Source organism: Leucopleurus acutus (assembly GCF_964270905.1).
Source record: "Leucopleurus acutus genome assembly, chromosome: 3".
Lineage (NCBI taxonomy): Eukaryota > Metazoa > Chordata > Mammalia > Artiodactyla > Delphinidae > Leucopleurus > Leucopleurus acutus.
The window spans coordinates 89,623,998-89,696,086 of record NC_139145.1 but is presented as its reverse complement, the minus strand read 5'-3'; positions in this window follow the sequence as shown (position 1 = coordinate 89,696,086).

The window sequence follows — 72,089 nt, the reverse complement described above, 5'->3', positions numbered from 1 at the left end:
GCCAATTTACAGACCCACTGAGCAGTGTTTGAGGGTTCTTTTTTCTTTACATCATCTCCAACATTTCTTTTTTATTATTATTTTTTATTGGAGTAAAATTGCTTTACAGTGTTGTGTTAGTTTCTGCTGTACAATGAAGTGAATCTGCTATATGTATACCTATATCCCCTCCCTCTTGGACCTCCCTCCGCCCTTCACCCCCCCATCTAGGTCATCACAGACACTGAGCTGAGCTCCCTGTGCTATACAGCAGGTTCCCACTAGCTATCTGTATTACCCATGGTAGTGTATTTATGTCAAACATAATCTCCCAATTCATCCCACCCTCCCCTTCCCCCCACCCCGTGTCCACATGTCCATTCTCTATGTCTACATCTCTATTCCTGTCCTACAAATAGGTTCATCTGTACCATTTTTCTAGATTCCACATATATGCATTAATATATGATATTTGTGTTTTCTTTCTGGCTTGCTTCACTCTGTGACAGACTCTAGGTCCATCCACATCTCTACAAATGACCTAGTTTCATTCCTTTTCGCTGAGTAATATTCCATTGTATATGACCCAGCAATCCCACTACTGGGTACATACCCTGAGAAAAACATAATTCAAAAGGACACATGGGGCTTCCCTGGTGGCACAGTGGTTGAGAGTCCGCCTGTCGATGCAGGGGACATGGGTTTGTGCCCCGGTCCGGGAGGATCCCACATTCCGCGGAGCGGATGGGCCCGTGAGCTATGGCCGCTGAGCCTGTGCGTCCGGAGCCTGTGCTCCGCAACAGGAGAGGCCGCAGCAGTGAGAGGCCCGCGTACCGCAAAAAAAAAAGGACACGTACCCAAGTTGTTCATTGCAGCACTATTTACAATAGCCAGGACATGGAAACAACCTAAATGGCTGATGATAGATGAATGCATAAAGAAGATGTGGTACATATATCCAACATTTGTCTTTGCTTGTCTTTTCAAAAAGGGCCATTGTAATGGGTGAGAGGTGATACTTCGCTGTGATTTTGATTTGCATTTTCCTAATAATTAGTGATGTTGAACATTTATTCATGTGCCTTTGGCTGTCTTTATATCTTCTTTGCAAAAATGTTTATTCATATCCTCTGCTCATTTTTTTTAATTGGGATGTTTGGGGTTTTTTTGTTGACTTGTATGAGTTTTTTATATATTTTAGATGTTAACCTCCTATCAGATATATGGTTTGCAAATATCTTCTCCCATTCAGCAAGTTGTCTTTTTATTTTGATGATGTTCTCCTTTGCTGTGCAGAAGCTTTTTGTTTGATGGAGTCCTCTTTGGTTATTTTTGCTTTTGTTTCCCTTCACTTTGGAATCAGATAAACAAAAATACTGCTCATACCAACGTCAGTGAAGGTACTGCTTAAGTTTTCTTCTAAAAATTTTATGCTTTTAGGTCTTACATTCAAGTCTTTTAAACATTGTGAGTTAATTTCTATGTATGATGTAAGATAGTGAGCTAGTTTCTTTCTTTTCTATATGGCTATCAAGTTTTCCCAACACCATTTATTGAAGAAACTAATATTTCTCCATTATATGTTCTTTGTCATAAATTAATTGTCCACATATATGTTTATTCTGGGCTCTCAATACTGTTCTGTTGGTCTGTGTATCTGTTTTTGTGCCAGGACCATATCATTTTGATTACTGTAGCTTTGTAGTATAGTTTGAAATGAGAGCACCTGATACCTCCAGCTTTGTCGTTCTTTCTCAAGATTGTTTTGGCTATATGGGATCCTTTATGGTTCTGTACAAATTTTAGAACTGTTTCTTTTAGTTCTGTGAAGTATGCCATTGGAATTTTGCTAGAGATTACATTGAATCTGTAGATTGCTTTGGGTAGTAGGGACATTTTAACAATATTAATTAATTATTTCAGTCTATGATCCTGGAATATATTTCCATTTGTTTGTGTCTTATTCAGTGTCTTTCATGAATATTTTATAGGTTTCAGTGTACAGATTTTTCACCTCCTTGGTTAAATTTACTCCTAGGTATTTTATTGTTTTTGATGCAACTGTAAATGGGATTATTTATTTCCCTTTCTGATAATTTTTTATTAGTGTGTAAAAATGCCAGAGATTTCTGTATGATGTGACTTTACTGAACTCATTCATTAGATCTAATAGTTTTTGGTGGAGTGTTTAGCATTTTCTGTCTGGATGATCTATTTGTTGGTGTAATTGAGGTGTTAGAGACTCGTACTATTATTGCATTTCTTTCACTTTCTCCCTTTAATCTCTTAGTAGTTGCTTACATATCTCGATGTTCCTTCCTTGGGTGCATATGCATTTACAAATGTTATATCCTCTTGGTAGATTGACCCCTTTATCATTATGTAACGACTTTCTTTGTCTCTTGTTATGGTCTTTGTTTTAAAGTCTATTTTGTCTGATATAAATATTGCCCCAGCTTTCCTTTTGTTTTCATTTGCATGGAATACCTTTTTCCATCTTCTCACTTTCAGTCCACCTGTATCTTTAGATCTGAATCTCTTGTAGGCAGCATATAGATGGGTCCTGTTTTTGTTTTTTTGTTTTTTTAATCCATTCAGTCACTCTGAGTCTTTCAATTGAAGCATTTATTCCATTTACACTTAAAGTGATTATTGATAGGTATGTACTTATTGCCAGTTTTTTAGGTGTTTTCTGGATGTTTTTGTAGTTTCTCTCTGTACCTTTCTTCTCTTATTTCTCTCTTGCGTTTTGCTGGTTTTCTTTAGTGTTACATTTAGATTCCTTTCTCATTTATTTGGTGTATTTACTGTAAGTTAATTCCTTATGATTAACATGAGGATTACATACGACAGCCAGTAAGTACTAGGTCTATTTTACGTTCGCAGCAATTTAGATATAAACACATTCCAAAGCTTCACATTTTACTCCACTCCCCCATATCCCATACTTTATAGTTTGATGACATATTTTACATTTTTTAATTTTATGCATTCCTTGGGTTGGCCAAAAAGTTTGTTCAGCTTTTTCTGTAAGATGTTACAGAAAACGAACTTTTTGGCCCACCCAATATTATAATTGTAGTTACTTTTTCTACTTTTGTCTTTTAGCCTTTATGCTTGCTTTATAAGTGATTGACCCACTACCTTTGTTATATACTCACCTTTCTCAGTGAGAGTTTTACTTTTGTAAGTTCTCCTATTATTACTTAATGCTGTTTATTTTAACCTTAAAGAAGTCCCTTTAATATGTCTTATAGGGCTGGTTTAGTGGTGATGAAATCTTTTAGCTTCTCTTACCTGTAAAACTCCTGATATCTCCTTCAATTATGAATGATAACTTTTCTGTGTAGAGGATTCTTGGTTGGCAATTTTTTCCTTTCAACACTTTGAATATGTCATGCCACTTTCTTCTGGCCTACAAAGTTTCTGCTGAAAAAATCTGCTAATAGCTTTATGGGGTTTCTTTTGTACATAACAAAGTTCTCACTTTGTTCACACTTCTCTTGAGTTTGCTGACCATGTTTGACAATTACTTTGACATCTTTAACAAATAGATTGCTTATCTGCATTCTACTTGGTCATTTTTCTGTAGTTTTGTTTTATTCTTTCAGTTGGAACATATTCCTCTTTGTCTTTATCTTGCCAGATTTTCTGTGTTTGTTTCTACACATTAGGCATATCAACTAGCTCTCCCAGTCTTGAAGAAGTGACTTTATTTAGAAGATATCCTGTGTGACTCAGAAGCACAGTGCTGCCTGGACACAGAACCAGACACTCAAGTGGTGTCCCTTATATGGGTTGCCTTCTGTTTTGGTGGGGCAGTGACAGCTATGGAGGAATGGTGAGCGGAACTGGCTCCTGGACCAGCTGCAGGGCCAGGTGGCAGCTGTCATTGGTACTGGCAGGGGTGGCCGCCATTGATTGGCTGGCTGTGAGGTCCCAGCAGAGGCACAGAAGTGGGTGGGCCCACTTCTCATCAGGGCATGCCTACTGGTGCTAGCAGATTAGATGGAGAATTCCAAAATGGCACTCACCAGTGCAGATATTAACAAGGTAGCCTGAGATCACATAAATAGCTCCTGCCAGGGTAAGTACCATACTTTTTCTTTTTGTTACTTATATTATTTCCTTTTATGTTATCATGGAAATAGTAATAATACTACCTTAAAGGGTTTTGTAAAATATAAGGGTGAATAAATATGGAAAATACTTATACCATTGCCTGGGTTGACTCAATAAATGTTACCTAGTAGTATTACTATCACATAAATATATGTTTTATATATGCAAAATATATTAATAATCACCACCCCTGGAAAATATGTGAATGTGGGAATAGGGACGGAGAGAGAGGAAGGATAGTGGATATTAATTTTGCCTAGTTCTGTATTCTATGAGTTTTTAATAGTAAGCATATGGCTCTTTAATTATAAATCATAAATATTTCTACTTTAAATGCTTAGTTTTCCACAAAATATTTATTTAGGACATTATATGGACAAGAAGGCATTCTGAAAAATGTACAGTACAGAGGTACTTAATCCTCTAATACAGTGTTCTTACTATATTTAATTTACTTAAAACATTAAAATTAATAAATGTAATGTGTGGGAGGGTACAAGTATTTACTCTAAGCTGAAGAGCACTGATGCTTAATATAATCAAGCATAAGAAACTAGATGGTTGAAAATTTTCCATTGTGACCCTCTTATGTTCTCAGTCCCCCAGACTGTTCTTCCCACCCCTTATGGTAGTCCTCATGTGATATTAAGCCCTCTTTCTTCTACCACTTTTGTCAAATTAAAATTGCTTAGCCATCAGCTGCTAAAGCACAATAATAATCTCCCTGTCTTCCAAGAAATGTTTATAACACTTCCAAAAACTTACATACTTCTTATTCCCTCTACAAAAACTACCCTTCTTCCTTATGATAAAACACTCTTTCAAAGCTGAACCTGTTGTAGCATTTTTCAATAAAGGCTATCCTTAATGGTGATCAGGTTAGTTTTCTTCCACCATTTTTGGTGCTGCCACTTATATCACACTTAGCCCAGGTCACTTCCTGAACAGAGCATAACAACACCTCTTAAAGTCTGCATCCTCAAAATCCCAGGGCCTGCACAGTTGAGTAATTCCTATTTATGATGAGCATACCTACTCTTTGCTTCAAGTGCTGCCTAAGCTTTTACTCTCTTTTTTGACTTTGGTGTAGCCTCTTGATTGGACTATGTTTGTTTACCTGGGGCATTGAAAAATACCAAGACTCTTATCTATTAATTCTCTATTATTTCCTATCATTTGTGTATGGTTTTCTCAGCAATTCAATGAAAATCTGATTTTATGTCCAACTTCTTGCATGTACAAATTTTATGATGAAAATGTAACTAAATATTTGAAATCTGGCAGAATTTTACCAAGGACAGTTAATGACTTCAGTGGTTATTCTGCAGAACTTTGAAAAGGCTAACACAATTCAGCCTAGAGCTTTCCCAAAGGACTTTTCTATCAAAAATGATTAGTCAAAACTCCAGTCCTAGCTCTCAGATTGTGGTATCTATACCATTCGCAAAATGAAAGCACCAAGGCTCCCTGGAGAAATGGCTTATTTTAGGACTGGGGCAGAAAATATGCAAGATGACCTGAAACATTCTTATATCGCCAGAGAATACGAAGGTGACTAAACACACACACATATTCCAATTAATAAGTGATAATGATGATGGGGAAACTAAAAGAGTCCCCAGAGGCCAAAACTGGAATAATTTGAGCAAGGAACTAAAGTGATACTGCAGTATAACCCAAAGTATAAAATCAATATGCCTTGGTCTATACTTATATAAGTAAATGATTGAATAATTAAATAAATTTGGGAGGAGAGAAAAATCTCCTGTACAGAAGGCGTCAAAATAATTTATGTAATCCTTGGCATTCAGGAGGGGCAATATAACTCCACATTCCTTAAGTCTGGGCTACACCCAGTGACTTACTTTCAAACATTGTAGTATGGAAAGGGGGAAAGAAGAGTAACTTTATAGTGGAGAAACATGACAAACATGACCTCAGCCAGATGATTAAGGTCAAGTTCAACAGTGGTAAACCATATTGATAGTATGTTTTCTCAATAAGATGTAGTGAAAAATGCACTTTTCCTGTGGTGTTCCTCCCCCACAAGACCAAAACCCATAATTCCAGTCTGATTGTGAGGAAAAAAAATGGGGAAAATTCCAATAGAGAGGCATTCTAAAAAATAACTGACCAGTAAACCTCAAAACTGTCAGGCTCATCAAAAACAAGTCCAAAAACTTGTTACAACAGAGGGGAAACTAAAAAGACTTGGCGACCCTGGATGTGATTCTAGAACAGGAAAATACATTAAATAAAAATAAAGAAAATCTGAAAAAAGCATAAACTTTAGCTAATGTATCAATAATGTTTCATTTATTGTTAATATTAAACCATATTAATGTCTATGTTACTAATAGGGAAACTGGGTACAAAGTATATGGGAACTTTCTATACTATATTCTCAATTTTTCTGTAAATATTAAACTGTTCTAAAATATAAAGCGTATTTTAAAAAGTTGAAGTCTTATAAATAGAAAAAAAAATCATTGTAGACTTTCTAGACCACATCACTAGCACCTTTAGAGAATATTCTTCCCTCTATCAGGGAGTGACATTTCAACAGTCCTAACTGTCCTGTGCACTTTTTTGTTGAACACCTTAAACCCAAGGTCATAGATTTAGCTAGAAAAGCAAAGATTAGAAAGCAAACAGCACCCTCTAAGAATTACAAGTCCTTGATGAACATTTTATACAAACTTTTGCTCAGAAAAAGAAAAATTAAATACCAAAATAATAGCTCTTAAGATTAAGCAGTTGGAAAGCTCAATAACAACAACACCTCTCTATACTAGTCTATACAAAGACATTGATTTTAGCTGATATTCTCAGCAAAGGAATAAAATATAAAAAAGAAAAAATATGAACAGTTTAGAATTTAAAATACAATATAAACCAAAATGAGCAGGCAGTATGATCATTTTAGTACCTAAATTAGATCAGATCAATTCCTGTTCAAAACTTTCAGTGGCTTTTATCACAATCAGAATAAAATCCAAACTTCTTCATGACCATACAACATCTGGTTCTTCCTACCTTTCCAATTCCATTTCTTATCAATCTCCTGTTTACTCATAACCCCCACCCCCACCCTCACTGGGCTTCTTTCTAATCCTCCACTTCACAAAACTCTTCCTTACATTAGATCATTGTGTTTGCCTTTTATTTTCCTGAAATAGTTTATCCTAAATGCTGATTCTGCACAGAGGCCTTCCTTAACTCTGTCTAAAATCACCTCTGTTATTCTCTATTCTCACTTCCTGTTTTATTTATCTGGTATTATATTATGTAATTTTGTGTTTCATATCTTTTTCTTTCACTAAAATAGAAGTTCCATGAAAGGCAAAAACTTGATCTTTCCTATAAATGATATATCCCATCTTTGAACACAGATATAATTAATAAGTACTTATTAAATATTTCCTGGGAAGAAATTTGAAGAGAAATACAAATGGGTCCTTGAAAGAGCAATTGAGGGAGAGATAACTTTTATTTCATTACAGGCTGATGAAGTTATTTAGCTAGTTAAATATGGGGCTTCCCTGGTGGCGCAGTGGTTGAGAGTCCGCCTACCGATGCAGGGGACACGGGTTCGTGCCCCGGTCTGGGAAGATCCCACATGCCACGGAGCGGCTGGGCCCATGAGCCATGGCCGCTGAGGCTGCGCGTCCGGAGCCTGTGCTCCACAATGGGAGAGGCCACAACGGTGAGAGGCCCGTGTACCAAAAAAATTTTAAAAAATTAAAAAAATATGACTTGAATTGGATATGAAAAGAGTGGTAGAACAAAAGCTGAGAAACTCAAAATATTCCCCTTTATGGGAAAAAGAAAAAAAAAAGCCACTAACTGAATGATATATGGTATGTTTTGATTTATTACTTGATTAATCCATTATTAGAGTATCCACTATGTTCCAAGAATCCAGCCAGGGCCCTGGATGGGAAAGGGAAACAAGTCGTGTAGGTCACAGATCCTCATAGACATAGAACAGGTAATATTCTGATTAATAAAATTTCAACAAAGCCACTCAGCAAAGGATGATATCTTTGACGAAATTCACCAAAGCCATATATATATATATATATATATATATATATATTTTTTTAAGATGTTGGGGGTAGGAGTTTATTAATTAATTAATTTTATTTTTGCTGTGTTGGGTCTTCATTTCTGTGCGAGGGCTTTCTCTAGTTGCAGCAAGCGGGGGCCACTCTTCATCGCAGTGCGCGGGCCTCTCTTGTTGCGGAGCACAAGCTCCAGATGCGCAGGCTCAGCAGTTGTGGCTCACCAGCCTAGTTGCTCCCCGGCATGTGGGATCCTCCCAGACCAGGGCTCGAACCCGTGTCCCCTTCATTAGCAGGCAGACTCTCAACCACTGCGCCACCAGGTAAGCCCCAAAGCCAGATTTTTGATTTTTGCATTTTTCTTCTTTTTGTTATTTGCCCCCCAACTTGATATAATAAAACAATTCCTCATTTATGTCAAGCCTCTACTGAATAATCATGGCTCTGTATCAATTAATTGCCACTCTGAGTCTACAAGATTCTCGTTTCTCATGGTGCCTCAGCATTTATCTAAATTGCACTTATTCAAACCCTGAACTTGAATTTTCTGTAATTGTTTTTCACTGGATCACCATTTTAAAATAATCAGATTTATAGGATGATTCAGAATGGTAAAGCAGCCCAGACCTGGGGTTTTTGAAGAGACTTTCAACAAGAACAACTCTTTCTTTCTCTCTCTTTTTAACATATCTGTCCTCAATGCTACTGGCCTTGCTAAAATTTTTCACGGTAACTCAAGATTTTTCTTAACAGTCTTCATATAAGTTAGTGATGTTTAATCTGAACTACAGGTACTCTGTGAACCCCTTGAAATGACATGAAAAATCTAGTGCACTGAAGTTCTATATCTTAGGACTTTGAAGTTCTATATCGTAGGTCTCTTTCAGCTTTGTATCACCCACAGTACCTATCTCAGAAGTGTGGAGTATGTCTCCAATGACTGAATGATTCTTTGTCATCTTGTTGTGTACTCATCAGAACAGACTCTAAAGGCATTGATATGGGTGTAATCATGAGGTTGTATGTTTGCTTCAGCATCAAACAGTTGCTTCTCCAGCACTGCCTATCATTGTACAGAAAACCCTCAGTCACCACAAATTTTCTGTTAGAGAGTATCAAACTTATCTTACTACATATGCTAACTATAATCATGTTAAAATTGTATGGCCTATAAGTACAAATTATATATTAAATAATAAGGTAAAATTTCAAATGCTAATTTTATTTGAGTGTTTAAAAAAGACTCTCCCAAATATATCTCGTATAGAGCCACTAGCATTGTTATTGTCTGATGATTTATGAAACATGTTAGCTTAATAATTTAGGGTCTTAAAAACTGAAGGCAGTAAAGCCTTTCTAACAAATCAAATAATGGAAAAATATCACTTGGTTTTTAGTGACTGGTAGTACACATACTAGAAAAAAAATGAGACTGAAGGAGTGAATGCATTTCTCAGAATAATCATTGGGCTTCTGTCTTACTATAGATTTTCCATTTCCCCACACAGCTAGTTAAGCGAGTTATCCTGTATGCTCCAGGGATTAATCAGGAATGTGAACAATCCTGATGAGAGCTGTTGGGGTTTTGAAAGAGTCTGCCATTGGATATATGAGACTTTAAATTCTTAAAATTAGCAGAATAATATTTGATGGACATTCAGAAGGAAATGACTACGTATCATGACCTACACACCAGAAGGAGAAGGAAAGATTTTTACATAGATGTTTTATAGAAGGTTTGTACTGAAACAACTTTAAAGGCCAAGTCCCACCAATATAATTCCAACAGTGATTGTATTTCCTGAATTTCACTATCCAGCTGAATAGTCTGTTTAGCTCAGTAAGTCTAAACCTGCCAAATTAAGTGAGGTTTGTACTTTCTTTGGAACAATTTCCACACTTCCATTAAAAGTGTGAAAATTTACTTCCCCATGTAAAAAACTAGTGTATGCCTTTAATATAAAGTAAGTTTTTTCAGCTGCTTGCATTTTGAGTATACTAAGATTGTACAATAACCCAACAGATAAATAATGCCAAAAGACCATGGGGGTAGCACAATTGGCAGGGAAGAGAGGTATTTCAAAAGTCAAACTGAGAACAAAAGCCAATGATTTTGAAGTGGAACAGCTTTTTCAAGCATCATTTGCCTAATCAATCTGAAATAAAATTTCAAGCCAAAGGTTTATTTTCCACAATAATGAGAACCTAAAAGTTGTTTTTACCCATGTCTTAGATTCCCTTCAGCCTTCCGTATCTTAGTTTTTTGGAGAGCTAAGCTATGGAAACTCACAAGAGCACTTCAAGCATCTTAGAGAGAGAAGTATGGGAGAATGCCTTTTGTGGTATATCTAAAACATGAAGTGGTACTGTATTCTTTGACCTCAGACTTCAGATTTAACAATGTAGTATAGACATTTGTAACAGAAGAAAAGTAGTTTTATATCAGAAAACAATATAGTTGGACACAGGCTCCTGAAAGGAGATAATCCTTCACTATGATTTCAAATAAGGCAAGAATTCAGCTGAAGGTATTTTGAACCCTTTCCACCATTTCTGTATCTCCTATTAAGGCAAAATCAGCTCACTTTACTTTTTTTGAGTGAACTTGTTTTGATCTATCAATTGCCCCTTTAACCTAATCTTTGTTGAGCACAGAATTTGTATTGTTACTGATTTTAGAAAAATCCTGATTTACTTAAAGATGCTTAAATATGAAACTGATATGGGAAAAGTGGTATATTCTAATTTTATATTTAATTTGCATGTACCTATGTAATCAAACCTAATAAATTGTAACAATTTTTTTTTTTTTCTGCGGTACGCGGGTCTCTCACTGCTGTGGCCTCTCCCATTGCAGAGCACAGGCTCCGGACGCGTAGGCCCAGCGGCCATGGCTCATGGGCCCAGCCGCTCCGTGGCATGCGGGATCCTCCCAGACCGGGGCACGAACCCATGTCCCCTGCATCAGCAGGCGGACTCTCAACCACTGCACCACCAGGGAAGCCCAAATTGTAACAATTTTGAAATATAATTTATCTGCATATTGAAAAAGAGACCACGCTACTGTTGTTTTAAACATAAAAACAAAGGAAGAGGATAGATAATAGATAAAGGATTGGGTAAAACTGATAGAGAAGCAAGGTAAACAACATGAAAGGAATTATGAGATAAAAGAAAAAGGGCTGATTATGTATTTGTAGAGAGGCACAATTTATGTGTACTCATAGCTCTCTTGGAGACTGATAAGAAGGGTAATCTGAATGATTTATGCCTCATGTTTTTATATATTTAGTAAAGTTTATACTGCCTGTTACATTACAACACATTTTCTTATTAAATATTAATGCAGAAGTGTCTGAATGTTAATCATTTATTATGTTCATAATAGTTTATCTATTTCTTCTTCCTAAATTAGGGTACAATCTTTTTTCAAAGATTTTGTTTTGAAGGACTTTTAGTCTAGTGAAGACAGAAAACATAGTACATGTCAGTGTCTAAAAGGAAATAATTATGTTTCTTAGTAGTGCAGTATCCTCAAACACTAGCTCACAGAGAAGAAGCAATGCAAGTTACAAAAGGATAGCAACATATAGCCCCTTAGCCATAATTTTCCTTACTAAAAGAAGGAGTGGAAATAAAATTCACTCGCAGAATTTTGACAATGAATTACATGCCAACATGTTGCTCTAGTTTGGGTAAGTCCATTAACTTCTGCCCACTTATTATTGTAATTTAAAAAACATTTCCCCAAAAGATTTTAAGAGAACATTAAATCAATAAATGTCAACACCTCATATAAAATGGAGATGATTTATTTCTTTACTTCATCTAAACAGATAATTGCTTAGAATCAAATGGGGACAAACTGGAATTCAAGGTAACTAGATCAGTCAATTATAATATTGTGTATAGTCCAAAAGTTAAAATAAAGAGCCAAAGGCATGTATTTATTGTTGAAGCTTGGTATAAAACTGTTTTATAGTTTTGATTTATTCTTATTGTTAATACAGCGTTACAGAAATACCTCATACCTTCTTATAAAACAAACTAGCTCCTCAAAACAAAAGCTGGAGAAAAAAACAATAAACTCACTTTATTTTGCTTAATAATATCACTCTTTAAGTATCAGGAAAATAAGCAAATCAATTAATCAGCTTTTTTGTCTTGGAAAGAGTAGAATAATATAGATATATTCCTGAGCATTTATCTCCAGAAAAAATTATAACACCTTAAGCATCTAGGTCTAATCTATTTTTTTTTTCAAATAAACCATTTTACGAATAAAGACATTAAGGCCCAGAAAATTAAAATTTCTAATCAAAAGTTAGACACAAATTTCTTACTTCTAGGTACTTTGTTGTATATTTGTTGTGCTAAATATGTAAGGGCTCTCACTTAATATATGCATATGCCAAACTTGGTTCATGATAAATATGGAGTAAAACCAATGAGAGGAAATACTAGTAACATGGCCCTTATTTATTTAGATGAATAGGCTAGGTATCACAAATGTGAAATAATATTTAAATTAAATATAAATATACATAATATAATAGTAAAAATTCCTTTGTGTACTTATCATAATTTGATCTGTCTTATAATCTAGGAAAAAAATAGACTCAAAGAAAGTTAGCATTCATTTACTATTGTTAACTTTGGACCAGATGCACATCACAGGCTTTTACCTTCAAGTATTTATGCTTGCAAATTAATACAGCAAGGGCAGCACTACATCCTTTTATAGATCTTTTGAATGAGAAAATAGTGATCTTGCTGTTGATGATTTAACCTTCATTTATTCAGCCAGATTCTTCTACTTCACAGGTAACTCGTTGAGAATGCAAGAAGCTTAATAAAGCAGAGATTTTGCTTTTATCTTTCTTGTTTGGATTTGTTTTTTAATTCCCTGTCATTTAGCAAATAGTTGAAGACAGAATTAGAAATCTATAAACCTTCCTGGCTTGGAGTCCTGTAACTCAGCTTTGAACTGTATAGGTCCTGAAACTAGGATGGCTTGATAAAGCTCATGAGTTTGATGATGTCCTTCATTTTTTAATAGTCTCTTTGTCTTTCAAGCATGTTCAAGCTAAGTTTCCTATCAGTTTCCTGCAAGGCCATGTCTCTTTTTTGGCTATTTCCATTAAGTATTGTGCATAATCCAAATCATGTCTGCTGAATCCTCATGCATGGAAGGGCACAGCAGTGCGTCTGTGGATCTCTCGTTTCCATATGTGAGATACCTTGTCAACAATGTGGTGATCAAAGAGAGGATGGACTTCTTAGGAAGCTCAATAGCAGGGCTATGCACACCTTTTACTCTAATGAAGTAGTTATAGAGCCTTCTGAGACAAGCTCATTGTCCCCTCAGGCAATAATCTTTAATCCTTCAGGGCTCCAAAGTATGGATCTCATTTCTTGTACTCACATGACATCAATCTTTGAAGCTTTATTCCTCTGCTAAGAAAGAAAGGAAAGAAAAAGGAAGGAAAGAGGAAGGAAGGAAGGAAGGAAGAAAAAGAGGGAGGGAGGGAGGAGGAAGAAGAAGAGGGGAGGTACACTCATATCCATTTTCCTTTGAGGAAAAACTTTGAAGCTTATTTCTTTCTTTAAGTAAAAACTTCATCTAAAATCTCTCCCAGATGATCAGGTGTAAAGAATTATAATCACTTTTATCTGTCATAAGCCTGTCATCAGAAGTTCTAATACTGGAATTGGAAATATCCTGAAAATTTTTAGATGAGGAATTCCTGAGGCATTACAATGAAAATTTCACCCTTTAGTAGTTTTTGTTTCTTTAAAGTAGAAGTTCTTTAAACAGCCTACATGTAAAATAATGGTATGTAACTCTGATATACAATCACTTATAAGGTAGCAGTTATTTGCTGTTCATGTAAATAGGAAATGTAGCTACATAAAAAAATATTTTCATTTAAGTAAAGTTTAAAAGGGCAGGAAAAGTTAAAGGCGATCGTCATTCCAAATAGCATTTAATACAAAATGCTGATTATTTTTTTCTCTTTATCATATTTTTTTCCAGTTTTCTTGAGATAAAATTGACATATAGCACTGTATAAGTTTAGGGTATACAGCATAATGATTTGACTTAAGTATATTGTAGAATGATTACAACAAGTGCTTAGTTAACATCCATCATCTTATATAGCTACAAAAAGAAAAAAGAGAAAATGTTTCTTTTCCTGTGATGAGAACTCTTAGTACTTACTCTCTTAACTTTCAAATATATCATACAGCAGTGTTAACTGTATATGTATGTTACATCCCTAGTACTTATCTATGTTATAACTGAAAGTTCATACTTTTTGACCACCTTCAACCATTCCCTCCTCCCCCAACCTACCACCTCTGATAACCACAAATCTCCTTTTTTTTGGAGTTTGGTGTTTTGTTTTGTTTTTAGATTACACATATAATTGAGATCATTCAGAATTTATATATCTTTGTCTAACTTATTTTGCTTAGCGTAATGCCCTCAAGTTCCATCCATGTTGTCACAAATGGCAGATTTCCTTCTTTTTCATGGCTAAAAAATATTCCATTGTTGTATATATATATCACTTCTTTATCCATATATCTGTGGATGGACACATATTGTTTCCATGTCTGGCTATTGTAAATAATGCTGCAATGAACATAAGGGTGCAGATACCTCAATATAGCATTTTTGTTTTCTTTGGATATATCCCCAGGATTGGAAATGCTGAATCGTATGGTAGTCCTATTTTTAATTTTTTGAGGAACCTCCATACTGTTTTCCATAGTGGCTGTACCAGTTTACAGTCCCACCAATAGTGCACAAGAATTCCCTTTTCTTCACATCCTCTCTAGCATTTGTTATCCCTTGCCTTTTTGATGATTGTCATTCTAGTAGGTGTGAGATAATATCTCGTTGTGCTTTTCATTCCATTTCTCTGATGATTAGTGATATTTAGCATCTTTTCATGTACCTATGGCCATTCATATATCTTCTTTGGAAAAATACCTATTCAGATCCTCTGCCCATTTTTAATTGGATTATTTGGGGGTTTTTGCTATTGAGTTATATATGAGTTCTTTATATATTTTGGATATTAACCCCTTATCAGATATATGGTTTGCAAATGCTTTTTCCCATTCCATAGGCTGTCTTTTCATTTTACTAATTGTTTCTTTTGCTGTATAGATACTCTTTAGTTATATTCCCACATGTTTGTTTTTGCTCTTGTTGCTTGTGCTTTAGGTGTCACATCCAAAACATCATAGCCAAGAGCCATGTCAAGGAGCTTTTTTCCTATTTTCTTCTAGGAGTTTTATGGTTTATGGTCTTACATTTAACCCTTTAATCTATTTTGATTTAATTCTTGTGAGTAGTGTAGAATAGGGGTGTAGTTTCATTCTTTTATATGTGAATATCTAATTTTCTCAGAAATGCTGATGTTATTGTCAATTAACTTTGTTGGCTCTTACAAAATGAGCACTTTTAAATTAGAAGTTTGTACACAAAAGAGCATTAACTCAACATTTGCTCAGAAATGGATTGGTATGGTTTGTTTTTAACTTACATGTTTATGGCACAAGCAAAAACTTTAGTATTTTGTAAGATTTAAAAAAAAAAAAGAAGGAAGCAGATTCAATGAATTTCCAAATCTGAAAGCTAGGAAAGAACAGAGCCACTTTTATATGAATCTGTTCTGCATCCACAGGATTCACCACTGTGTATGTAAGGCTGTTCCAGCCATTAACAGATCAGGTGGCACACCCGTGACCTAGTCATTAGTGGGAAGGGGCAGGAGAAGAGGAATATGAGGAATCAAATTGGTCCCATTGTCAAAGACTATACAACATGCATCTCCTTTGGTTTGCTTTGACAAATTTTGGAGGCTGTAGTGTAGTAAATACAGTTCTCTAAATGAAATAGTAAACATAATTGATACAGTCTTGCTTTGCTATACCACAGCTGTTGAATTCAGAAGTGCCCCCTTTTTTGGCTTATTAATTAATTCATTAATGTATTCATTGTCTATTGAGCACCTGAGCACCAAAAGTTTACAAGAAATAAACAAACTGTACCCTGGGGATTCATATAATAAATACACATAGTTTTGTCATTGCAGGATTTCTGTCTATGATGAAAATTGAGATGTTATCATCTATTAAGAAAATTGAAGATAGGCTAGAAGATAATAAGGAAAGCAATGATTATCATCATAAATATTGCTTTATTATAGTGACTATATCGATAAGCTTGTATAAGATAGAAATATTACATGCATTATCTCATTTGGTGAGATTTATTTCCTTTATTTAATAAATAATTAATGAATGTGAAATCCTTAGGAAAGAATCTGATCCAATGCAAGTATTCAAGGTATGGTTGCATTTGTAATTCTTAATATTAGGGACTATTAATATTATTATTCCTATATTAGAGCAAAAGTGGTTCCTATAGTGAAAATGTTAGGTACATAAACAGATGATAGAGGCAGGATTAAAATCTGGCTCTATCTGAGTAAAAATAATCATGCTTTTGGCTTTTATTATGAACATACTATTTTCCTATGGACATGGTACATGGATTATATGATTCCCAACCTCTCTTGAGTTTGGAATTCTCTTTTGTTTCCTATTTCTGCCTAATTTATAATAAGAGCATATTAAGGGCTTGGTCAACAAATAGATATCTAGGAGTTCAAAGAAGAAGGAATGCACAAACCTGATGTGGGATGAAAGGAGACTGAGAATGAAGTTTTATATGTTCTGTTTATGAACTGAGTTATAGAAAATCATGTAAATTTTGTCCAAATAAGATGAACTTTAAAAGAGAGGGTGATATTTGACTGTCTAAGGGAGAAACTGTGTCATCTCATTTCTAGGTTTCTCAGTGTGTGAAAATGGAGGGGCATCCTTGATAAAGTACATAATAGCTTGATCTAGGCCTGTGGCTACATGAAGAAGAGGAATAATCAGAGCTGTGCTCTCCAATATGGTAGCCATTAGGGACATGTGGTTATTGCACACCTGACATATGCCTAGTTCAAACTGAGATGTTCTGTAAGTGTAAAATGCACACCAGATTTTGGACCTTTAGTATAAAAAAACAAAAGAACATAAGATACTCATTAATGATTTTTACATTGATGTGTGTTAAAATAATATTTAATACCTTAGGTTAAATCAAATACATTATTAAAATTAATTTAATTGTTCTAGTTTTGTTAATGTGGTTACTAGAAAATTTTAAATTCCTAATGTGGCATGAATAATATTCCTCTTGGACAACACTGATCTAGAATGCCATGAGGAGTTTTAACCATTATGTGAGAAGATGGATAGGAAAATAGAAAGCCACACAAGTGAAAGACTACACATGCAGGGCCAGATGACACCACACAGGGATGAGGAGCCATTTCACTGGGATGTGGAGGCTGGGTCATTCCAGAGCAAGGAAGTATCACTGGAATCATAATCTTTCCTGGAGCAGCTCACTAGGCTGGAGTGGCCCTCAGAATAAAAATCACCACCTTCCTCCTCCACTTCATCACCATCATCACCCAGTGCTCAGTGCTCCAGTGTCACTCGGAGAATACTCATGGTGTAGTGAGATTAAATACCACATACATATGGGAATAGGCAAAGTATTATTTACATATATATATATATATATATATATATATATATGTTCCCCCTTCTATAATATATACCTTCTCCAGAGGGCTTTTAACTTCATATCCCGTCACTGTTTAATTTTTTATTATGGATTTTTTAAAAAAGGTTTTTGTATAAGGGCTCTAACCAGCAGAAAGGCAAAACTGCCCCTCCCCCCTCAAAAATGGTACCGTCATACTACAGGAATCTCAAATGTCATGGTTAAATATATAACACATAAAAAATGGTATTTTTTAATCTCATAAATTAGGCCTACTAATAATATCATTGTCTAACCCATTACTCCTTAAGAAAAGTATGACAGGAAAGAAAAAATAGTTAATAGAAAGGAGAATATATATGTAAATGATAACAAATCATAAGTAAATGGCCATATTTCAGATGAATTATTCTACCCCAGACACTGGTACTTTCGAAAGGTGTTTATGAAAGGTGTTTCGAAAGGTGTTTATGACTACCAGCAGGAAGACTCGGGAATGTAATATTATTTAGACCATTAGATGCCATCAAGATTGCTATCGTTTACTGAAAACTCCAGTTAGAAATTTAAGGAGGAAACAGGAGAGGAAGAGTCCAATTAGGAGGGCTCAGGATTAACTTCTTTAAGAAGTGTGGTTGCTCAGCTGCTTGACATTAAGTTCCTTCCATAAGGAAGCCACATCTGTCACCACTTATCTTCTCTGAATAATGGTTCATGTGAGCAGGGCAGGTATCAGACTGCAATTTTAGAGTAAAAATTTGTTCTTTTGTTTTCTATCTTTTTCTTCATAAATTATTTCCTATATTCTGTCTTCCTATTTCTTCTGTTCCCCATTTATTACAAAAAAAAAGTTGTGGTTTCTTTATATTAAAGAGTCTTTGGTGACTCTCTCACATAAGAACTGCTGAAGTAGAAAAATACTTCATGATGTAGGGAATATTGTATTTCTAAATCTGTTCAGATTGTGTTCATATTTTTGCACATGGTTATTTATGGTTGCTTTACAAAGGCCTATAAGAAATTTCTCTATATTTCTAGACAAAGCAACTTAATTAGCCTAATACCGATGTAGTTAATATAATCACTAAACCATTTAGTTTGTATTGCAAACAGCAGTTAAAATTATGTTTGGACCTATTCAGAAGTCGAAACTTTTTGTGACTAGATGTAGTTCTCTGCTTACCCAATATTTTCCATGTGGACCATATGGGCAAATAAGAGAAATAAGAAGGCCTGTGTTTTAACAAGCAGTTTTGTCATAGAAACCAAATGGCTCATATCTCTCTTCCTTTCAGGGATAATCCTTTTATTCAATGTCTAATTTTAAAAAGTGTGAGGACTATATCTCAAAACTTTCAGAAACTTTTTCAGGAATAAGGTTTCCTTCCTCAGTGAATTTCTGAGATTGAAACTGAGAAATATTTTTATGTTCCACAAACATATCCTAGTGGATACTTATCACCCCCAAATGTGCCTCATTCTCGACTGTCTTATTTCTTGCTACATCTTGAGATTCGGTTCCTTTGTTTTATAATGATGTTAAATAATGTTCTTTCCCTTCAGAGCACTCTCAATTAGTAATTATATACTAACTAGGAGATTTATTTGATTATTATCTGTATTCCTTATATGACCATAGTGCTGTGAAAAGAGAAACCATGTCTGTTTTCACTAATATTTATACCCTCAGTTCCTAACAGAGTGCCTGGCTCATAGGTAATCATCTAATATTTGAGGAATTAAAGGGCAAGTGCCCAGTACTACTTTGTACTGAGTTGACGAAAGTTTGTCCTTAATTCCCAAAAGCTTATTACAGGATAGGATAAAACAAACTTTTCTCCAGAAATAAAGATAGAAGAAAACATAAAAAGTATCTTAGCACTGCACTCCTCAATAGGTCTCATTAGAGTCAGTAAGACTCTGATCAAGTGTCTCCAGTGAAATGTGGAGGTATCTTATCACCTATTATAAACCTAATCCAAACATGAGTCCCAGGGAGAGGATGATTTGCATCTTCTCCAAATTTTCTGCCACAGGATATTTTCCATTGATTATCATCAAGAAGAAACCTCCTCATCACTCAAAGTAAAAATCAACACTCAGGAATAAGGGCAATGTAACCATAATTGCCGACAATACATTTCCCAAACTCTAGCTTATGTTGTATGAAAAAAATTACACCTTACTGTATATGCAGTCTCTCACATGAAGTAAGATTTAACTGTCAATTTTCAGGAAGTATAAACTATGAAGAAACATGTTCAATAAATGACACTGCAATCAGAAAAATCCAGACTTTGGGAAACTCTACCAAACAACTCATTTTTTTTTCAATAAATAAATTGCAAGGGGAGAAAAAGAGGTATTATGGAAGTATATAATTAATTAAATATTAATTATTTAAAATGAACAGTTAAAAGAGACCTAGGAAACATATTGATCTCATTTGTATCCAAATTAAATCAAATTATTATTTAATCTGTATATTTGGTGATAGTATTAAGGAAATAGTAATTTTAAAACCTGATAATATGTTGTGGTTATGTTTTTTTTGAAGTTGTTGGGGGTAGGAGTTTATTAATTTATTTATTTTTGGCTGTGTTGGGTCTTCGTTTCTGTGCGAGGGCTTTCTCTAGTTGTGGCAAGCGGGGGCCACTCTTCATCGCGGTGTACGGGCCTCTCACTATCGCGGCCTCTCTTGTTGTGGAGCGCAGGCTCAGTAGTTGTGGCTCACGGGCCTAGTTGCTCCGCGTCATGTGGGATCCACCCAGACCAGGGCTCGAACCCGTGTCCCCTGCATTAGCAGGCAGATTCTCAACCACTGTGCCACCAGGGAAGCCCTGTGGTTATGTTTTAAAAGTTTATTTCTATCTATCTATCTAGATAAAATTTTGAAAATATTTAATTCATTGAGGTCATTGACTTGAAACTAAAAATTAAACAAATATCATCAAAAACATTTAAAAAGAAAGAAAAACAACATGTCCCATTCATTTAATACCACACCAAGCAGAGCCACCTTTTCACACACTTTTTCTTGAATCATATTAGGGTATCAGATCCATATATTTCATCAGCAACATTGTGGTCTTTTACTTTCCTACCAGTAAATTTCAGGTTAAAAATACACACCTTGGGGCTTCCCTGGTGGCGCAGTGGTTGAGAGTCCGCCTGCCGATGCAGGGGACACGGATTCGAGCCCCGGTCCGAGAGGATCCCACATGCCGCGGAGCGGCTAGTCCCGTGAGCCATGGCTGCTGAGCCTGCGCGTCCGGAGCCTGTGCTCCGCAACGGGAAAGGCCACAACAGTGAGAGGCCCGCGTACCGCAAAAAAAAAAAAAAATACACACCTTCATTTACCAATAGTAAACAATTGCCAGCAAGAGCCAACTGATTGTGTTTGTATTTAGAATGGAAAAAAAAGAAAAATCAAGAAACTAACAGAAAAAAGTATTCACTAAGCTTCTAATGGGAATTGTTTGTGAATGATGCGCCAGTTTTCACCAGGAATAGTAAGTAAATTATGGTTAATGTGGGTAATCCAGTTAATGTCAATATTTTTGTGTCCCAAGCATATTTTGAAATTTAGAATTTTATTAAGATACTTGAATTGATTAGATTCTAAAATGTTTTTAACTTGAAATTTATTTTTAAAAACAAGTTTTTAAATACATTAATCAAACATATTAACCTTTTTATACTAGTATTAACAAAAATGATCTATAAAAATAACAATTACAATATTTCATCAGGACATATAATTGATAGATTGATATATATTATACCTTTTTAAGAGATGGAAATCTAATTCATGGAAATAACAATATTGAAAACTATAGCAGACCCAAGATTTTTTTAACTACTTTTTGTATTGTAGGATATTCTTTCTTGATAGAAACCTACAGATGGACCAGTGGTATATGTAAATGTTTCTTTCTGAGGGCATGATTGATGGAAATGAAAGTAAATTATCTTTAATAATCAGTTACATAATATGGAAGAAAATGAACTTTTTACCCAATCATACTTTTGCTATGTAGTAGCTGGAAAATATATTGTTTAAGTGTCTTTCCATGACCCAAGGTGTGATACTCTAACTTGGTATCAAAGCAAATATTTTAAACTATTGTCTTTTTTTCTCTTTTCTTTGACAAAAATTTTTTCCATGAATGTTCATCTTTTTCTAAAATCCAGAAGAATTTTATTTGGCTTTTGCATATTGGTATTAAAAGTATTGACAAAAATATAACTTCCAGATAAACTCACTTTCAAAGCCTTTCTTATTACATTTATAACAGCAACCACAATGATTGGAGTGGTGTTCTGAAGTGTGTTCTGAAGATGAGTTGATGACTTTGATGTTTCTTCAGTTCCAAGAAGAAATAACAATAATTAAAGTACTACAGGGCATTTTGTTACAAAGTAAAAAACATAAGGGAAGGCAAAGTAAAAAGGGAAATATGCTTCATCAGACTAAATGACTTACATGTCCATTAGGTCAGAAACCCAGATTGATGGCTTTTTCATTAACCAGTGTTCAATGAAAAGTGGCTATACCAGCTAACAACAGAATTGTGGAGCTGTTGAATAAAGGGGTCTTCTGAATCTTATGACCCGAGACGCATACAGCTTGCATCAGAAGCAACTTTGGACATAACAGAGTCCCTCAAAACCTATCAACTCACAAATGATGCAGCTGAACACCACATAGATAATAGTAGAGCAAGAAATGAAATTTTGAGTTCTATGAATTTTCAACTTTATAAATTCTTTCTGTAGTTGATAATACAATTTAATCCTCATCTGCCAAGTAACAACAAAAAAATAGCTACATTTAAGGAAAAAAAGTCATCACGTAAAGAACATAAGGAACAAAAATATACCTGAATATTAGAATTGAAAGAGATATTAGAAGTCAAAATTGAGCATTTAGAAAAGTATTGCTCTGGTTGGCTATTTCTAAAGGGAAGAGCCTAATAACTAGTTACAAATGTACCAACTTTTTAAATAGAGTACATGTTCCTAAGGAACATGATGTTAAAGATTTAACAATTCTCTCACAGGGCATTTCTGCAGAAATCAATGGATGCTGAGCACAAACTATTAGGATTATTTTCTACAGGTTAAAGAATCAGGAAATTTGTGTGTAAATCAGCTTTGTAGTTGAACAGGATAGGTCTTGGGTGGAGCCATAATGTGATGCCAGCAAGTTGAAATGGAGTCTAAGGGAACAAGGGAGGAAACCTGAGATAGTTAAGAGCTTGGGTCCAAATATCAAGTAACCTGGGTTCCAGGCATCCACTCAGCCCAAAGGATATTTAGGCAATAGCCTCTCACCTGGATAACAAACCATCTGTGATTTCTTCTATATATTTTATCGATTAACCAATAGACAAATGACATTAATTTCATGCTAGAGAACATACACAGTTAATGCTCACAAATTTTAAAAAACAAACTGTAGACTGTAACTTTGACTCCTGTTTTTCAATATTTATTTTTTAAGTCATATATATTTTTTCAGATTTTAAGAGATGTGCATAACTTATGATAATTATCTGACATTATAAAAAATAACTGAGTTTATTTGCATATAGAATTAAAATTTTCTGATGACGTAAGAACTAATAGTATGATGTAGACATTGTCTTAAAACATCTCTTGTTTGATAAAAGGACACCGTTTATTAATCTTGATTAAGTTGTCTGTCAGGCCTTTCAGAATTTCATTCTTTTGGTTTACTTTTTTCTCTGTTTCACATTTTGATAAAATTTAGATAAATTTTTTCAAACACATTGTTATGAGGGCTTTTACTCTTAAATTACCAGTAATTTACAATACTTACATATATGATGAAATTTCACATATGATTTGTAATAGTGATAAAATTGACTTCTATGAGTACTAATGAGTATTAATTAGCATTACAAGTATTAATCACTCTGCAAAATCCCAGGAAATCAAAAAGAAAGGCACACATTTAGAAAGGCACACTTCTTGCCATTATGCTACATTACTACCATTCCCTTATCCTCTGCCCTTGGAGAAGATTCAAGGATTTTTATCCAGAGAATCTGCCTATTTATTCCTGTTTTCTTGGAAAAAAATAAAACTGGGTACAACAAATAATAGCATATATCTAATTAGAAAAACTCAAAATAGTGCAGGTATGCTGTAACCTTCAATAGGTTCTTGATTTAAAAGCGTTAATTATGTGTCTGGCAAAGCAATTGTCCCTAATGTACATTTCAAGACATCTGTGAAAACTCATAGAGGAATGCTAAGAATAATGTAACACACATATTCTTTATATCTCTTTAACTGGTAATTCCACTAGGCAATCTAGTAATTCTGTGTGAGATAATGATTAAGTTGTGAATGAGATATTAAATCGCCATATAAGAAACAAAAGTAATAGATTTTTTCTCTCAATCTCAAAATCCAATTTTATCTAAATTGCTTATTAATGACCTTTATATCCAAAACATTTTTGATGAAATATAAAAGTCTATACCAGTGCCTTATAACAAAGGTTGCTATAAGGTCAACTTATGTTTACTGTGATTATAGATTAGAGATATCGTCTGTGTGGTTTTGCTATGCAAGTGAAGTTCTTCTTTAGATTTGCTATGTTATTGAAATTACAGTAAGTGCAATGTGTTATAATTTATATTAATTAAATTCTTTTTATTGAAGTAGAACATGCATATAGAAAACTTTAACAAATTGAATATTACCAGCACACCAAAATTCCTCCTTGAAATATCTCCCAGTTACCAGTACTTCTCTCCAAATTAGTTACTATCCTGATTTCATATTAGTTTCGTCCAGTTTTGAATTTAATATAAATGTTGTAGGAATTCTTTTTTATATGTGCTTTATATATAGTATATAAGTGATGTTTGTGAGATGCATCTTGTTGCATGTAGCAGTAGTTTATTCATTTTCATTGCTCTATGACATTCAATTCTATTAATATACCACAGGTAATTCATTAGCCTAATGTTGGTAAGAAACTGGGTAGTTTAGAATTTTTGGCCATCATAAATGAAGCTGTTAGGTCACTCTTAGAATGACTGCTGAGTCACAGGGAATACACATGACTAACTTCAGTAGATAATACCAAACTATTTTCCAAAATATTGTACCAATTTACACTCCTACTACCAATGTATGTGAGAATTCTAGCTATTCTGCATTTTTGCCAATGATAGGTATTGTTAGTCTCTTTTATTTTCTTTTACTTTAAGCTATTCTAGTGAGTTTATAATGATATCACATTGTGGTTTTAATTCATGTTAAACAGTGTCACTGTCACTGTCTACAGTGATACTGAACACTGTTTATGTGTATATTAGCCATTTGGATGTCCTGTTCAAGTTTTTTTTTTTTTCTTATTTGTATTCTCTAGCTTCTTTCCTATTGAATTATAAGGATATATCATACATTCTGAATATGAATCCTTTATTATCTACAGGTATCACAAGTATCTTCCTCCACTCTGTGGCTTACTTTTTTCATGCTCTTAATAGTATCTTAAAATGAACAGAAATTTCATTTAAAGATCAGGGGGACATTTCCCTTTCTAATTGCCTCAGTGTCATACCTTATTTACACACTTACATGTAAAAACACAGACGAGAACCTTAATTTTTTCTGCCTTTGTACCATTCAATTGACAACTGAATCTCTCTGCTATTAAAAATAACCATTCCTTCCATATGGTTTGAAAATAGACATACCCAGCTTTAACAGTCTTTTCTTCATATGATAATTTGTGTGTCAGGAATCATCATCAGTAGCATACCTAGCATAAGTGACACCCTGAGTAGATCATTACCAAGTAATAATCATGAAATGAAAGACGTAATACTAATGTCTGGAAAGAACACAGACAGTAAAGGTTTTATTTACTGAACTTCATGTATATATAATCATGTCAGTAAAACAAATGAAGGAGTACAGATTTGGAATTATTGTATGGTACAGAAAGGAATAATGTAGTGGATTAGTATTTTTTTAGTTTATTACTGTGTCTTTTATAGATTAGGAAAATACCTTACACATACATTTCTCTATGGCTGTAAAGAGTTATAATAACTTTACATTTTCTTTTTGCAATTATTTATCTGCAAATTTGTCAATGACCTTATCAAAATGAATCTTCTTAAAATATCTATGGTCAATAGACAGTGTAACCAGATTAGTAACTCTATCTCTGGTTGTAGCTGATTGAGAAACACTTTTCATTAATTTTAATTTCAAAAAAATATATTTCACATGATACAACTGATCCATACAGTTTTTAAAAATCTAAAATATAACGAAAAGTTTGTCATAGAGTGATAAAAATCCCATTTTATAGTTAATTCCAGAAGTTGCCATATTGCTCTACATGATTTTTTCTTTAGGATTAATTCTAACAACTTCCAATACTTTACACACAGATAAAGGTATAGGTGATCAAGTTTTGTTCCTTTATTTACATTCACTAGACTATCATTGTTCGTTTCTGTTCTGCTGTTTAAATGGAGCATGGACTGGGCTTGAAGAGAGCTTAAATGATTCCATACCTTTATAAACTCATTGCTGAAACAAGTGCATGTATCAAGTCCAGCTGCATAACTGAGAGTTAAATTAAATTCCATGTAGAATACAATGTTTACCAAAGGATAAGTAATAAAAATGTGCTAATTTGAAGCTTACATATATATTTATTAAAACTCAGTAGTAACCATAGCAATTGTTTAGAACTTAGAACAACAGATATTTTTCTGGAAGGAAAATTTTATCACTGACTTGAAGCATGGTGTTAATAAAATGCAGACCAACCTTAGTCAAGTTTTATTATTGTTTTTAAATTCTCTACAGACAGTGCACCTCATGAATTGCCTGCACTACAGATGGACTGCTCCTACTGACTCATCTTTGACATGCCTCTACCAATCACAGTGAGTGTTCTAAGATTTAAGAATAATCCAAATGTTAAACTCACTACTTTCTTTAATGAATTTCTGATTGACGTATTTAATTACAGTGCAGTGTGTGAGAGGAACACCTCTGTTTGACATGTTTTTATGTTTTATCAAACATCTCTGTTTGATATTCAAGAAAAAAAACACTGTTTTTCTTCTTGAATATCCTATTGACAGCATTAAATGGTATTCAGCTTGCCTCTCAGGGAACAGATGTGTAGTATTTAGGTCAGGAAGATTTATCACAAGCTAGAAACATAGTAGTTTTCTCACTTTTTGTATTTATAAACCTCACTTTGGATTTACAAGCTTTTTGTTTATCATAGTAGGTGAGTATCATAAAGTGCTCATTTTCCTCACTTAGCGTCTTCAAAGGATTCTAGTATTAACAAAAATCATAATAATTCTTTACATGTCCATGTACTATATAGCTTCCACAAACTTCAGAACATATTTATGTACATATACATACAAACCAAACACACATATAGTTTCTTATTGTCATCACAGTTCAGATATTATTATTTCCATTTTTCAACTGAGGAATCTGTGACTCAGAGAACATTAACAACTTGTTTGAGCTCATGTGTTAATTCATTCAACAAGTATTTATTTATTTCTTATTCCTTGCCAAGTTCTATGTGAGGAAATGGGAATAAAACAAGGTCTATGCACAATTATTTCCCTTAAATGTTTTGAATTAATGTAATGGTGAGGCCTGAACTTGATCCAAGCTCTTGGCCTGTTACTCTTTCTATTTTGCATTGCCCTGGTGAACCTCAATGAGCTTGAGAAAAGGTATGGGAAAATCCTTGCAAGAAGGTGTTCAAAGTAAAAAACATTATTGAGATTACATGTTTTATATATGAACAGCTTCATACCTCTGACCTACTGGTTTCAAGCTCTTGACAACAGGCTGAATGCAATTCACTATATCTTTTTATTGGAGAATACAAGAGATCTGTGGGGAAAGTGAGATACACCTTTTTAAAAGCAGAGTATTAGAATACATTCTAAAATATGCTAAGGACTGTGTCTTTATTCCTTCTGACAAGAACCCAAAGTAAAAGAAAAAATTCTGTTTAATGATTGTTTAAAATCATTATTGTCACAGAAGATGTAAAAGATTTTTTTTCTTAAAACAATTCTTTTCATTGTGAGATGATAACATTTATATTCTACTAGCTTCTAGAGGGAAAAAAAGCAGAGTACAGTATTATATTTCTTATTGTGTGAAAACAATGGTGTCATTGTATAATAAGTGGAAAAGATAGAAAATGGACACGACATGATTATACTATAAGCCTTAAGAGCAAGTAGGAAGTAAGTGGGTTTTGTTTACTTGTTCAAAGTTCTTTCAAAGTAACTTCTTAAGTAGTTGATGTTTATAGTGTAAAGAATTTTTTTTAAGTTAAAGAAACAAGTTTTCTGGTTTTAATTTACCATCTCTTGAAAATGTGAGAAAAGAAGAATGAATTAGAAAAAAAATGAAGAGTGAAATAAATCAAGATGTCACTGTGTACCAACTTTCTCTTTTAACAAATTGTGAGGTGGATGAACAAAACCTTTCTCATATGACTTTCCTTTCCTTTCAAATTCTGCACTTTTGCAAGTAGATATATTTGTCTTCTGATATTATTTATATACCTTTCTTAGTGCCATAAAGGATTTTGAGTTTTCATTGTGCATTGTACCTAACCTCACACTCAGCATCTGCATAATTCAAGAAGGGTAATATGGGGGTGCAGCAGGATCTGATTTAGATTATCCAAAGCCTATGAGATCTTCCTCACCATGGAGCCTCATTTATTGAATGGTTAATGATAATTACCTTGCCTTTGTCTCAGAAACATTGGGAGGAAATATAGCATATTGGGTAGAGTCAGTTAAATGTGAGATAGAATCTTGGCTCATTGCTTTCTAAAAGTACAGTAACAACATAGAATACAGTATTTGTGTCTCAGGGTTTTTAATGGCTGTTTTTCTGAAACTATAAAGTTCCCTCTACAAATTGTCTGGAAACTAGTAAATACTTGGACAATGATAGCTGTTGTCGTTATCAGTATTAATACATAAAGATGAAATCAAATGATGGATGTGAAATACTGTTCACAAGTGTTCACGTGCAACTTAGAACTCTAGAACTCTATTACTTTATTAATAATTAACTTTAAAAGATACATTAATCATAATTTTTTCAGTAAGCCACACATAATACTCAGTTTCTTTCTTAGCTAAGGATAACAGAAGGAATCTCAGAGTTAGACATAGATAGCCAGTGCCCCTAAGTCAACATGATTTTTCAGATTCTCCAAATTCCCACACTTTTGTCTTATTTGATTACATATAGCAAGTCCAGGAAAGAATAATAATGTTGCTAAAGTTAAATATAATTATATATGATTTCCCTGTTTTATACGACTAACACCTATACTGTCATAATGACAGAATGAGTATTCAATTAAGTTTTTTTTTAGATTCAGTAACAGTTATTTTCATTAAGAATAGCATTTTTTAAATTATGGGTTGCATAGATTCAAGGCATTCTTAACAATTTCTAAGCTTTACAAGAGTGAGGATCAATTGTAAAGTTGCCCTGTGTTTAACATAGCCATGCCCTAAAAATCCTTGGTTCTACAAAGCATTTATTGAAATCAAGATGTGCTTTTTAAATCCATGTAGAGAAGAAGCTGTATTGATTCAGCTACTAGCAGGTGGGAAGCATAATGATTAGTGAGCAGAACCAGAATCTTACAGTGTTCAGAGAGAGAAAGAGAGAACACACATTGATAGCTCAGCTAAATGACTCATATTCCTGCTAACACCATGTAGAACACCAAGTAGAACTCTGTTGCTTCAGCATTTCTGGTAAAACACCCCATGACTATATTTATGTGAAGTATACTATTTTTTCCCGTGTGACAAAGTACGGTCTCCCACACAAGGTGCTTTTTCTTTTACTATATTATGTTCTACTATTTAAAAAAATATATTCAATTTATTTAGCTTAAAAAAAAAAATCAGTTCACCCATTTCTTTCATCCATCCCCAAATCTGCCTCTTGCAATCAGAAATCTGTTCTCTGAATCTATGAGCTTGTATTATTTTTGTGGGGGCTTTTTTTAGATTCCATGTATAAAAGAGATAGTATGATATTTGTTTTGCTCCATCTGATTTATTTCACTTAGCGTAATGCCGTGAAGGTGCACAATTTCTTTATTCGCTCATCTTTTGATGGACCCTTAGGTTGTTTCTTGACTGTTGTAATTAATGCTGCAATAAACATGGGAGTGAGATATCTTTTGACATTAGCGTTTTTGTTTTCTTTGGATAGATACCTGGAAGTAGAACTGCTGGATCATAAGATAATAATATTTTTAAAATTTTGATAAACCTCCATACTGTTTTTCACAGTGGCTGAACCAATTTACATTCCTATCAGCAGTACACGAGTTCCCTTTTCTCCACGATCTCCCCAGCACATATTATTTCTTGCCTTTTTCATAATAGTCATTTTAACAGGTATGAGGTGATATCTCATTGTGGTTGTGATTTGCATTTTCCTGATGATTGGTGATGTTGAGCATCTTTAAATGTGTCTCCTGGCCATCTGAATGTCTTCTTTGGAGAAATGTCTATTCGGATCTTCTGCCCAGTTTTTAATTGAATTGTTTGTTGTTTGTTATTGAGTTGTATGAGTTCTTTGTGTATTTTGGATATTAGCCCCTTATCAGATATATGATTTGCAATTATTTTCTCCTATTCAGTAAGTTGTCTTTTTGTTTTTTAGATGGGTTCAATATACAGGTTCTTTACCTCCTTGGTTAAAAGTATTCCTAGGAATTTATTCTTTTTATGCAATTGTAAATGGAATTGTTTTATTAATTTCTGTCTCTGATAGTTCACTGTTTAGTATAAAGAAAGAAAACAGATTTTTGCATATTGATTTTGTGTCTTGCAACTTTACTGAATTAATTTATTCACTCTAACAGTTTTTTGATGAAGCCTTTAGAGTTTTCTTTAAGGATTATCATGTCATCTACAAATAATGAAATTTTTACTTCTTCCTTTCCAATTTAGATGACTTTTATTTCTTTCTCTTGCCCAGTTTTTCTAACTAGGACTTCCAATACTGTGTTGAATAAAAGTGGTAAGAGTTAGCATCCTTGTCTTGTTCCTGATCTTAGAAGAAAAGCTTTCAGCTTTTCACTATTAGTGACGTTAGCTGTGGGTATGGTCTTTATAATGTTGAGGTATGTTTCCCTCTATACCCACTTTGTTGATTGAGAGTTTTTATCATAAATGGATGTTTGATTTTTGTCAGAAGCTTTTTCTGTATCTATTGAGATGATCATATGATTTTTATCCTTTAATTTTGTTAATGTGGTGTTTAACATTGACTGATTTTTGGATGTTGAACCATCCTTGTATCTCCAGAGTAATACCACTTGTTCATGGTGTATGAACCTTTTAATGTATTGTTGAGTTTTGTTTGATAATAATTAGTTGATTATTTTTATATCTATGTTCATCAGGAATATTGGCCTGTAATTTCCTTTTTTTGTGGCATCCTAGTCTGATTTTGGTATCAGAGTAATGCTGGCCTCATAAAATGTGTTTGGAAGAGGGCCCTGCTTCTATTTTTTCAAAAAGTTTGAGACAAACTGATATAAATTCTTCTTTGAAACTTTGATAGGATTCACCAGTGAAGCTGTATGGTCCTGGATATTTGTTTGTTAGGAGGTTCTTATTACTGATTCAACCTCCTTGCTAGTAATCAGTCTGTTCAGATTTTCTATTTCAGTCTTGGTAGGTTGTATATTTTTAGGAATTATTCCATTTCTTCCAGGTTGTCCAATTTATGGGTGTATAATTGTTCACAGTAGTCTCTTATGATCCTTTGTATTTCAGTGGTATCATTTTATTTAAAATTTTTACTGAAAAGGTAATACTCCATAAAACTGTAATAAAAATTTCATATGACTTTACATAGCCTACCTCTATCTGTGAAAATTTGCTTTCTCTCCTATTTTGAATATATCTACCTTCAAAGATAATTTGAGATTACAGTGCTTTGGAAATGATTACTTGGGCAATTCTCCTTCTGTGAAAATTATATTGAAAAAGAATTTGCACAGGAAATCTTACAAACTTAATCATCAATATTTTTAGAAAAAATAATAATGAAGGTATTATTTGGATGTCAATTCATAATTGCTCTATTTGGGGGGAATATGTGCTGCACAGAAAAGAAAGATGTTTTCCTTCATGTTCTTTTCTCAAACACTAAACATCTAAGGAAAGTCATTAATATAGTACCAATGAAAATAATGCAAGGAAATCATTTGATCACAGTAAAATCTCAAAACATTAGACCTGAGTAGGAATGACATATACAAACCCACTGATCTTACACTACAGAAAATTGATCTATTAAAACTTGAAAATGAACAGGATGGAAACATGACAGTAAATGCAAGGAGAGTATCAGAGACCCAGTTAAGTATTTGGAGAGTGATCAGACATGTTTCAACCAGTGATGTCTAACTTTTTCAGGATTGTGCTAAAACTAGAAAATAATGGGTTCTGAGAAACTCCACTTTGTAAGTAACCCATAAACATTTGGGCCTAGCCATCTTCACCCAAGGCTTAGAGTATGTAAAATTGGTCCTGCAGACGTTAACCCACCACACTCTCCAATAGGACCAAGAAAGGGAATGGGTCTTTAGACTTGTCCCTTAGAAAGATAATGTTTCTGAGGAGAGGTTGAAAAGGGAAGAGAGAGGCAAGGAGGCCAGTAAGAAGAGGAATCTAGCATTTTTTTCCCTTCCCTGGTTGACATCTACATAAGTTGTTCACTCGCTAATCTGTCCCTTTTCATATAAGAGCAGAGAGAGGTGGCAGTTTCAAGAGCAGGCCAAGGATGCATATGGGTTTACTGTGCATCAAATGGGTACTTGGAAAAGTAGCTGTGCTTGAGCAATCCTTTCTGTGTACCATATAATAGGAATGTTTGCTGGGCAAGAAAATCCCTGAAGCATGTGCTCTGTGGGGAAGAGCTAAGGGAGAGTAAATGAGGTTGTGTCAAAGCAGGATATCTCAGATGGAGGGTATTATGTGATGAATAGGCCTGCAGAGGTCTCATATAGACTTCAGAGACTGCAGATAACCAGCATTTTAAAAATGAAAAATTTATCAATATCAGTCACATACATAGCTGCAAATTAGAGAGAAAGAAATAAAATAGTGACTGGTTTGAGTGATACAGGTCTCATTTTCACCCTTCCATTTGTCCCAGCAAGAAGGAGGAGCAAGGGCTTGAGGAGGGATGGAGTCTCATTCTTTATTAAAGTTTAGTAAATTAGTGTTCTATATCAAGATGCTGAAATACTCACAAGAATGGGTTAAGTTTTGAAAACTGCAGACATCGCTGACTGCAAACAGTAGCCAGTTTTATGTATGTCTGTTTGCTTGATTCCTGCCATATTCCCAAAATCCTTTCCAGAGACTCTTATTAAAACTTAAAGCCTTATCTATATTAAGGAGAAATAAGAAAGTGATGTCTGCCCTCTTATTTGAGAGTGGTAAAAGAGAATGAAGCAAAACTGAGGGCCTTGATGGTAACAGCAGAAGTTCAAGGGAGTGTCAATGAATTTAGTTCATATAGAAACTCACCATGGAAATATTATACCTATTCATAGGACACAGACATGTGTTATATTTATATAGCAATCCTCAGACACAGGAATATTTCAAATCTTAGAAGATACAACAGAAAAAGGCAATACCTAAGCAGAGGTATATGACATAAATGACTGAAAAGCAGTTGATAGTAAATTTAATTGGCCATCAATTATTTGAAATTATATTAAGAATTATTTCCATTAATATATTTAAATTGATCATGAAATTATCATCAACACTGGATTTACAAAGCTGTCATTTGGTTTGTTAAGTCTTACTGTAAAAATCAATGTCTATTTAACACCATATAATTTCAAATTCCGGTAATCATAAAATGTTCTTTTCAGTATTTTAATAATTATTTGACTCATATTTGTGTTACCACCTCTGTTGATTTTTATACATATTCTTTCCAATTATATATCCTGCAAAGGGGCCTGAGTCAAGGGGGAAACAGTACAAACTAGTTTAATTTAATAAAATTTTATCTTCCTTTTTGAGTGAGAAAATTCAGAAATACAAAAATAAAAATGAAGAATGGAGTTAAGTGATAGTGCCATTTGACGCTGATGTTAAACATCCATTATGCCTCTAACAATTATTCTATCATTGCCATTTTTGTTTGGAACTTTTGAATTTTATTTTATTTATTTTTTTATAGCAGGTTCTTATTAGTTATCTATTTTATACATATTAGTGTATATATGTCAATCCCAATCTCCCAGTTCATCCCACCACCACCATCTATCATTGTCTTTAAATATATAAATCCTCTGTTTCAAGATATCAGGCTGAGCAAATATGTATTTTTTTCTTTTCTCCTAAGACCCTTCAAAATATGAAATAGGAAATAAACCCTTCCCTAAGAAGAATACCATAAAGAAGCCAAAATATTTAAATACATTTTTACATGATGGAGAGAGGATGGACAAAATATAATGGATTAAAACAGTAGAGAGAGAATAATTAAAGATAAGCCAAGGAGAGACCCAAAGTGGAATAATGAGATTTGTTGAGGAGACTACTAAGGAGATTGGTATAGATGTATTACATGAAATTTCAGTTAAAACTATATAAAGTATTTTTATAAGTTAAAAATTTTATTTGAACACCTGAAACATCTTAAGATGCAACTTATCCCATTTTCTGCATTTGAATTATGGTTCAAAAGCTATTAAATTTCATTGTAATTGTAATTATAGAGAACTTAATGGAACACATAATTTAAATAATACTTAACAGTAAAATTATTTTGAGGTTTGGGGTGTTAAGTATAGAATGATATAGCATGCTATTTAGGAATACACATTCTGTAGCCAGATGGACATGGGCTGAAATCCAGCCCTCCTGCTCAATAGCTAAGAATTACTAGGAAAATAACTTAAACTTAGCCTTGGTTTATTTATCTGTGAAGCAGCGATAAAGATGGTACCTAGTTGGTAGCATATCTATCACCTATGAAGAGGTAACACAAATAAAGTGTGTAGTTAAAACAGCATCTGGCACATTCAATAAATGTTAGCTTTTTTGTTATTATATGTTACTTATACAAAGGGTCAACACTGCTTTATTTCTTCCTCCCATACTAATTAATATAGCGATATAGCTGTGAATAAATCTGATTCTTCACTTTACATTCTGGTAGAGCAGTCAAATATCTCTCTCCCAGGAATAAATAGAAGAAACACTTTCGAAATCCTAGCTGCAGGAATATGTACTATAGTTCCTAATTTGTTGTAAACTGTCTGCATACAAAACAGAAAAGAAAATCAAAATAAATCAAATTGTTTGTGAGTTGTGGGCTGCACCTGGAATTTCATAGACCAAAAGGAGTTCAGAAAGGAGAAGAGCCATGCTTAGACTGCTTTATATAATTCTTTCTTTTTCTGATAAGGAGTGTGCAAAAGAATGAATCCCAGATTTGACCTCCTTCTGACAAAGGGAAGGAATAAAACCCAGATTAGATAACATCGAGTGTTAGGCAAAGAAAGGTCAGATGAAGGCACAACAGAGTGAGTTTTTTTCTTCATTTTATTACTGTAGGCTATGTCTACAGACCACTCATTCTGTTGCTTATGGACTTATATATGTAAAGACATGCACTAGAGATGTGGTTCCCTGTTTCAATTCAGATAAACTGATAGTGTTAGGCAATGCCACTTAACCCTTTCATTTAGATTGAAGATAATGCTTTATGAGATTATGTAAATGAAACTGCTCAACAAAGTAGGAAATCGGGATTTCTTTAGGGAAAATTTTGGTTCATTCAAATCAAGTTCATAATGGCCCCCTTGGGAAAGAGTCAAATAAAAAAGTCTGTTAAAAATAGCTACCATATTTTGAAATTAATAGTTATTTTATTATTCAGATTATTCCTTTCTGGCATGCTATACATGTTACATTATATGATGAACATTAAACATTAGTTCAATTATGTAAAAATATAGTGAATACATGTATATTTCACATTTATCAAATATCCATACTTATTTAATTTAATGTTAGATGCCAAAATGCTTATGATGCAAAGCATTAAGCCCTACTTCCTCGCTTCAAAAAGAGGTTGTTGGGCTTCCCTGGTGGCGCAGTGGTTGAGAGTCCGCCTGCCGATGCAGGGGACATGGATTCGTGTCCTGGTCCGGGAAGATCCCACATGCCGCGGAGCGGCTAGGCCCGTGAGCCATGGCCGCTGAGCCTGCGTGTCCGGAGCCTGTGCTCCGCAAAGGGAGAGGCCACAACAGTGAGAGGCCCGCGTACCGGAGGAAAGAAAAAAAAAAAAAAAAAAGGTTGCTTAAGTGAGATGAACTAATAAGGTACTGAAAATGCAAGCAGTAATGTAAGCAATAATTGCTAAGAGTTAGTGAATTTGTTCTCCATAAGAACAAACCAAAGAATACTGTTAAAACAAGAAAGAGAATAAAAGAAAAGGGAAGAAATCTCAAGGAGCAGAGGTAGATATGTGGGATTCTTCTGAGGATATATGGAAATACAAGCACAGTGGGGCAATAAAAAATAAAAATTAAGCCCATGCCTGGACTATTTGTCAAAGAAAATGGACTTTTATGAGTTCATCTCTGATTAGCAGGTCAAATTATTATATACAACCTCATGACTTGTTATAAATACCTAAAAAAATGAAAATATTTTAAATTATCCTTCATGTGGTGTTAAAGTATATGTTTTCACTGCCCTTTCTAGGTTACACACCTTTCTTAAATGCATAAAACCACATCACCTTCCTTCAAATTTCTACTCTTGGAAAAATTGTTAAACTAAATCCGCCTGGGTCCATTAACTTCAGATATTCTTTTACCTGTGTGTATCTTGGCATATCAATAGGAGGATATGCATGTATCTATCGTTTACGTTTGCCCAGATTTATTTGTGCTGGAGCTAACTTCTGTATTACATTGCCCTTGTGAGCAAGAAATATATCTTCTGATTCATTTTAACTCCTTGTGGCAATTTAATATTGAGTAATTTGTGTTCTATTAAGATGTATTTTGGTATGTTTTTGGATAGTGGTCTAAGATTTGAAGAGAATTAAGATTCATAAAAGTTTTAGGTTCTAGGGGAGAAAGATTTATCTCAAAATGATCCTTATTTACAATAAAATAGAAAGAGGTCTCAAAAATAGTTGATTAACATATGTGTTATATAATAAATATTTTCCTAGAGCCGTATAGAAGTACAGATAGAAGGGGACTGTTCAGATCCACCCCAAAAATCTTGCATACATTTTTTCCACTGGTATTATTTACAGATTCATTCAACAAACATTTATTGAGCACATGTGCTTCACTTGGGACACACTGATGGATAATTAAAGTTTTGTCCTAGAGGGGCTTGCAGTTCAATAAAGCCAAGAAAGCTATAAGTAAATAATAGAAAAAATTCAGCAAAATCATAGTTATTCCCAGAGTGCCATGGCAACACAGAAGAGAAACACTTAAGTTATACCTTTTATCATTTATCAAAAATTTCTTGAGCACCAAATATGTTCAAAGGCTTTTAGATAGATGGTGGGGATTCAATAGTAAATAAGTTTTCATAGAATTTATATTCTGGCAAATGGTAACAGCAAGTAAACAAGTTCTGTGTATCATAGAAGTAGTACATGGAGAAGTATTGTACAGTAAAGCAAAGACTGCTTGGCCTGGTGTGAAGTCTGTCCCTTTCACTTGCTAACTGTTCAACGTAGGGTAAGTTAATTAACATCCCAGTACCTCAGTTTTCTCATCTCTAAAGTGGGGATAATAACCATGCTTACCTTACAGCATTATTGTGAAAATTAAATACTTTAATAAATGCAAAGTACTTAGAAAAGTATCTGGCACATGTTAGATACTATAGGTGTTTGATATTGTTATCGTACTTTGAAGCCACATTAAAGGGAGAAAATCAAGACTTTGATACTCAGGGAGACTTCTGGAAGGCAGTAATATCTCATTGAAATAGAAAATGTTCTAGAGCAAAGCTGTTGGAACGTAAAAGTGTGAGATAAGGGGAGAGGAGAGGAAAGATCAGACTGAAGGAAGAGTTAATGCAAAAGTCTACAATTGGAAAAGATCATAGCATTTGGGGGAACTGAAATTACTTTGATATTTCTGGAGGTAAGGTGATACAGATATTGGAGAAAGCTAAAAATCTGGAGAGAAATAATGACCAGACATGAAATCTGAAAAAAGTGGCACCAAACTAAATTTACAAGAATTAGCAATAATTAAATGGATCAAGGCAGTAAGGTAGGAAGGAACCTCAGAAGAGCAGTGAGAGTAGAGGCAGGAGCTGTACAACATTGCAGCCTGCTCCAGGAGCTCCACACACTTTGATTTTACCAACACATACAGTGTGAGGAAAGGAGTAAAGAGAGATGAAGCTTTATAGCCATATAAAGACCAGGTTTCAGATAAGAGCTAGAACAGAGATACTATTCATTGCCATGAAATGCCTCTTGTGAGTTATCTTGTGAATAATGGGGAACACTGAAGGATTATCCTATGAGTGATGAAGAACAGCTGAAGACTTTTGAGCAGTAGATGTGGTAGATTGTTTTTGTTTCAGTATGAGGGATGGATATAATCAGAGTGACCTTCCTTGTTAGCACGCTGTTGAAATAATACAGTAAGAGCTGAATGAAGCCTGAATTTAAAGTGGATGTAGTAGGTATCAATAAGTGGGAGGAAATATTTAAGAAATATTAGGATTAATACTTGATCGTAGCATTGTGAGTTGCACTGTAGTGAAGTAACCAATGTGCTTCCCAGTTTTCACTTTTTTGGGTGACCATGGGAATATAGAGGAAAAGGATAGAAATATCTCAGATTAATTTTGGACACTAATTTAGTTGTGGAACATTTAAATAATGTATCATGTAGATAAGTGTCACATAAACCATCAGGAAAGATTTCAGAGTGGAGATGTCAGTGTTCAATCATCTGCCTTTTATTTTGTGAAAAACATGAGAGTTGTTGAGATCACATTGGTCAAGTATTCATAGAAAATAAATATCATTTATTGGGAGAATTCTGATACACCAACGATGGACTTAAAAAGAAGGCCATCCACAGCACTGTAAATCAACTATGCTTCAATAAAATATTAAAAAACAAAGAAGACCATCAATGAATAGTTTCAGAAGCATTCAGAGACTTGAGAGCCAATATTTATATGGAATCTGAGACACTTTTAAGTGGATACTTCTAAGAATGATCAACACCAATTAACAGGGTTAAATTAGTCAAAAGGTGGTAAAACAAGGATGTGCTCTTGACATTAAAGAGGTCATCAGTGACCTTTGAAATGACAGTGTTTGGGAATGGTGAGGGAGAGAAAAGACCCCGGTGGGCTCATAATAGAATGGAGCATGAATCAGAGAGACAGTGATTATAGTTATGAGGGATGAAAGATCAACGGAAAGGCATTTTTTTATTATAAAAGACCTAGCTGTTTTCATTGGGCTAAATAGAAAAAGTGAGTGGAGAAATAGAGGTTTGAAAATTAACCATAGTGACAGAGAGAGAGAAGAGAAATGATGATGAAGAAAGAAGAGAATAGAGCAAACAGGATTAAGAACTGCTGTGGAAGAGTTGGCTTTGAAAAATAGGAGGGAAAATAATTTTCTAATGCTAAAAGTGAAGCAGAGATGGAAAGAAAGCCTCTGCTTTCTAGATTTAAAGGGACAAGCATAACTGGTGTGGCCCCTTTCCCATTTCCTACTTCTTCCTGCCTTGAATGTTAATACAAAGCCTGGAACTGGAACTACTTTCTGTGGCCATGGGTAAAGCCCAAGAGAATTACAAGAATGTTGATTGTGATGTCAATGGGCTTTTGAACCAATTACAACAGACTTTCCTCTCCAAGGCCATAATAATTAAAAATTTAAAAGTTTTTTATGTATGCCATTCTATATCATTTTTTATTCTTACAGCCACATTAATCCTAAATGTTACAGTTTTGAAAGCAAACAAACAAACCAACCAAAAAACCCTGAAAGATAGGAAAGGGAAACAACTTTTAAAAAGTGTTGAAGTGTTTTAATGGCAACAGTATTTAGCTGGTATTATATAGGAGCACAGAGTATAGATTTGGGATTGGTCTGGGTTCTTGCTTGGTAATTATGAAAGAAGGTGTGGAATATGAGTTTTGAAGTGATGAGTCATGCCTGGCCCCAGGTCCAGGATGAAGCTGTGGGAATAAGTGACAAAATAGAGTAAGGTAAAGATCGCTAGTATTGAAAAGGCCAAGTATCTGTGAAGATAAGGAGTTATATAAGTTGTCTATGTTAGTACTGAGCTCACCAAGCACAATGGCATAAGTTGGGGGTTAGATGAATACTTTGAACTAAGTAGGATTACAGTAGATAACATACCTTACTTCATGGATTCAAATGCCATGTATAGGCAGATAAATTCTGAGTCTTTATTTCTAGTATTCCCTGTCCCTATCATTAGCTCTTCTTCTACCTTCAAGAAGATTCCTCACCCCATATAAAAAAATAACCTCAAAATGAATCAAAGACCTAAATGTAAGACTTGAAACCATAAAACTCATAGAAGAAAACACTGGAAGAACACTCTGACATAAATGGTAGCAATTTTTTTTGGATCTGTCTCCTAAAGCAAAAGAAATGAAAGCAAAAATAAACAACTGGGACCTAATTGAACATAAAAGCTTTTGCACAGCAAAGGTAACCATCAACATAAGAAAGAGACAACCTACCAAATGGGAGAAATTATTTGCAAATGTTATGACTGATAAGTGGTTAGTATCCAAAACATACAAACAGCTCATACAACTCAATATGAAAAAAAACAAAGTACCCAAGTAAAAAATGAGCAGAAGACCTGAATAGACATTTTTCCAAAGAAGATATATAATGCACATAAAAAAATGCTCAACATCACTAATCATTAGAGAAATGCAAATCAAAACCACAATGAGATGTCACCTCACAGTCATCAAAATAGCTGTCATCAAAAAGACTACAAATGACAAATGTTGGTGAACATGTGGAAAAAATTGAACCCCAGTACACTCTTGGCATGATTGTAAATTGGTACATGCAGTAAGGAAAACAGAATGTAGGTTCCTTAAAAAACTAAAAATAGAACTACATATGATCCAGCAATTCCACTCCTGGGTATATATCCAAAGAAATACTAGTTTGAAAAGATATATGCACCCAGTGTTCACAGCAACATTATGTACAATAGCCAAGATATGGAGCCTAAGTACCCATCAACAGATGAATGAATAAAGAAGATACGGCATATATATATACACAATGGAATATTACTGAGCCATAAAAAGAAGGAAATTCTGCCACTTGCAACAACATGGATGGACCTAGAGTATTATGCTTAGTGAAATAAGCAGACAAAGAAAGACAAATGCTCTAAATTATCACTTATATGTGGAAACCAAAAAATAAGACAAATGAATGTATATAACAAAACAGGAACAGACTCACAGATATAAAGAACAAATTAGTAGTTACCAGTGGGAAGAGAGAATGGGGGAAGGGTGAGATAGAGGTAAGGGATTAAGAGACAAACTACTGTGTACAAAGTAAACAAACAACAAGGATATATAGTACAGCACAGGGAAATAGAGCCATTAATTTGTAATAACTTTAAATGGAATGTAATCTCTAAAAATATTGAATCACTATGAAGTACACCTGAAAATAATATACTATTGTAAATCAGCTATACTTCAATTAAAAACAAAATAAAACATGTCTCATATCTGTCCTCTTCTCTCCATCTACACTCTGCAACCCAAGTCCAAGTCATCATCTTTTTTGTGTTTGTTGTCTACTACAACTTGTAAATATCCCCCGTCTCTACTCTTGAGTTCTTATAAACTATCCAAAATGAAGAAATTTAAATTGTATTGCTAGCTCTCATATCATACGACTGATCTCTCTAAAACCTTCCAATGGATTCTTCATAAAAACAGAATGAAATTTAAATTCTCATCCTAGCTAACATATTCATTTACATCTGATTCCCACTTTTCCTTTACAATCTATTTTCCATATTTTCTCTTATTTACCATGCTTCAGTCATATGGACCTTCTTTGTTTTCCTTGAGCACACCAATCTGGTCCCTACCTTTAAACATTTGCACTGTTTCCTCTGTCTGAAAGTCTCGTCCTGGTATTCACAAGGCTGACTCCTTCATGATATTGAGAATTCAAACTGTCACCTCTTCGTTGTTGCCATCTCTGAACATGCAATCTTAAGTAATCATCCTGTTATCTTTATTAACTTTCCTCATTTTAAATAAAACTTTAGTACTTGCCACTACCTGACTTTTTTCAGGTTATTTTTTATTTATGCAATGTCTTCTCCCTCCCCTCACCAAGTGTTGATAACTCCATGAGAGAAGAAGTTTTGATGCTGAGTGCACTACTGTATTCCCATTGTCTACAACTCTCAGAGACACCTGTTAGATATTTATTAAACTTTTGTTGAATGAATTAAGATATTTATATTTATTCTAGATTAGAGTCCTAGTAGGGATGATTAAAATTTATGGAAAACTGAGAACCAGCATTGGATGTAAAAACAGAGCATTGAAGAAAGTATGAGAGGGGTATATGGAGGAGTGGTTAGCTCACATATTTACCAAAGACCATCCAGAAATAACTAGACACTTATAAAATTTAACTTATATGAATAAATGTTCTTACCCAAGATAGAACAGAACTTAAGGACATTATAATGAAAAGAGTGCATGAGACAAACATGCTCAAGCAGAGGAAGTCCACACCAATTAGGATGTCATAAAGAGCACAAAAAATTTAGATATCTTACATATTAGCTCAGCCCCATCTGATTTTATGCGGATTCTCAGTGGAGACCATCAAAGTTTTTTGAAATCTATTTCTGACATAGAGTTCTATAGGTTTTTTTTTTGGTTTTTTTTTCGGTACGCGGGCCTCTCACTGTTGTGGCCTCTCCCGTTGCGGAGCACAGGCTCCGGACGCGCAGGCTCAGCGGCCATGGCTCACGGGCCCAGCCGCTCCACGGCATGTGGGATCTTCCCGGACCAGGGCATGAACCCATGTCCCCTGCATCGGCAGGCAGACTCTCAACCACTGCGCCACCAGGGAAGCCCGAGTTCTATAGTTTTTAAAAATAAATTTACTGGGACAGCAACTACAAAAACTTTAAAGGCAACAATTTAACATAGATATCAGGAATATAGTTCTTGGTATCTTAGAAAATAAATGTGGAAAACTGAAGCAATGATAGATATTAAAACAATTTATATTGAAGTTGTGAAGATACTGGCAAGCAGATACATTAAATGGCCAAAAATTATTGTTGTGATTGAATACGGTAAGTCCCCTGCATACAAACCTTCAAGTTGCAAACTTTCAAAGATGCTAATATGCATTCACATGTCCAATCATGTAAGTTAGTTCACATATCTGGCGTACATTGTCACATGCGTGCATCCTCTATGAGTGGTTGTGCTTTTTTGTACTTTACTGTATAGTACTATATAGAGTACAGTAGTATAGTGTCTTTATTTCAAGCCCAGGCTGTCCAGAAGCAAGCATAAAAGCAGCGGTGATGTAGCTGGTACTGCTAAGAAGAGCCAAGCGATAACATGAAAACAAAAGTGAAAATAATTGAGAGAGTGGAGTGAGGCGAAAAGGTGGTAGACGTTGCTTGTTCTTATAACATGAATAGTTCAACCATTGGCACAATTCTAAAGAACAAGGACAAGATCATGGAACATGTGAAGTCTGCTGTGCCAATGATGTCAACAATAATATCAAAGTGTGGAAAAGTGATGGAGGAGATGGAGAAACTCCTCAGTGTGTGGATGCAGGATCAGCACCAGCATTGAGTCCAGCTAAGCTTAGTGCTGATTCAAGAGAAAGCTAAAAGCCTTTATGAAGACTCGAAGAAGAAACACAGCCAAGAAACAGAGGGTGCATCTTTTAATGCCAGCCATGTCTGGTTTCATTGGTTCAAGTCTAGAGCCAACCTTCAGAATGTAAAAGTAAGTGGTCAGGCAGCTAGTGCAGATAAGGTAGCTGCCCGGGAGTTTCCTAAAACACTTCAAGAAATTATTGATGAAGGCATGTATTTACCCGAGCAGGGTTTTTGTTTGTTTGTTTTTGTTTTTTTAATATCTTTATTGGAGTATAATTGCTGTACAATGTTCTGTTAGTTTCTGTTGTACAACAAAGTGAATCAGCTATAAGTATACATATATCCCCATATCCCCTCCCTCTTGAGCCTCTCTCTCATCCTCCCTATCCCACCCCTCTAGGTCGTCACAAAGCATTGACCTGATCTCCCTGTGCTATGCTGCTGCTTCCCGCTAGCCATCCATTTTACATTTGGTAGTGTATATATACACTACCGAGCAGGTGTTTAATGTGGATGAGACAGGACGGTACTGGAAGAGAATGCCAGACCAAAGTTAAATCAGTAAGGAGGAAAAGTTGATGCCAGGCTATAAAGCAGCAAAGGATAGGCTAACTCTGTTGTTTGGTGGCAATGCTTCTGGCGATAAGAAGCAGAAGCCTCTCTTAGCTTATCATTCAGAGAGCCCAAGAGTCCTTAAAAACATAGCCAAGGGCTCTTTTCCTATTGTGTGGAAGAGTAACCCCAAAGCCTGGGTTGCACGGGCCATTTTCTAGGACTGGTTTTTCCACCACTTTATCCCAGAGGTAGAGAAATATTGCTTGGAGAAGGATGTCCCATTCAACATTCTTTTGCTGCTTGACAATACTCCAGGCCACCCCCCATTCATGGACGACTTTCATCCCAACGTCAAAGTAGTGCATCTGCCACCAAATACTATGTCGCTCATCCAACCTATGGACCAGGGAGTTACAGCGACTTTCAAGAAATATTATTTACATCACATTTTGCGTTGGGCATTAAAGGTGAGTGACGAATCAGGAACAACCGTGGCACGATTTTGGAAGGACTATAATATCTACAAGGCCATAAAAAACATTGACTTTGCTTGGCGTGAGGTTACAGCCATCACCATGAGTGGGGTTTGGAAGAACCTTTGCCTGCAGTTTGTTCATGGATTTTCATGGATTTGAGAAGGTGCATGAGGAGTCCAAACAGATCTGCAGCAACTTAGTGATGCTCAGCGAGAAGCTGGAGCTAGATCTGTAAGAGGACGATGTCACTGAACTCCTTGCTGTGCAACGCGAGACACTTACTAATGAAGACCTGGTAGAATTGGTGGCCCAGGGAAAGGGTGAAGAGAGACAAGAGGAAGAAGTAACGGAAGAACCAAAGAGTTTCACGGTGCCTGAAATGGCAAGGGGATTTTCTTTATTTGAGGAGACAGTTTTTGAGGCAAAGAACCCGAACGAAGAACGGTACATGAAGATTGCTGCAGCCATTCAGAATGCAATCCAGTGCTACCGTGCCATCTATGACGAGAAAAAAGGAGTTACTACCCAGACATAACTGAATTGTTTTTTCAAGAGGGTAGATAGAATTGAATCCACATCAGGTGTGAATAAAATTGCAGCTTGCCCTCCGTCTCCTACTGCTGATGATCCTTCAGCTCTACCATCTCCCACCTCCTCTCTCTCCTCCAGTCAGTACTCTTCTTGCCTGTTCACTCGATGTCAGCCCCTGTATGCCAGCTATTGTACTGTACTACTTTTCAAGGTACTGTACTGTAAGATTAAAAATGTTTTCTTGGGCTTCCCTGGTGGCGCAGTGCTTGGGAGTCCGCCTGCCGATGCAGGGCACATGGGTTCGTGCCCCGGTCCAGGAATATCCCACATGCCGCGGAGCGGCTGGGCCCCGTGAGCCATGGCCACTGAGCCTGCGCGTCCGGAGCCTGTGCTCCGCAACGGGAGAGGCCGCGGCAGTGAGAGGCCCGCGTACCGAAAAAAAAAAAAAAGTTTTCTTTATTTTTTGTTTGTTTGTTTTTTATGTATTATTTGTGTGAAAAGTATTATAAACCTATATATTACAGTACAGTACTATATAGCCGATTGTGTTAGTTGGGTACCTAGGCTAACTTTGTTGGACTTGTGAACAAATTGGACTTATGAACATGCTCTTGGAATGAAACTCGTTTGTATGTAGGGGACTTACTATACCTTAAAATACTTAAGTAGTATTTATGATGATTTATTTATGACTTGGTGAATTGCTCATGCTATAATATGAAGCAATTAAAAGTAAAATACAAAGTAACACACAAAACATATAATATAATCTACAAATGCAGAGAAAAAAACAACTATTAATATATCAAAATTTTTACAGTAGATATATGTGGGTACTGAAATTATGGATAGCTGTTATTTTTTTCTTTAAACTTTGCCCTATTACCCAAATGAACATATATTATATTGAAAATCAGACATAATAAATATTTAATAATGAAATTTCTCATGAATAAATAAATGATTCATAATGGACAAATGAGAAACATACCACCACTTGATATGGTATTAGTTCTCTGGAGATTTGTGGTACACTTTTCAGAGCTTTGATATTTTTAGGGGCAAAAGTTGAAGAGAAATAACTAATTTCTCCATCCCCAAAGTGGCTCTAACTTCAGATCTCAATTCATTGACAATCTGGTCAGATCATTTATTATATCACAGTTTGTTGGCCAGAAGCTTCCCTTTGCCAAGGAATTTTGGCAGGCCAACTGGCTCAATGAACCATGTACTTCATTGTGTCTTGAAAAGATGGAAACCACCTTGCTTTTCTGTAGCCAAATGTGAGGTTTTAGAAAAAACTGAGAATGACAAAAATAGTTAGTTTTAAGGTTTTCCATTTATGGCAAGTCATTTTTTTGCTCTTTTATTCTACTTTACCATTTGATAAATATGAAGAAGACAAAGAAAGTCATTCTGGACTTTATCCAACCACAATTTTGGGTGGAGAATGTACACTGATTAAAATATTTCAATAGACATTTTCATCCTGTCCTCTGCTGACCAGCTTGAGAGATAAATGTGGAATTATTACTTTCAGGTCAATTATATTAAGTCATGGATTTCACATGGCACTGTACATTTTAGAAATGTCCATAAATCTGAGATAAAATAAACATAACAGCACAATCTCTTGCAAATATCTAAATTTTTTCTCCTCTATAATGGCCAATACCAAATAAACAATTTTCATTTTAAAATTTGTAGATAATTTGTTGCTTTCAGCAAGACAGTTTCATTTTCAATTACCAGAGTCTTACCAGTGCTTTGGGTCAATCCATCACATTGTTAGAAAACTTTTCAAGTTATTCAAAATAAATTTTGTTTCTATTCATTTTACTTTTCTTCCAGCTTAAATAAGCAACTCATTTATTCTTTTTAGGCTTTAGCTTTCAAATCGTGCATTCCCCAAATTAAAGACCAAAAGGAAAGACTGACCATCAGTAGACTCCAGTCTGTCCTAAATGTTCTGCTTTATATATAGAAGATTATGTTCATCTAGCATAGTCTTAAGAAAGTGACTACAGAAGTTTTAAGTTAAATAAATTTTGTCTTCCTAGCCTCTTCTTCATCCCTTTATCATATTTATACCAACCTCAGAGTTGATGTGGACTGATGCTTTCATGCAGCTCCCTGGCTTCCCCAAACTAATCTTCTTCCAGCTTCCCATGCTGATATCTAGGTAAAGCTTTAATAACATCCAGCTTAAGCAGAGACAGAAAGGATATGTTTGGGCTCACCTTGAGCTATGTACCTTCTTTTTACTGATATATATATATATATATATATATATATATATATATATATATACACACACATACATATATATCATATATACACAAATGAGTTATGTTCATGGGAATGCTCTTCGTACCTTCCAAGTTAAAAAAATTATCCATAGTCTGGGAAAAAGCAAGAGATATCCTTGTCACATACAAAGACTTCTTTCCTCACCAAAATAAAGGTAAGGTATATATATATATTTTTTTTGTTCAGGAGTTCTAGAAACAATCTGCTTCTTTAGTCTAATCAACATAGTTTCCAAAAGTAATGTTTCCAAGAGAAGGCAAAAGACATTTGGAAGATCAATATGGTAACACTTTCCCCCAAACTAGATTTATGGTATCCCTTGAAAGACATGATGGTCTCCTATCATCAATTGCTCAATTATTGGGTAAATTCTGTCCTAAGAGGCCTGAATCCTGAGAGGATTCAAGTGTTTATATCATTAAACAATGGTCAATGAAAACAAATGGCTAAGAAAACAAATTTCACCTGCCTCATGTTTATGTATAGCCTGTAAGTTAAGAATGGTTTTCACATTTTTAGAAGGTTTAAAAAAACTCAAAAGCAGAATAATATTTTGTGACACAGGAGAATTATATGAAATTCAAATTTCAGTGTATAAAAATAATGTTTTATTGAAGCATATCTACATTCATTAATTTATGTAATGTTCTATGGGTTCTTTCATGCTACAATGGCAGAGTTGAGTATTTGTGACAGAGATCATATGGCCCACAAAGCCTAAAATATTTACAATCTGACCCTTTACAGAAAACTTTGCCAACCCCTGGTTTACAGCACAGTTCTCTTATTAATCACATCTTCACTCCATTGCCTGGAGAGATTAAGGCAGCCTGTACAAACCCCCCAATGGCACACTAGCTTCAGACAAAAATGCCTTTGGATAATTTTTAGAGGCTGAGCTACTGTGTCCATGAAGAAATAACCTTTTCCTTGAATAGATCTCGGCTCCCTACAATCCTCAGGCTGTTGGGGAATTGTTAACATAAGAAGAGATTTTAAAGTTTTGAAATGTAGAAAATAATGGAACTTCAAGACTGTTCTTCTGACTACATACATTGTTTGATGTATTACTTATAAACTTTCATATAGAATATATCACAATATTTATACAAGCTTTAGAATAATCTTTGTTTCATTAGGAGTAGATGAACTTTTAAAGTTTATTCAAGTGTCAGCATTAAAAGTAGAATTAAGTAGCAATTAATTTTGGTAAGTCTGTATTGTCAAAAAAAAAATCCTGCCTACTTTTCATTCCTACTTCAGATTCTTCGTCTGCAAGATTTAACATTTCTATGAAGTATAAACTAATCTTACTGGTAAATCCTCCTTCAGCCAGGTGGTAACTGCAAACCAAGGGCTGTCATTCAATATCATAATTACCAAGTCAGCAATAACTAGTAGCTTTTATTGCAATGTATAAACTTGATACTATCCATTTTTCCACATGTTAAACCATCAGAAACTAAAATTTCTCTGAGAAAAAAACAGGTATCTTCCATAAAAATCCCTAGAATCATCATGCCTTTACTTGCCCTCTATATAAGGGGGAAACAAACAAAGAATACAAACTCAATTTTTAAATAAAAACAATTTTTTTTTTTTTTTTTTTTTTTTTTGCGGTACGTGGGCCTCTCACTGTTGTGGCCTCTCCCGTTGCGGAGCACAGGCTCCAGACACACAAGCCCAGAGACCATGGCTCACGGACCCAGCCGCTCCGCGGCATGTGGGATCCTCCCAGACTGGGGCACGAACCCGCGTCCCCTGCATCGGCAGGCAGACTCTCAACCACTGCGCCACCAGGGAAGCCCCAAAACACAATATTTAATAATCTATTTTAAGAAATATATCTAATAGCAGTCAAAGAGAAGGATACTTTTCATTTATTTTAAGAAGATGTATGTAACTACATCTTTATAGAAAAATATCAGGAATTATATAATTTCATTTAAAAATCTGTGGTGAACCTGTCTGATGTCTTGTACTTGCTTTATCACTGTTTTTCACCAAATTCACATTTGAAAGACTAGGCATCCTTTCCTATTAAAAAGAAAGCTAAACTTAATGATTACAAATAGTTATTTTTAAATATAAGAAATATGTAGTTATAGTAGAAACATCCCGATGAAACGGATGTGTGGTTTAGAATTGTAATGACTTCAATAAAGTTTTTGTGGTATCAATTTACCTAGAGTAGGTCCTACTGCTTTTTGACATTTCCTCTTCGAGGTGATTTCTTAAAATTCCCAACATATTATCAGAATTACATTTGAAGTGCCTATCACTGCATAAATCCCGATTTTTTGCCATAGATTGCCAAGATTCTATTACTGAATCAGAGTATGCTTTCATTTAGAATCTTCTTTTTAGTAAAACTGAAACACAAATAAGAAGAAAATAATCTCACTATTATATTTAATATTTCTTGGAAGTTTTATCACCATAAATAAATGATAACTATAAGTGTTAAAAAGCAGGAGATAAAAGCTAAAAGTAGTTTACAATATTATGATTACTTAGTCAAAGAATAACCTTGAAAGAGTATTAGAATATATGTTTAGTAAAGCTTCATTTATGAATTAAATATAATAACAATGACCAGTTATGTAAATGGAACAAAAGAACCCATTCACAATAGCAATACAATTTTTTTTTAATGAGAGAAAACAAGGAAAATTTAGAGTGAGTATGAAGAAAAATATAAAATTTTCTAACTTGAAATAATAATTTCAACATCTACGATGTATAAGCAAAAGTACACAAAAATGATTGTTGAATGAATAACAGATATTTGAGCCCTAGTGTCCAGATCTTGGTTTTGGAAACCATTATTTGATTAAAGGAACCAGAGTCCCCTTGGATAAAGGGCTGTTCTTGGACTAGGGTAGGAAATATACAAGATCAGTCTAAAACATCTTTCAGTGCCAGAAAATAAGGTAGTACTCAAAAAAAAAAAAAAAAAAACACAGTCATGGGGTATGTCAAAGGGAAGCGGGAGCCAGTAGTACATGCTCCCTATGGCCAAAGCTACAACAATTTGATCAATAAAGTAAATAAAGCAGTATAAACTAAATATCCATGTATTCATACTTACATAAATAAATGATTGAATAAATAAACAAATGGAAGAGAATAGGCAAATCCCCCATGCAGAAGAATTCCAAACAATTTATGTTTATACTCCACCCTCAAGTAAGAGGGGCACAGCTCCTTACTTCTTCAGTGTGAACTGAATGTAGTGACTTCCTTCCAAAGCATATAGTATGGAAAGAGGAAAAAAAGAATAACTTTACATTAGAGAAACCTGACAAACACTACCTCAGCCAAGTGATGAAGACTGACATCAATACTGATGTCATGTTGATAGTGTGTACCCTTGATATGTAATGAGAAGAGCACTTTTCCTCTGTGGCTTTTCTTTCAAAAACTCATAACCCCAGTCTAATCATGAGAAAAACATCAAAACAATTTTGAAAGAGAGGAAGTCTACAAAGTACCCGACCAGTATTCTTTAAAACTGTAAAGTTCATTGTCTTAATCCATCCTCATCTGCTGTAACAAAAATACCATTGATTAGCTAGCTTATAAACAATAGAAATTTCTCACGGTTGTGGAGACTGGGATGTCCAAGATCAAGACTCCAGGAGATCTGGTGTCTGATGAGAGTTCACTTCCTGGCTCAGATTGCTCACTTTTCACTGTGTCCTTACATGGCAGAAGGAGCAAAGGATCTTTCTCAGGTTTACTTTATTAAGGGCATTAATCCCATTCATGAGGGCACATTATGATGACTTAATTCCAATAGGCCCAACCTCTTAATACTATCACACTGGAGGTTAGGATTTCAACATACTAATTTTAGGGGACACAAACATTCAGTCCCCTGCAGTCATCAAAAACAAAAAAACTCTGTGTAATTTATATAGCCGAGAAGAGCCTAGGGAGACAAGATTTCTAAATGCAATGTGGTATGCTGGAGGGATTCTTAGATTAAAAAAAAAAAAAGACATTAGATAAAGACTAAGGATATCTGAATAAAGTATGGACTTTAGTTAATAATAATAATGTGTAAATATTGATTAATTAACTGTGACAAAGGTTCTATACTAATGTAAAAATGTTAATAATTGTAACCTGGAGTAGGGTATTTAGCAACCCTGTGCACTATCTTCACAATTGTTCTGTAAATCTAAAATTATTCTAAATTAAAAGTTTGTTTACAAAAGGATGTTTGAAATTCCAAACTTTAAAGTCCACTACAGAGATGTAGTAATTTATAAACGATAGCACTGTTACAAATCTGGACAAGTAAATCACTGCATAGAACATATGAAACACACTTACAATTATATACTAAGCTTTTAAATCATTAAACAAGTATTTATTAAAAATCTTCCAAGTGCCAGGCACCATTGTGAACAATGAAGATAAAAGCAGTAAGCAAAATATAACAAACAAATAAGCAAACAAACAAAATCCCTCATTAAGCTCATATTCTAGTTGAAGAGACAGGCAATAAACAAATAAGTAAAATATGGTATATTTTAAATGTTGGCAAATATAATGAAGGGAAATAAACTAAGCAAGGGGAATTGGAGTACCAGCTCTGGCATGGCAATTTTAAATAGAATGGTCAAAAAAGCCTGACTGAAAAAGCAAAATTTGAGAAAAACTGAGGAGAAGGAATGAGGAATAGAGATATGCGGGGAAAAATCATTCTCGACAGGAGGAAAGTAAAAGTCCCTGAAATTACTATATGCTTGGTGGATTTGAAGAAAATCAAGTGGATCAGTGTGAATAAAACAAAAGAAGAGAAAGAGCCAGAACTTGAGTCTGTGAGATGAGAGTAGTGACATGGTATGTGTTCTTGAAGAATATCATAAGGTTTCTAGAGATTTTCCTCTGAATGAGATGAGATACATTTAGATGGTTATGAGCAGAGAGAGCAGTGTATGGTTGAATCTGTATACTAAATGCAGAATTTGGTTATTGTGCTGAGAATTGAATGTAGGGGGAAAATAGTGGAAATCAGAGAGACCAATTAAGAGGCTTTTATATTAATCCAGATAAAAGGTGATGGTGGCTTTGTCTAGGATGGTAGCAGTGGAAGTTTTTATTTTTTAATCAATTTGAGGTGAAAGCTGATGGGGTATTATGATTGATTAGATGTGGGATATCAGAGAACTAGAGGAGCTAAAATGAATCCAAGGCATTAGTCTTGAGCAACCTAATGGAATTGCCATTTACGGAGATAGAAAACATTATAGGAAAAGCAAGTTTGGGAACAATGATAAAGTAGTTGATTTTTTTTTTTTTTTTTTTTGCGGTACGCGGGCCTCTCACTGTTGTGGCCTCTCCGGTTGCGGAGCACAGGCTCCAGATGCGAAGGCTCAGCGGCCATGGCTCACGGGCCTAGCCGCTCCGCAGCATGTGGGATCTTCCCGGACCGGGGCACGAACCCGTGTCCCTTGCATCGGCAGGCAGACTCTCAACCACTGCGCCACCAGGGAAGCCCAAAAGTAGTTGATTTTTATTTTGAGTCTGAGATATCCCTTAAATAAGCAAATGGTGATATCGAATTGGCATATGGCTATGTAATTTTGGAATATAGGGGAAAATTCTGGAATGGAGATAGAGGTCTCCATATGGGTGTATTGAAACCAAAGAGACTAGACAAAATCATCAAGGGAATAAATAGAAACAGAAGAGAAGATGTCTAAGAACTGAGCTCTAGGAAACTCAAATGTTAAGAAGTAAAGGAGAGAGGAAGAAACAAGTAAAGGAGTCTGAGAAGGCATGACTAATGAGATAAGAGAAAGGAAGAAAAAGTAACCAATTAGGTCAAATGATGATACAACAGGTGAGGTGAGAACTGAGAATTGAAGTTAGGATTTACTAAGGTAGATGGGAGTCATGAATGGCCTAGGAAGATCAGCCAAAGCTTGATTAGAAGGTGGTAAAAGAATTGGAACAGAGAAATTAGAGCCAGCAGGTTAGATGACTTTCTCGAAATCACATATGTAATTGTTGGGAAAGGACTAAATTATTGAATAAAGAGTACTGAAATAATTAGTTTACCACTTGCAGAAAAAAATAAAATAGAAAGAAAGAACGTTGTCAGAAAGAAAGAACATACAAATAAATACTCAGAAGGATTAAAATGTAAATATATAAACAAATTTACATCAATTAGAGAAGATTTTATATATATTTATATATATTATACATATATTTGTTTTCACATATGTCAAAATACCAATGGAAGAAAACAGGAAAAAAAATGACAAATTTTTAATAAATAAAACTCAAAATCTCTGTATGTTCATAAGACATTATAAAATAAAAATATAAGTAAATGAAAACCTGGAGAATATTGTAATTTATAAGTAGTATGCAAATTACTTATCATTTTTCTCTTGGTCCCACATTGGTTCTTCTCTTATGTACTCTGCTTTGTGCCACTATAGCTGTACACTTTAAAGTGCTTTCACCAGACTCTGTAACTAGCTAGTTTTCAATTAAGTTTTGTCAGTGGGAGATAGAGGATAGATAGTAAAACGTAGGAAGAAGGAAAATGCATGTTCTGCATCTGGCTCTGAAAATGGCAGCAGCTGGTGACCTTGGCACTAGTGACAGTGGTGAGGAGACAGTGATGGCCTCTAGTAGCCGTGGCAGCGCCAGCCCAAACAACAGGGTCCCTTCTTTGCAGGTCTCTCCCCAGCAACGTCAGTGCCACGTTGGAGATGGAGCTGCTTCAGCTGCACCTACAGCCATGCAGCAGCAGGCGCAGGATCATGGCTCACGCTCAAGGGCATTTGTGGCTTTCTGATCTCAGGGTAATATCCTGTCCTCCTTTTTATTTCTCTAGCATTCCCCTCTCATTTTGGTTCTTTCAGAGAATCCAAAACTTTATATCCTATCTCATGTATGAAATTCTCTTTGTTCGAAATAGCCAGTGTGGTTTCTATTTTTTGACTGGAGTCTGACTGATACAGAAGGCCAAATTTATGATGTCCTCAATATTTAAATAAAATAAATACAAAATTAATGTACCAATAGAAAATGGACAAAGAAATGAACATGTTTCTGAAATCAACTAAAAATCTCTAATATATATGTGTGTATGGAAAGATAGATGATACATCGATAGATAGTTTCAAGCACTAGTAATTAAATTCTCAGTGAGATTTAATTTTTATTCATCAACTGAGAAAGACTTAAAAAATTACATGCATTATTGTCAATTGTAAATTAAACAGGAACTTTTATACACTGCTGCTGAGACAAAGTTTCCTCTGGACAATTTGGCAATATATACCAAAACTCTTAAAAATGTGCATACATTTGACTCAGCAATTCTTTATAAGAATTTATCCTAAGGAAATAAACATGACTGTTCTCATTAAGAGTTTATGTTAGTGGTACTCTGTTAACACTAGTAATTTTTTTTTTTTTACATTTTTATTGGAGTATAATTGCTTTACAGTGGTGTGTTACTTTCTGTTTTATAACAAAGTGAATCAGTTATACATATACATATGGTCCCATATCTCTTCCCTCTTGTGTCTCCCTCCCTCTCACCCTCCCTATCACACCCATCTATGTGGTCACAAAGCACGGAGCTGATCTCCCTGTGCTATGCGGCTGCTTCCCACTAGCTATCTATTTTACGTTTGGTAGTGTATATATGTCCATGCCACTCTCTCACTTTGTCACAGCTTACCCTTCCCCCTCCCCATATCCTCAAGTCCATTGTCTAGTAGGTCTGTGTCTTTATTCCTGTCTTACCCCTAGGTTCTTCATGACATTTTTTTTCTTAAATTCCATATATATGTGTTAGCATACAGTATTTGTCTTTCTCTTTCTGACTTACTTCACTCTGTATGACAGACTCTAGGTCCATCCACCTCATTACAAATAGCTCAATTTCGTTTCTTTTTATGGCTGAGTAATATTCTGTGGTATATATGTGCCACATCTTCTCTATCCATTCATCTGATGATGGACATTTAGGTTGTTTCCATGTCCTGGCTATTGTAAATAGAGCTACAATGAACATTTTGGTACATGACTCTTTTTGAATTTTGGTTTTCTCAGGTTATATGCCCAGTAGTGGGATTGCTGGGTCATATGGTAGTTCTATTTGTAGTTTTTTAAGGAACCTCCATACTGCTCTCCATAGTGGCTGAACCAATTCACATTCCCACCAGCAGTGCAAGAGTGTTCCTTTTCTCCACACCCTCTCCAGTATTTATTGTTTCTAGATTTTTTATAATGGCCATTCTGACCGGTGTGAGATGATATCTCATTGTAGTTTTGATTTGCATTTCTCTAATGATTAATGATGTTGAGCATTCTTTCATGTGTTTATTGGCAGTCTGTATATCTTCTTTGGAGAAATGTCTATTTAGGTCTTCTGCCCATTTTTGGATTGAGTTGTTTTTTTTTGGTTATTGAGCTGCATGAGCTGCTTATAAATTTTGGAGATTAATCCTTTGTCAGTTGCTTCATTTGCAAATATTTCCTCCCATTCTGAGCGTTGTCTTTCGCTCTTCTTTATGGTTTCTGTTGCTGTGCAAAAGCTTTGCAGTTTCATTAGGTCCCATTTATTTATTTTAGTTTTTATTTCCATTTCTCTAGGAGGTGGGTCAAAAAGGATCTTGCTGTGATTTATGCCATACAGTGTTCTGCCTATGTTTTCCTCTAAGAGTTTGATAGTTTCTTGCCTTACATTTAGGTCTGTAATCCATTTTGACCTTATTTTTGTGTATGGTGTTAGGGAGTGATTTAATCTCATACTTTTACATGTACCTATCCAGTTTGCCCAGCACCACTTATTGAGGAGGCTGTCCTTTCTCCACTGTACATTCCTGACTCCTTTATCAAAGATGAGGTGACCACATGTGCGTGGGTTTATCTCTGGGCTTTCTATCCTGTTCCATTGATCTATATTTCTGTTTTTGTGCTGGAACCATACTGTCTTGATTACTGTAGCTTTGTAGTATACTCTGAAGTCAGGGAGCCTGATTCCTCCAGCTCCGTTTTTCATTCTCAAGATTGCTTTGGCTATTCGGGGTCTTTTGTGGTTCCATACAAATTGTGAAATTTTTTGTTCTAGTTCTGTGAAAAATGCCAGTGGTAGTTTGATAGGGATTGCATTGAATCTATAGATTGCTTTGGGTAGTAGAGTCATTTTGACAATGTTGATTCTTCCAATCCAAGAACATGGTATATCTCTCCATCTATTTGTATCATCTTTAATTTCTTTGATCAGTGTCTTATAATTTTCTGCATACAGGTCTTTTGTCTCCTTAGGTAGGTTTATTCCTAGATATTTTATTTTTTGTTGCAATGGTAAATGGGAGTGTTTTCTTGATTTCGCTTTCTGATTTTTCATCATTAGTGTATAGGAATGCCAGAGATTTCTGTGCATTAATTGTGTATCCTGCTACTTTACCAAATTCATTGATTAGCTCTAGTAGTTTTCTGGTAGCATCTTTAGGATTCTCTCTGTATAGTATCATGTCATATGCAAACAGTGACAGCATTACTTACTCTTTTCTGATTTGGATTCCTTTTATTTCCTTTTCTTCTCTGATTGCTGTGGCTAAAACTTCCAAAACTCTGTTGAATAAGAGTGGTGAGAGTGGGAAACCTTGTCTTGTTCCTGATCTTTGTGGAAATGCTTTCAGTTATTCACCATTGAGGAAGATGTTGGCTGTGGGTTTGTCACATATGGCCTTTACTATGTTGAGGAAAGTTCCTTCTATGTCTACTTTCTGGAGGGTTTTTATCATAAATGGGTGTTGAATTTTGTCAAAAGCTTTCTCTGCATCTATTGAGATGACCTTATGGTTTTTCTCCTTCAATTTATTAATATGGTGTATCACATTGATTTGTGTATATTGAAGAATCCTTGCATTCCTGGAATAAACCCCACTTGATCATGGTGTATGATCCTTTTAATGTGCTGTTGGATTCTGTTTGCTAGTATTTTGTTGAGGATTTTTGCATATATGTTGATCAGTGATATTGGCCTGTAGTTCTCTTTCTTTGTGACATCCTTGTCTGGTTTTGGTATCAGGGTGGTGGTGGCCTCCTAGAATGAGTTTGGGAGTGTTCCTCCCTCTGCTATATTTTGGAAGAGTTTGAGAAGGATAGGTGTTAGCTCTTCTCTAAATGTTTGATACAATTCGCCTGTGAAGCCAACTGGTCCTGGGCTTTTGTTTGTTGGAAGGTTTTTCATCACAGTTTCAATTTCAGTGCTTGTGATTGGTCTGTTCATATTTTCTATTTCTTCCTGATTCAGTCTTGGTAGGTTGTGCATTTCTAAGAATTTGTCCATTTCTTCCAGGCTGTCCATTTTATTGGCATAGAGTTGCTTGTAGTAATCTCTCATGATCTTTTGTAGTTCTGCAGTGTCAGTTGTTACTTCACCTTTTTCATTTCTAATTCTATTATTTTGAGTCTTCTCCCTTTTTTCTTGATGAGTCAGACTAATGGTTTATCAATTTTGTTTATCTTCTCAAAGAACCAGCTTTTAGTTTTATTGATCTTTGCTATTGTTTCCTTCATTTCTTTTTCATTTATTTCTGATCTGATCTTTATGATTTCTTTCCTTCTGCTAACTTTGGGGTTTTTTTGGTCTTGTTTCTATAATTGCTTTAAGTGCAAGGTTCGGTTGTTTGTTCGAGATGTTTCCTGTTTCTTAAGGTAGGATTGTATTGCTATAAACTTCCCTCTTATAACTGCTTTTGCTACATCCCATAGGTTTGGGGTCATTGTTTCTCAATTCTCATTTGTTTCTAGGTATTTTTTGACTTCCTCTTTGATTTTTTCAGTGATCACTTCGTTATTAAGTAGTGTATTGTTTAGCCTCCATGTGTTTGTATTTTTTACAGGTCTTTTCCTGTAATTGATATCTAGTCTCATAGTGTTGTGGTCGGAAAAGATACTTGATACAATTTCAATTTTCTTAAATTTACCAAGGCTTGATTTGTGACCCAAGATATGTTCTATTCTAGAGAGTGTTCCATGAGCACTTGGGAAAAAATGTATTCTGTTGTTTTTGGATGGAATGTCCTATAAATATCAATTAAGTCCATCTTGTTTAATGTGTCATTTAAAGTTTGTGTTTCCTTATTTATTTTCATTTTGGATGATCTGTCCATGGGTGAAAGTGGGGTGTTAAAGTCCCCTACTATGAATGTGTTACTGTCAATTTCACCTTTTATGGCTGTTAATATTTGCCTTATATATTAAGGTGGTCCTATGTTGAGTGCATAAATATTTACAATCGTTATATCTTCTTCTTGGATCGATCCCTTGATCATTATGTAGTGTCCTTCTTTGTCTCTTCTGATAGTCTTTATTTTAAAGTCTATTTTGTCTGATATGAGAATTGCTACTCCAGCTTTCTTTTGGTTTCCATTTGCATGGAATATCTTCCTCCATCCCCTTACTTTCAGTCTGTATGTGTCTCTAGGTCTGAAGTGGGTCTCTTGTAGACAGCATATATACAGGTCTTGTTTCTGTATCCATTCAGCCAATCTGTGTCTTTTGGTGGGAGCATTTAGTCCATTTACATTTAAAGTGATTATCAATATGTATGTTCCCATTCCCATTTTCTTAATTGCTTTGCATTTGTTATTATAGGTCTTTTCCTTCTCTGTGTTTCTTGCTTAGAGAAGATCCTTTAGCATTTGTTGTAAAGCTGGTTTGGTAGTGCTGAACTCTCTTAGCTTTTCCTTGTCTGTAAAGATTTTAATTTCTCCATCAAATCTGAATGAGATCCTTGCTGGGTAGAGTAATCTTGGTTGTAGGTTTTTCTCCTTCATCACTTTAAATATGTCCTGCCAGTCCCTTCTGTCTTGCAGAGTTTCTCCTGAAAGATCAGCTGTTAACCTTATGGGTATTCCCTTGTGTGTTATTTGTTGTTTTTCCCTTGCTGCTTTTAATATGTTTTCTTTGTATTTAATTTTTGACAGTTTGATTAATATGTGTCTTGGCGTGTTTCTCCTTGGATTTATCCTATATGGGACTCTCTGTGCTTCCTGGACTTGATTAACTATTTCCTTTCCCATATTAGGGAAGTTTTCAACTATAATCTCTCCAAATATTTTCTCAGTCCCCTTCTTTTTCTCTTCTTCTCTGGAACCCCTATAATTCGAATGTTGGTGTGTTTAATGTTGTCCCAGAGGTCTCTGAGACTGTCCTCAGTTCTTTTCATTCTTTTTTCTTTATTCTGCTCTGCAGTAGTTATTTCCACTATTTTATCTTCCAGGTCACTTATCTGTTCTTCTGCCTCAGTTATTCTGCTATTGATTCCTTCTAGAGTATTTTTGATTTCATTTATTGTGTTGTTCATCGTTGCTTGTTTCATCTTTAGTTCTTCTAGGTCCTTGTTAAATGTTTCTTGCATTTTGTCTATTCTATTTCCAAGATTTTGGATCATCTTTACTATCATTATTCTGAATTCTTTTTCAGGTAGACTGCCTATTTCCTCTTCATTTGTTAGGGCTGGGGGGTTTTATCTTGCTCCTTCATCAGCTGTGTGTTTTTCTGTTTTCTCACTTTGCTTATCTTACTGTGTTTGGGGTCTCCTTTTTGCAGGCTGCAGGTTTGTAGTTCCTGTTGTTTTTTTTGTCTGTCCCCAGTGGCTAAAGTTGGTTCAGTGGGTTGTATAGGCTTCCTGGTGGAGGGGACTTGTGCCTTTATGTTGGTGGATGAGGCTGGATCTTGTCTTTCTGGTGGGCAGGTCCACGTCTGGTGGTGTGTTTTGGGGTGTCTGTGGACTTATTACGATTTTAGGCAGACTCTCTGCTAATGGGTGGGGTTGTGTTCCTGTCTTGCTAGTTATTTGGCATAGGGTGTCCAGCACTGTAGCTTGCTGGTCGTTGAGTGAAGCTGGCTGCTAGTGTTGAGATGGAGATCTCTGGGAGATTTTAGCTGTCTGATATTATGTGGAGCTGGGAGGTCTCTTGTGGACCAGTGTCCTGAAGTTGATTCTCCCACCTCAGAGGCACAGCACTGACTCCTGGCTGCAGCACCAAGAGCCTTTCATCCACACGGCTCAGAATAAAAGGGAGAAAAAGTAGAAAGGAAGAAAGAAAGAAAGAAAGGGAGGTAGGGAGGAAGGAAAAGAATAAAAGAAAATACAATAAAGTGAGGTAAAATAAAATAAATTTATTAAAATAAAAAAATCATTATTAAGAAAAAAAAATTTTTTTAAGTAAAACAAACAAAAAAAACGGACAGGTAGAACCCCTAGGACAAATGGTGAAAGCAAAGGTATACAGACAAAGTCTCACACAGAAGCATACACATACACACTCACAAAATGAGGAAAAGGGGAAAAAATAATAAATCTTGCTCTCAAAGTCCACCTGCTCAATTTGGGATGATTCGTCTATTCAGGTATTCCACAGATGCAGGGTACATCAAGTTGATTGTGGAGATTTCATCCGCTGCTCCTGAGGCTGCTGGGAGAAATTTCCCTTTCTCTTCTTTGTTTGCACAGCTCCCGTAGTTCAGCTTTGGATTTGGCCCCGCCTCTGCATGTAGGTCGCTGGAGGGTGTCTGTTCTTTGCTGAGACAGGACAGGGTTAAAGGAGCCGCTGATTCGGGGGCTCTGGCTCACTCGCGCCGGGGGTAGGGAGGGGTACGGAGTGCGGGGCGAGCCTGCGGTGGCAGAGGCGGGCGTGACGTTGCACCAGCCTGAGGCGCGCCGTGCGTTCTACCGGGGAAGTTGTCCCTGGATCCCGGGACCCTGACAGTGGCGGGCTGCACAGGCTCCCAGAAGGGAGGTGTGAGAGTGACCTGTGTTCGCACACAAGCTTCTTGGTGGCGGCAGCAGCAGCCTTAGCGTCTCCTGCCCGTCTCTGGGGTCCACACTGTTAGCCGCGGCTCGCGCCCCTCTCTGGAGCTCCTTTAAGCAGTGCTCTTAGTCCCCTCTCCTCACGCGCCAGGAAACAAAGAGGGAAGAAAAAGTCTCTTGCCTGTTAAGCAGGTCCAGACTTTTTCCTGGACTCCCTCCTGGCTAGCCGTGGTGAACTAACCCCTTCAGTCTGTGTTCATGCCGCCAGTCCTCTCCCTGCGATCTGACCAAAGCCCGAGCCTCAGCTCCCAGCCCGGCCCGCCCCGGCGGGTGAGCAGACAAGCCTCTCAGGCTGGTGAGTGCCGGTCGGCACCGATCCTCTGTGCGGGAATCTCTCCGCTTTGCCCTCCTCACCCCTGTGGCTGCGCTCTCCTCCGTGGTTCCGAAGCTTTCCCCCTCCGCCTCCCGCAGCCTCTGCCTGCGAAGGGGCTTCTAGTGTGTAGAAACCTTTCCTCCTTCACAGCTCCCTCCCACTGGTACAGGTCCCGTCCCTATTCTTTTGTCTCTGTTTATTCTTTTTTCTTTTGCCCTACCCAGGTACGTGGGGAGTTTCTTGCCTTTTGGGATGTCTGAGGTCTTCTGCCAGCGTTCAGCAGGTTTTCTGTAGGAGTTGTTCCACGTGTAGATGTATTTCTGATGTATCTGGGGAGGAAGGTGATCTCTGCATCTTACTCTTCCGCCATCTTCCCCCTCTTCAACAGTAGTAAAATTTTAGGGGAAATAATCATATTCAGTTTGTCCAAAGTAGGAACTATTTTATATGAAATATGGTGCATTCATAGAAAAGAATAATCTACAGCCATTAAAATTTTATGAAAAAAAATTTATTAGTGTGAGGAAACAAATATATATTTAAGGAAACAAAAAATACGTACTATAGAAAAACATTATTTATAGCTGTTATACACACATCTATGCAACAGAATAATATATTAAGGACCTGATACAATAGATGTTTCATGCAAGTAAGACAACAGAACAAAATAAATATTTAAGAATAGTTGTGTGACATGAAGACCTTTCATACTGGGTCTATTGACCCAGATAGATGGTAGAAAAAGAGCCAAAGAATAAAAATGAAAGTTTTTGAAGACAGTTGTGTTGTTTTGCTTTCTGTTTTGGAGAGTATGTTTCTAGGCTGTGACTCCCAACCCCCTGCCCATTACCTCAAGTTCATTCACAGGACCTCCAACAAGATCTATCAGGTAGCATGAGATGCATTTCCAGTATTTAAGTGTTGCCATCTGGAACATGCATATTGAGCTGCCATCTGGAATATACCAAAAGTATAACAAAGCCAGAGGCCATGGCTACCTCCTTGAGGCAGGTGGGCAAGAGGAAGATCCTGGGGAAGTAAACCTTCCCAACTTAGGCAAATGAATGTTTGGGGACAACAGGAAAAAGAACCTAGAGCTATTGTAAAGACTGCCCATAAAGACTACCTGAAACGTTCTGCGGGACATTGACTACAGGAAAAATTGGGGATGTGTAAAGCATACTCACCTGGAGGAGCAGGTACATCACAGCTATGCAGGAGTTGCAGCAGAAGGGCTTCTGAAGGACCAGTAAGTACCATGAGAGACAGAGTCAGAAATCACATACAACTGCCATGGAAGACCATACCCTTCTCTCCACTCTGTCTCCCTGAGTTTGAATATAATGACGTGAGAACCAAGCAGTTACAGAGTAGTAGGGAGAAGGACGTACTCTGAGCAGAGAAAAAGAAAACAAGGAAACATCCTCCCTACCATGACCCTGGTTGTGGGGAGAGGAAAGGACCAAATGTTAAAGCAAGTTCACAGTTTTGATCATTTTCTGGGACTGTAAAATTGGAACCACTAAATTGATAGTGTGTTTATAATTTAAAATGACTGAAAGTCTTTTAATTTCAAAGAATGACCAAAAAGATATGATTATGGAGAGTCTCAGCTAGAGTCTCAGGTTTCATCAAGAGGCAAGGGAAAATCTAAATTTCCCTCACCAAATACATTTTAATGGTACATTGGAGACAAAGTTACATTTTTATTGTATTCCACAAGAGAGATGGCTTTATATAAGTTGTACGCTAATATATACAGAGATAGATTGAGACAGTAAATGAGTCAGGTCACTTTATGGTAATTGTGATTTGTACATTTCCAGTATACATGATATACTCCAATAAAATGCTTATTACAGTGGAAATACATTAACTACTATTTCTTCTAATTCAGCTCACTTGATTATTCCTGGACAAACAGTGAAAACTGGTTTAAAGGTTAAGGTTTCAGGAAAAATAATTTTTTTATCATTCAAGTTTGGTCCATAGTGGATGAATATTGATGGATAGAAGAATTATACTAAGTCCAAATTGTTTTGAGAACAGGAAGCAGGTGAACATATTAAAATAGATTGTGCCCCCAAGATTACCAACAGATATAAGGTCACATGATATTTCAAAATGAGTACACTGGGAACCCCTGTCTGTTAATATAGTCCTTTAGAAAAACAACCAGAAGGTGAATTGCCTCTGAAAACTGAATTCCCTAGTGAGATGGAAGTACCAGCTATCCGCTTGAGTCAAGGCAGTCTTTGCTAAGGCTGGCATAGGGTGGGCCTGGCTCATCCTCACTGTATTCTTGCAGTGACTAAAGCTGGGTCCTTGAGCAAAATGGATTAGAAAAGATGAATTGGTTAAAAATTTTGGAGGGATAATTAGGTTACTAATAACTGCTAACCAAATAGCTAAAAACAAAATAATCATTAATTCTTTTAAGAAATCAGCTTTCTTTTGTTTAAATAGCTCACTCATCTCTAGAAACAACTGACTCACACCATTTATTTTACTATGTGTACCAATCTCAAATCCCTTTAAGCTAGATGTCAACTCAGGTGCCCTATCTTTTTAGATTTGTTCAATATAATTGACTGAAAATCTATCCCAGCTGTGGTGGAATAAGGTTTTACATAATCACCACTAGTTATATTTGCTCATTTATGGCTGTCACACAGTCCTTATTTTGCTGGCCTGATATTCTACTACATCATCCCAGGTGTGGAATTCAGCTCCTATCCTATGAGAGTCTCCTCAAATATCACTCACACAAGTGTAGACATGTATAATCTATGTTCTAGTGTGACAGAGGGCTTTTATATACCCACTTGGCTCTACTCCTTCCCCACCTCAAGATCTCTTCCTCCCCCTTCAGTTTTTCTTTGCTATTCTCAGGCAACTTCTAGATCTTTTCCCCCATATTTAAAGACTCTGTAATATCTCTGCCAAAACAAACAAACAAAAAAAACTTTGCAAAACCCACTCTTTATTACAACAGAACCAACTGTTTTTGTCTTATATCTCACCATCAATTTCCAGAAAGTTTCAAAATCAACATAAATGGCTTTACCCTTTGAATTATGCAAACCCTCTTTAAAAGGCTAGTTGGCTACAGTAGTTCTACGTGAAGTGAGAAAATGTTTCTTATTTTTACTTTTTTTCTACTACTTCACTGTCTCCATATCTTTAGCTCAATCCTGCCTTTATTTGATCTCCCTTGTTAATTTTTCCTCCCATTTTTTTCTGATTCATATTTTTGCATCAAACTTCCCTCACTGTTTCTTGTTATGCCTTTCTTTGTACTCCATCTTCATTGCCTCATATGTCAAGGTTCAAAAAGTTGATTTGAACCCGAGTCATGCTTACTTCAATGATCATTTTCTCTCTACTTTATCAAGCTGTCTTTATATATGCACTGGCACCGACTACCTTTCTTAAAGCAATTTTCTATCATGTTTTTAAATGCTTAAAGTTATCAAATAGCACAGTGAATCATTTTACATATGATGCTAAACATATTTAATAATAATTTAATTATATGGCAATACTAAACCTAAATACTATTTCTGTTTTTGTTTGCATGCCAGTCTCAGATTTCATTTAAATAAAAATATATTCAGATGTAGAAAACTTTTTGTTTACATTTGTACTTCTATAGTCAATATAAAACAATATTATTCATATTTGATTTATATATTTATATAGATTAACAGATTAACATTACCTCACACCTTATGCCTCTCTCATTTAGCAAATATTTCTGTTTACCTCTATTATGTTCTATATTTATCCACAGAGAAGAAAGACACATAGCAATATGAATTAAACTAGAGATATGTACAAAGTGTTTTGGAATAATGTGGGAGGAAAAAACTAGCACATACCATAATAATCATAACATAACGGCAATAATTACTATATGGAGGACTCTCAGTAAAGTGTTACCTCATTAGCTCTCTTTTTACAGATAATGGAAAAAACAGTGGTGGTAATTTAAATACTAATTCTACATTCATGTACTGAAAATATCATTTAAAGGCAAGATTTGAACAATTGTCTGTCTGACTACAAAGTCCATTCACTGCATTATATTGCCTCCATCTATAAATTGTACCATTTGATGAAGTACATGAATATATACACTCATAATGGTAGGCATAAATCATTTTAATTCAATTAAAGCAGTTCTAAAAGAAATTTTTATCCAAAAAACATACTTTCATTCCTTCTGTTTGTTCAGTGTATATATCACAATGTGATCACTGACAATTTCTGCCTATAGTGCCTATTAAGATTTCTACCGAACAATTGCATTTATAATATGTTCAATGAATGTCTAGCTTTTGGAGTAAGAAAGAGAAGAATGAAAATCTGGCTGAAACGTGCATAAAAACGTCATGCAGTGGTGGTGAAAAACAGGAACACAGTAGTAGTAAAAGATGGCATTGCCCAGAGCAGTGGAGGCTAACATTTAGAGATACTCTTCCAGGGGAATTATAGAAATCCCTAACTAGGCAACCTACTTTCTTATATAATCTGATTAATTTAAAAGTACCTGTATATTCTTTTCTTTGCAGGTTAGCCCATTCTGGTGCTACATTGGGAAATAAAAAATCAATGGATTATGGAGTTTTAAAAATTTTACCTTATATGAATGACATTTCTCATCATTATAAAATATGAAATAATTAGGTGAAATTAAAGTTATTCAACCAGGAACTTGCTTTTGCTTTTTATGACATGAACTGCCTAACAAATTTGTGAACTAAAATGTTATAAACCTTTGGTAGAAAACAGAATGAAGACCATCATTTTTTTACATTCTTTTCTTTTTTTAACATCTTTATTGGAGTATAATTGCTTTAAAATGGTGTGTTAGTTTCTGCTTTATAACAAAGTGAATCAGCTATACATATACATATATCCCCATATCTCCTCCCTCTTGTGTCTCCCTCCCACTGTCCCTATCCTACCACTCTAGGTGGTTACAAAGCACCGAGCTGATTTACCTGTGCTATGTGGCTGCTTCCCACTAGCTATCTATTTTACATTTGGTAGTGTACATATGTCCATGCCACTCTCTCATTTCATCCCAGCTTACCCTTCCCCCTCCCTGTGTCCTCAAGTCCATTCTCTACATCTCTGTCTTTATTTCTGTTATGCCCCTAGGTTCTTCAGAAACATTTTTTTTTAGATTCCATATATATGTGTTAGCATACGGTATTTGTTTTTCTCTTTCTGACTTACTTCACTCTGTATGACAGACTCTAGGTCCATCCACCTCACTACAAATAACTCATTTTCGCTTCTTTTTATGGCTGAGTAATATTCCATTGTATATATGTGCCACATCTTCTTTATCCATTCATCTGTCGATGGACACTTAGGTGGCTTCCATGTCCTGGCTATTGTAAATAGTGCTGCAATGAATATTGTGGTAAATGACTCTTTTTGAATTATGGTTTTCTCAGGGTATATGCCCACCAGTAGGATTGCTGGGTCGAATGGTAGTTCTATTTTTAGTTTTTTAAGGAACCTCCATACTGTTCTCCATAGTGGCTGTATCAATTTACATTCCCACCAACAGTGCAAGAGGGTTCCCTTTTCTCAACATCTTCTCCAGCATTTATTGTTTGTAGATTTTTTTAAGATGGCCATTCTGACCGGTGTGAGGTGATACCTCATTGTAGTTTTGATTTGCATTTCTCTAATGATTAGTGATGTTGAGCATCCTTTCATGTGTTTTTTGGCAATCTGTATATCTTCTTTGGAGAAATGTCTATTTAGGTCTTCTTCCCAGTTTTGGATTGAGTTGTTTGTTTTCTGGATATTGAGCTGCATGAGCTGCTTGTACATTTTGGAGATTTATCCTTTATCAGTTGTTTCTTTTGCAAATATTTTCTCCCATTCTGAGAGCTGTCTTTTTGTCTTGTTTTTCTTTGCTGTGCAGAAGCTTTTAAGTTTCATTCGTCCCATTTGTTTATTTTCGTTTTTATTTCCATTTCTCCAGGAGGTGGGTCAAAAAGGATCTTGCTATGATTTATGTCATAGAGTGTTCTGCCTATGTTTTCCTCTAAGAGTTTTGTAGTGTCTGGTCTTACATTTAGGTCTAATCCATTTTGAGTTTATTTTTGTGTATGGTGTTAGGGAGTGTTCTAATTCCATTCTTTTACATGTCGCTGCCCAGTTTTCCAAGCACCACTTATTGAAGAGGCTGTCTTTTCTCCATAATATATTCTTGCCTCCTATATCAAAAATAAGGTGACCATATGTGCGTGGGTTTATCTCTGGGCTTTCTATCCTGTTCCATTGATCTATATTTCTATTTTTGTGCCAGTACCATACTGTCTTGATTACTGTAGCTTTGTAGTATAATCTGAATTCTGGGAGCCTGATTCCTCCAGCTCTGTTTTTCTTTCTCAAGATTGCTTTGGCTATTCGGGGTCTTTTATATTTCCATACAAATTGTGAAATTTTTTGTTCTAGTTTTGTGAAAAATGCCATTGGTAATTTGATAGGGATTGCATTGACTCTGTAGATTGCTTTGGGTAGTATAGTCATTTTCACAATGTTGATTCTTCCAATCCAAGAACATGGTATATCTTTCCATCTGTTTGTATCATCTTTAATTTCTTTCATCAGTGTCTTATAGTTTTCTGCATACAGGTCTTTTGTCTCCTTAGGTAGGTTTATTCTTAGATATTTTATTCTTTTTGTTGCAGTAGTAAATGGGAGTGTTTCCTTCATTTCTCTTTCATATTTTTCATCATTACTGTTATGAATGCAAGGGATTTATGTACATTAATTTTGTATCCTGCTACTTTACCAAATTCATTGATTAGCTCTAGTAGTTTTCTGGTAGCATCATCAGGATTCTCTATGTATAGTCATCTGCATAGTCATCATGTCATCTGCAAGCAGTGACAGCATTACTTCTTCTTTTCCAATTTAGATTTGTCCTGTATGGGACACTCTGCACTTCGTGGACTTAATTGACTGTTTCCTTTCCAGTATTAGGGAAGTTTTCCAATATAATCTCTTTGAAAATTTCTCAGTCCCTTTCTTTTTCTCTTCTTCTGGGACCCCTGTTATTCGAATGTTGGTGCGTTCAATGTTGTCCCAGAGGTCTCTGAGATTGTCCTCAATTCTTTTCATTATTTTTTCTTTTTTCTGCTCTATGGTATGTATTTCCACTATTTTATCTTCTGGGTCACTTATCTGTTCTTCTGCCTCAGTTTTTCTGCTATTGATTCCTTCTAGAGAATTTTTAATTTTATTTATAGTGTTTTTCATCATTTGCTTGCTCTTTAGCTCTTCTAGGTTCTTGTTAAATGTTTCTTGTTTTTTCTCCATTCTATTTCCAAGATTTTGCATCATCTTTACTATCATTACTCTGAATTCTTTTTCAGGTAGACTGCCTATTTCCTTTTCATTTATTTGGTCAAGTGGGTTTTTACCTTGCTCCTTCCTCTGCTGTGTATTTCTCTGTCTTCTCATTTTGCATAACTTACACTGTTTGGGGTCTCCATTTCACAGGCTGCAGGTTTGTAGTTCCCATTGCTTTTGGTGTCTGCTCCCAGTGGGTAAGGTTGGTTCAGTGGATTGTGTAGGCTTCCTGGTGGAGGGGACTGGTGCCTGTGTTCTGGTGGATGAGGCTGGATCTTGTCTTTCTGGTGGGCATGACCACATCCGGTGGTGTGTTTTGGGGTGTCTGCGACCTTAGTATGTTTTTAGGCAGCCTCTCTGCTAATGGGTGAGTTTGTGTTCCTGGCTTGCTAGTTGTTTGGCATAGGGTGTCCAGCACTGTAGCTTGCTGGTCGTTGAGTGGAGCTGGGTCTTATCATTGAGATGGAGATCTCTGGGAGAGCTTTTGCCGTTGGATATTACATGGAGCCAGGAGGTCTCTGGTGGACCAATACCCTATGCTCGGCTCTCCCACCTCAGAGGCACAGGCCTGACACCTGGCTGGAGCACCAAGACCCTGTCAGCCACATGGCTCAGAAGAAAAGGGAGAAAAAAATAAAGAAAGAAAAAACGAATAAAATAAAATAATGTTATTAAAATAAAAAATGAAATTATTAAAACTAAAAAAAATAAAAATTAAAAAAAAAAAGAAGAAAACTACCAAACCAAAATACAAATCCACGAATGATAACAAGTGCTAAAAAGTATAGTAAAAAAAAAAAAAAAAAAGGACAGACAGAACCCTAGGACAAATGGTAAAAGCAAAGCTATACAGACAAAATCACACAAAGAAGCATACACATTCACACTCACAAGAAGAGAAAAAGGAAAAAAAATATATATATATATATAAAAAAAACGGAAGAGAGCAACCAAATCAATAAACAAATCTGCCAATGATAATAAATTCTAAATACTAAACTAAGATAAACATAAGACCAGAAAAAAATTAGATGCAGAAAGCCAACCCCAAGTCTACAGTAGCTCCCAAAGTCCACTGCCTCAATTTTGGGATGATTCATTGTCTATTCAGGTAGTCCAGAGATGCAGGGTACGTCAAGTTGATTGTGGAGATTTAATCCACTGTTCCTGAGGCTGCTTAGAGAGATTTCCCTTTCTCTTCTTTGTTTGCACAGCTCCTGGGGTTCAGGTTTGGATTTGTCCCCACCTCTGCATGTAGGTCACCTGAGGGCATCTGTTCTTTGCTCAGACAGGACAGGGTTAAAGTGACAGCTGGTTAGGGGGCTCTGGCTCACTCAGGCCGGGAGAAGGGAGGGATACAGAGTGTGGGGCGAACCTGCAGCGGCAGAGGCCGGTGTGACGTTGCACCAGTGTGAGGTGCGCTGTGTGTTCCCCTGGGGAAGTTGTTCCTGGATCATGGGACCCTGGCAGTGGCGGGCTGCACAGGCTCCCGGGAGGGGCAGTGTGTATAGTGACCTGTGCTTGCACATAGGCTTCTTGCTGGCTGCAGTAGCAGCCTTAGGGTTTCATGCCTGGGGTCCGCGCTGTTAGCCGCGGCTCGTGCCCGTCTCTGGAGCTCGTTTAGGCAGTGCTCTGAATCCCCTCTCCTCGCGCACCCGGAAACAATGGTCTCTTGCCTCTTAGGCAGGTCCAGACTTTTTCCCGGGCTCCCTCTCAGGTAGCTGTGGCGCACTAGCCCCCTTCAGGCTGTGTTCACGCAGCCAACCCCAGTCCTCTCCCTGGGATCTGACCTTCGAAGCCTGAGCCTCAGCTCCCAGCTCCCACCCGTGTCCTGGCAGGTGAGCAGACAAGCCTCTCAGGCACTGATCCTCTGTGCAGGAATCTCTCCGCTTGGCCCTCTGCACCCCTGTTGGTGTCCTCTCCTCCGTGGTTCCAAAGCTTCCCCCCCCAGCCACCCCCTGTCTCCGCCAGTGAAGGTGTTTCCTAGTGTGTAGAAACCTTTCCTCCTTCACAGCTCCTTCCCACTGGTGCAGGTCCCGTCCCTATTCTTTTGTCTCTGTTTTTTTCTTTTTTCTTTTGCCCTACCCAGGTACGTGGGGAGTTTCTTGCCTTTTGGGAAGTCTGAGGCCTTCTGCCAGCATTCAGTAGGTGTTCTGTAGGAGTTGTTCCACATGTAGATGTATTTCTGATGTATTTGTGGGGAGGATGATGATCTCCACGTTAGTCCTCCGCCATCTTGAAGGTCTCTCCTCCGAAGACTATCATTTATGTCATACAAAAGTAAGCATCACAGGGCTTCCCTGGTGGCGCAGTGGTTGGGAGTCCACCTGCCGATGCGGGGGACGTGGGTTCGTGCCCTGGCCGGGAGGATCCCACATGCCGCGGAGCGGCTGGGCCCGTGAGCCATGGCCGCTGGGCCTGCGCGTCCAGAGCCTGTGCTCTGCAATGGGAGAGGCCACAGCAGTGAGAGGCCAGCGTACTGCAAAAAAAAAAAAAAAAAAAAAAGTAAGCATCACAGGCACAGAAACCATCATTGACCACCAAAATCATATCACCTGCTAATACAAAGGTTAACAACTGAATGGTAGATCCAATTCAAGACTCTAATCTATTCCCTAAATAAAGTTATTTTTAATTGATGCAATTTTTGGATTGTATTACTACTCCTATCAGTGAGATCTCTGCCCAAAACTTGAAAGACATTGTAGACCCCGTAATGTGTGTTCATCCAATATTTCCTGTCACTGAGGAATGAACAGCAGATTTTTTGGAACCATTGTT